The 70174-nt window shown below is 30.8% G+C and overlaps 9 protein-coding genes across 13 annotated transcripts; 5 read left to right on the top strand and 4 right to left on the bottom strand.

Annotated features, from left to right (window-relative positions):
• Positions 1-3852: 3852 nt before the first annotated feature.
• LOC114392670 (glucose-induced degradation protein 8 homolog) lies at positions 3853-6743 on the top strand. 3 transcript variants are annotated; one of them, XM_028353878.1, is made up of 7 exons: positions 3853-3997; positions 4763-4904; positions 5302-5491; positions 5570-5648; positions 5733-5844; positions 5985-6067; positions 6291-6743. In XM_028353878.1, exons 1-7 carry the CDS (start codon positions 3965-3967, stop codon positions 6339-6341), a joined length of 690 nt encoding a protein of 229 aa, XP_028209679.1. In that variant the 5' UTR covers positions 3853-3964; the 3' UTR covers positions 6342-6743. The 3 variants fall into 3 exon arrangements, with proteins under 3 accessions (XP_028209679.1, XP_028209680.1, XP_028209681.1); XM_028353879.1 differs by having other exon boundaries at positions 3855-3997; positions 5344-5491; XM_028353880.1 differs by lacking the exon at positions 3853-3997 and adding an exon at positions 4018-4120.
• Positions 6744-7310: 567 nt separating this feature from the next.
• LOC114392404 (tRNA 2'-phosphotransferase 1-like) lies at positions 7311-12890 on the bottom strand. 2 transcript variants are annotated; one of them, XM_028353531.1, is made up of 8 exons: positions 12629-12890; positions 11447-11557; positions 10984-11131; positions 10187-10276; positions 9125-9179; positions 8686-8808; positions 7823-7879; positions 7311-7664 (listed from the first exon to the last, which is right to left on the bottom strand). In XM_028353531.1, exons 1-8 carry the CDS (start codon positions 12799-12801, stop codon positions 7540-7542), a joined length of 882 nt encoding a protein of 293 aa, XP_028209332.1. In that variant the 5' UTR covers positions 12802-12890; the 3' UTR covers positions 7311-7539. The 2 variants fall into 2 exon arrangements, with proteins under 2 accessions (XP_028209332.1, XP_028209333.1); XM_028353532.1 differs by lacking the exons at positions 7311-7664; positions 7823-7879 and adding an exon at positions 7889-8190.
• A 4181-nt stretch (positions 12891-17071) lies between these two features.
• On the top strand, positions 17072-21930 carry LOC114393983 (probable GTP-binding protein OBGC2). The gene is made up of 10 exons (XM_028355515.1): positions 17072-17206; positions 17282-17748; positions 18314-18405; positions 18846-18929; positions 19319-19396; positions 19761-19961; positions 20049-20156; positions 20780-20854; positions 21038-21216; positions 21387-21930. The coding sequence occupies exons 1-10, from the start codon at positions 17073-17075 to the stop codon at positions 21484-21486; spliced, it is 1518 nt and encodes a 505-aa protein (XP_028211316.1). The 5' UTR covers position 17072; the 3' UTR covers positions 21487-21930.
• Positions 21931-23628: 1698 nt separating this feature from the next.
• LOC114393131 (ethylene-responsive transcription factor ERF043-like) lies at positions 23629-24819 on the top strand. The gene has a single exon (XM_028354394.1). The coding sequence runs from the start codon at positions 23864-23866 to the stop codon at positions 24725-24727; it is 864 nt and encodes a 287-aa protein (XP_028210195.1). The 5' UTR covers positions 23629-23863; the 3' UTR covers positions 24728-24819.
• Positions 24820-39143: 14324 nt separating this feature from the next.
• LOC114393004 (protein WALLS ARE THIN 1-like) lies at positions 39144-43414 on the bottom strand. 2 transcript variants are annotated; one of them, XM_028354260.1, is made up of 6 exons: positions 43058-43413; positions 42418-42480; positions 42142-42258; positions 41483-41933; positions 40283-40434; positions 39144-39380 (listed from the first exon to the last, which is right to left on the bottom strand). In XM_028354260.1, exons 1-6 carry the CDS (start codon positions 43276-43278, stop codon positions 39200-39202), a joined length of 1185 nt encoding a protein of 394 aa, XP_028210061.1. In that variant the 5' UTR covers positions 43279-43413; the 3' UTR covers positions 39144-39199. The 2 variants fall into 2 exon arrangements, with proteins under 2 accessions (XP_028210061.1, XP_028210062.1); XM_028354261.1 differs by having other exon boundaries at positions 39251-39380; positions 40287-40434; positions 43058-43414.
• Positions 43415-46321: 2907 nt separating this feature from the next.
• LOC114391770 lies at positions 46322-47304 on the top strand. Its single transcript, XM_028352719.1, has 4 exons — positions 46322-46461; positions 46856-47045; positions 47124-47174; positions 47277-47304. The coding sequence occupies exons 1-4, from the start codon at positions 46416-46418 to the stop codon at positions 47302-47304; spliced, it is 315 nt and encodes a 104-aa protein (XP_028208520.1). The 5' UTR covers positions 46322-46415.
• An 823-nt stretch (positions 47305-48127) lies between these two features.
• LOC114391945 (tRNA 2'-phosphotransferase 1-like) lies at positions 48128-49890 on the bottom strand. Its single transcript, XM_028352966.1, has 4 exons — positions 49803-49890; positions 49379-49501; positions 48530-48586; positions 48128-48371 (listed from the first exon to the last, which is right to left on the bottom strand). Exons 2-4 carry the CDS (start codon positions 49437-49439, stop codon positions 48247-48249), a joined length of 243 nt encoding a protein of 80 aa, XP_028208767.1. The 5' UTR covers positions 49440-49501; positions 49803-49890; the 3' UTR covers positions 48128-48246.
• A 5114-nt stretch (positions 49891-55004) lies between these two features.
• Positions 55005-58079, top strand: LOC114393993 (cysteine proteinase 15A-like). The gene is made up of 4 exons (XM_028355527.1): positions 55005-55496; positions 55712-55831; positions 56888-57131; positions 57318-58079. Exons 1-4 carry the CDS (start codon positions 55026-55028, stop codon positions 57593-57595), a joined length of 1113 nt encoding a protein of 370 aa, XP_028211328.1. The 5' UTR covers positions 55005-55025; the 3' UTR covers positions 57596-58079.
• An 8788-nt stretch (positions 58080-66867) lies between these two features.
• On the bottom strand, positions 66868-69641 carry LOC114392785 (protein SHI RELATED SEQUENCE 1-like). The gene is made up of 2 exons (XM_028354010.1): positions 68294-69641; positions 66868-67630 (listed from the first exon to the last, which is right to left on the bottom strand). Exons 1-2 carry the CDS (start codon positions 68913-68915, stop codon positions 67272-67274), a joined length of 981 nt encoding a protein of 326 aa, XP_028209811.1. The 5' UTR covers positions 68916-69641; the 3' UTR covers positions 66868-67271.
• Positions 69642-70174: the final 533 nt, after the last annotated feature.

Raw genomic sequence — 70174 nt, forward strand, 5'->3', positions numbered from 1 at the left:
TAAAATTATTATTTTGAGGGATAGGGTTAGGAAAATTATTGTGTTTCTTCCTGAGATATTATACTGCAAGAGACTGAAGGCGGAATGATTTATGCCTTTTGAAATGTATAAATAATTGGAATATGAGACATATTCATTATATTTGACTCAGTTTCACAATCAATGGTTGATTGGAAGACAGGCGTGTTGAATTATGGGGAAAATTCTAATAGAATATTAGATCGCATGACATGATTAGTTGGAATTTTGTAAGATACCATGATAATGTTTGAAACTTATTATAAGTTGGACTAATCTGTAAATATTTATATATTTGTAAATTAAATTAGTGATTTCAAAAATGTAAGAAATAAATTATAATTCAAGGTGAGCATCTGAAACGTATTTAGCCAATCATTTGAATAATAAAAATAAGATGCTAATTTTTTTTTGTCTAGTTTAGATATTATGAGTATCTTCTAACTTATTGGTAGGGTCAAAATCTAATTTCGTGTTTTGAGTATGTGATCATTATTGGTTTAAAATTTTTTTACACACTTTAAGGATTCAACGCGAATTTTCAATTAAATAAATAAACATAGTGAAATTTTACACTTATATTAACCCTTTCAGTTAAATAAGGTATTGATTAAACCTAACAGTTAAGACATTGTTTTTTAATTATTTTAGGTGACTGTTAAGACATGGCTAAATGCTTAATGGTATAATCAATAATGATTCTGCTAATTGCTTCATTTCATTGTGACGCAATAAAGAAAAACATTAAAATTCAAGAATAGCGCAAATTAAAATGGCATAGCCGTGGTGAAAGTCTTAATATACGTGTTTTTTCTTTTTCTTTTTCAGAAATGAGTTGTTTCTTATCTTACTAGAGATGCCTTGTCTTATACATTCGACACTGAAGACGGAATGAATTATTAAATGATGATGACGTCGTATGTAATGATAAGAGTTTAAACTTTTATGCCACCTAAATTGAAGGAGAAAAATCTCAATTTTTTTTAATCTTTATATATATATATATATATATATATATATATATATATATATATATATATATATATATATATATATATATATATCACATGTTAGAGCATTTTAACAGTCAACATCAAATTATTTGAAAAAAAAAATCAACTATTTTTTGATATTATTTGAAAACAACATAATAATTTATTGTTTAAATAACTCATTTATTTCTTTCTCCCACTCATTCTCTCTTCTCTTTCTAAATATTTTTTAATTTTGTTTAAAAAATACATAGTAATTTTATTATGGGTAAATGACTTATTGTACTCAAACATATATTCTGTGTCAATTTTCTCTTGAAAGATTTAGTCTGGATCTTATAATATATAAATGTTGTGACAATTTAATTTTATTATTAATCTATCTCTGTTTGAATTAATGTAAGTACACGTGACATGTTGTTTGAATACGTGACAATTGCAGGCATGCAGAGTTGTTTTAAGTCAGTGCACAATTTTTAGATTAAATGGTCAGCATGAAACTATGTTTTTTTATTGTTGCTTTTAATGTTAATATTGTAACGACTTTTGAGTAAAAGATTTAAAGCTTCTTCTGAGGATTGTGATTCGAACTTCAAACTGACTAAGAATCCAGGAAGTTGTTCTACACACATGCCCATTGTCAAAGGTTAGAGATTTAGGGTTTAGAATTCGAACTTCAAAATTGAGATTTTCTTACTTATTACTAAAATTAATACCTATAAGAATAATGATCAATTTAATCTTATAAAATTATTAAAATATTAATTTAATTACTGAAATTCATAAATACTGAAAATGTACTTTCAAGAATTAAAATAATACTTATACAATTTTATTATTAATTAATTAACCTGTATCAATAATTTGGTTATCATGTATTTACATATTTGAATTCACGTTAAAATACTAGTTAATGTATTGTTTTCACAAATATTATCTTATAGATACAATTTCTTTTAAGACAAGATCAGATACACTTCCTTTCGTGAGAATTCGAACCTTAACTAATCACAGTGTGAGCTACTCATATTATATGCTTAGTTCTTGTTTTTATTTAGAATGTGCGCAACGGTGGTAATAGGGTTTGCTTCCATGACCTTATGCAAACTAGACTGACCCTATTGGTTTATAGATATTGTGATTTTATGTTGATGTTTACATGTGTTTTAGCATCATATTGAGGAAGTAATTTTGGATTTAAAATAAATTTTGAATTGAAGTGATTTTATGTAACTTCTATATTAGATAAAAAAAATGTTAGGCTTAAATATATTTTTACTTTTCTAAGATGAACAAGTTTTGATTTTGGTTAATATAAAAAAAATGTTTATTTTTCATATATCTAACACTTAAAATCACTATTTTTGGTCCTATAAAATGAGTGTGTTTTAATCCTTGTATTTTTACTTTGATTCTGCAAAATATAAAGTCATCAATGTTGATCCTTGATGTTCATTTAATTTTAAAGTAAATTAATATTTTTTGAGGATCTAAATTTTTTTTAGAGGTATCCCATGCTAGCATGATACTCCCCCATTCATTTTTAACTGTCGAGTTTTTTTTAAAAAAAATTATTTATTTATTTCTTATTTTCAAAATTCAATATAACATTAATTGTCAACTCTTTTGTCAATTATATCCTTACTTTCCACTCAATCTTTAAATAATTTAAACGTATTAATTAATTGTGAAGTAAAAATGCAAAAAGGTAAAATAAAAAACATAATAACTATTTTATTATAAAGATCAAGAAATTTTATTGCATTCTTTGTTATTATGTAAGAACCTTAAAAGAAGAATAAAAAAAATTGAGGAAATACCACATACACTAGTAGATGCCACTTGGAATGGTTAATTAACCTGTCATTAAAATATAAGCAATTAACAAGTGTCATGTAGTAGTAAGGACAAAAATAATGATTTTAGTCTTTTGAGTGTTAAAAATCAAAGGAAAAAATTATACAATCAACATTCCCTCATTTTAAAATATAAAATATACGAGCAGTTGTTAATTAAAAAATCAATACTTTTTTCATCTCATTTGAAGTTTAAGGTTTTCATACATGAACTAAGAAATACAATCAATATTTTAGATTTTATAAAATTTTGTTTATGTTTCCTACATCTTAAAATGATTATAATTTTAGTCTTTTAAAAAAATTTAAATTGATTGATGTTCTCACTTTTTAGTGAAATACTCAAAAAAGAAATTCCTATTTTTCTCTTTAATCATCTTGAAAATTTAATAATATATTTATTGAAATTAAGAAAGAAAATAAGTATATTTTCATAAAATTATCTCCTAATAAATACTATTATCTTGAAATTTTTTTTTTATCTGTGTAAAAAAATCTTAAACATAAGTCATTTTATAACGAAATGAATAATTTCTTATTATATATATCATCTTACATATTAATTAAATTCTTTTCATTTATCTTTTCTCAATCTAAGAAAAATCTATTAAATGTTGGCCGTTAGATTCTTATAGAGATTATTATTGATAAAATCACCGATGGAAACTTTTTTTCAATAATAACATAGTAACAAAAAAAACTATAATTAAAATGAGATATATTTTTTTTGTTACCTATAACAACGACAAACAAAACGTGAGAAAAGAAATATGTATAATAAAATTTAAAATTAGTAACAATATATTTCTTTCTTAAAATTTCTAGTTAATACTAGTTACTTACCGTTAATAAAATCTTAGTTGAGGACTTGAGGTTGAGGGTGCGGTGTCGTGTCGGCTTGTGGCGGCTTCTTCAGTTCCATACTTCTATTCCATTGGTACCCTTTTCTTTCTGCAGCTTATATATATATATATATATATATATAGACGTGTAGTAATATAGTTAGTAATAACCAATTACAATACCCTTTTCTTTCTTTTGTGTTTCTTGCTTTCTTCTTCTTCGCTTTCGTCCCTTTTCGGAGTATCCCTCCCAACCATGGACGTTGATCCTTGCCAATACGAACAAATTGTACGTTTCTTTTGCTTCTCCTTTACCTAATATTGCGCTTCCATTCCCCTTTTCTATTTCACTCTACTCTTCTTTCTTCGTTATATTTATATTGATGATTCTGGCTTCTCCTTTTGCAGCAAAGTAAGTCTAAAACGATTTTCATTTTTAATTCTATTCTATTCAATCCCTAGAATGTTTTGTTTGTGATGCATTGGTCTTGATAAGTCTCAAATCAATTGAAATTATGAACTTGTCATTTCATATGCACAGCCGGACTGCATTATTGTTCTCTGTGTAACCTGTTTGTATGTAGAAGGGTTTGTAGTAATTTATATGCTGTGTATATTTTGGGCGTTGCCATGGTATTTTTTTTTATTGAAATCTGATTCGTGCTTAAATATTTTTCTATCACGTGCTTAAATATCATATTTAAGTAAATAAGCTGTTGTTTTGAGGATTTTTGAAAACTCGAGCTAGTTGGGATTTGTTGAGGCTTGATTCTTTGTTGTTTCTGTGGATCCATTTTTCTACTTAATTCTATGATGGAAAATATTTCAATTTAAGCAGTTCCTTCTTAGCTGTGTTTTTTGAACTTGTTTTTTCTGAGAGAGAAAAAAAACTGAATTTGAGCTCATGCAGCATTGCTACTTCTAAGATAACTGTTGTATATGTGGTTACTATTAGGTGCTTTATTTGTTTCTGCGTGTGGACAATTATGAATTCCGGGTTATATACTTATATTATTTCTCTTGTCCATAACTTTTGGTGCTAATTTCTGTACAGGCTATAAATGAAAAAGATGTCAACAACATCATTCTGTCATACCTTATACATAATTGCTACAAAGAGTCATCAGAGTCATTCATTTCTTGCACTGGGATGAAGCAGCCTGCAGATCATTTGGAGAACATGGAAAAAAGAAAAAGTAGGTTTTTATTGTTGTATTTCAGTTTAAAAGGTGGATTGAAGACCTTTGGTTGCTTGTGAATGTCATATTTTATTTGCTTGTGTACTTCAAACCCTGCTTAGTTGTCACTGTTGAGAGATTTGTATCATATAAACATGAGCATTGGATTACTGGACCTCAAATTGAAGGGTGCTGAATCAATTTTTGCTCTTAATGCCACTTGAAACATCTAATTGGGTTTTTGACAATGTTGTCTGAGTTTTGTCAAATATACTGTTTTCTTGCATACCTTTGAACTAACATATCTTGTTGCCTTCTCTTGACTTTTTAATATTTCTCCCCTCCTCTCCACTTGCAGAGGATGCTGGGGATTGCTTCCTAAATCTAAATTGTTTGTAATTGGTGCATATTATAGGTAGTAAGGCCTCCTTGATGGATAAATTTCATTCATCTTTAGGAATCTTTCACCATGCATTGGAGGGAAATGTACTTAAGGCGATTGAGCTCACAGGGCAGCTGGCACAGGATATTCTGGAGAACAATAACGATTTGCTGTTTGATCTTCTAAGCCTTCATTTTGTAGACCTTGTCTGCTCTAAGGAATGGTAAGATGAGATTAATTTTACTTCCAAGAGAGCATGTTGCAAACTTCTTGCTTTCATAGAATCTCATGTTATTGGCAGGGCAGAAGCTTTGGAGTTTGCTCAGACCAAGTTGAGTCCTTTTAGTGTGAAGGAGCAGAAATATATGGAAAAAATAGAAGTATGTTTACCTTTTGCTAACAATTTATTGATACATGAGTGTGCTTTTAAGGTTCAAGTAAACATAAAGCTGCCCTTGATTCAGGGTTTTATGTCCCTTCTTGCTTATGAGAATCCAGTGGAATGCCCAATGTTTCATCTGATTGGCTTAGACTATCGGCAACAAGTTGTGGATAGTTTGAATCAAACTATTCTCGGTTGGTTAACTTCACTATACTCTGTATACTTAATATATATTTTATTGCAAATCTCAATACTTTGTTCTATCCCTGCTAAATATGATCTACAGTCTTTGTCTTTTTGTTTATTTTTTTCTGTTGATGTTGGTGATGGCCAGCACACTTTAACCTTCCCATCCACACTGCCATGGAGCGGCTTATACAACAGACCTCAGTAGTTAGACAATGCTTAAGCCAGGAGGTTAGGCAATTGATAATTTTCCTGTTTCAGTTTTAGTTTTCGATGGCAGCATATTTAAGCTTTGACACTAATTCTGTCCAACTGATAAACCATTTGTTTGCTCATCTATTTTTAAGAGCACGTAAGCACCCGCACACAAGTGCAACAAGAGATGTAACTACTTTATTGTCCACAAATTAATTAGTCAGTGTTTCAAACTGATTCCTTCATTTGCTCATTGCAGGATGGGGGGCCTCCACCATTTTCCTTGAAGGATTTTCTTAAAAGTCAATGAAAAGCAGTTAAATATCCACTGGGATGTTGAGGAATGAAGCATGTGTACATTGTGCCTTTTTTGCCACATAAGGGATTGGTGCATGCATGATTTGATCACTAGTGTAAAGTTGTCTTCGTATACTTTTGTATAAATTTTTTGGTAGCAGGCTATCTAGATCTTTCGGGTCATACTGCATTCTTTAGGTATTAGTGTTCCATGAAAATGGAGAAAATTGCAATTCTACCGGATTAAGATAATATTTTCTTTCTGGGGAATTTGATCTAATTGTGGCCTTAAGATGTCGTCATTCTTCCATAGTTTTCCACATTTTAGATTGTATTCAACCCCTTGTGAGGTTTAGATGACAACCATATACATTTTTTTTCCATGCCCTAATTTTTTATGCAAAACGCATCTACATCTTTTTGGCTAAATGTTCGGAACATAAAAGAAAAAGATATGATAATTCAGGCACTCTCTAGTCAATCAATTAAATCAATTGATAAAAAAAAAAGTAAATTTGTACCATTTTGCTTCCTGACATTTGATTTTAAAAAAGTAATTTACTTATATATATATGAACTATTTTTAAAATTTTAGAAATATAAATATATTTTTTATTGTTTGATTATGTTAAAAATATTTGATTTTATCTCATGTTTTATTATTTATTTTTAAGCAAAAAAATGTTATTTAAAAAAAATGCATAAATACGAATGTGATACATGTCAACCCATGGGAGAAAGCTTGGCTGAGAAGTGGAACACACTCCTTCGAATATTATTGGTTAAAATAGATTAAAAAAAAACTATAAAATCTTTACACACATATATTGGTCAAAAATTGATTAAAAACTATAAAACTGATTAAGAGGGTAATTAGCATAATTTTGAAATAAGGATGAATAATTAAAAATTCAACAAGAAAATATAACTGATAATGTTACATAATGCTCTATCTTTACACACACACACACATATATATATATATATATATATATATTCATTCCGTCAAAAGAAAATCTTTACATATATATAACTCAATCTGGCAAAAAGAAAAACATAGTATATATAATTCAATGACCCAAAGTAAACTTAATCATTAAAAAAAACAAAAACTAGGAATCAAGTAGTAATTCTTGTGAGAGGTTTACACAATCATCTAGTAAACCTCAACGTACTGTGATCCTAAGTAAAAGCAAAATTGTAAGAGAACTTTAAAAAGGAATGGGCTGTCTGCTGGGCCATGATTCTATCTTTTCAAAATACTTGGCAGGAACAACACCATCAAAACCTTCCGTCAAGATCACCTTGTTGTCAGAAATGTAAAGCTTCATACCTTCTGAAATAGGATGAAAAAATATATAGAGAAGTAGCTATCAGTAGTCTTATTTGTTGTAGATTTTACTCACTATCAATAGACAACAAAAAATCCAACATTTCAAGATGAACTTGTAGACATTCAGTTCAGAACATGTTTGGAATATTGTCATATCATACCTTCTAATGCTTTTCTAACGTCTAGAAAGATCAGAACATTGACATCCTGCCTCATACCTGGAAAAATAGATGTAGATAATAAGTAACAGGCACACAAGAGGCCAGTCAAAGTACTAGAACTTACTGCAACTAATGAAATAACAGAAAACTAATAAAGATCACTCTACACATTAGGACTTGAAAAGCCGAGACTGTTTTCTTCAAAGAATTGAGTAAAATGGTCTATGCAACAACTATAATATTCTAAACAAATTTCAAAGGACACAGTAACTCCCTTGTCAGCCAAAAAAAGGGGATTTCCAATTCCGAGGTCTCCACCCTCCAACAGATAGGTTGCAAAGGGATAAAGTGATGCGAATAGATCCAAGCTGTGATCATTAATAGTAACTGTGAAAGATATTGTATTGCTAAATTGAAACAATTATCTATAATAGGATTGCAGAGAAATGATTAGTCACTAATAAAAAGCACTAAAGTATACAGGTATTTTGCTTCCAAGTTACTGACTTAACTAACCCATATTGAGACTTCGGAGGATGGACAAATTATTATTTGAATCTCTTTTATGAAATAAGTTTAAAATTTTTAATATTCCGGCTTTCGGGGGAAAACACACAAGTGAAAGGGTAGGAGGCAAAACAAGAAATTTTTCATTTGGATTCCACCTTTGGTACAAAGCTACATTATCAATTATAATAGACATCTTGATTGTCATTCCTTCTGTATTTTAAAGCTGAGAACCATACTAACATCCTTAATATTCCTGAAGGAAAATATACTTGCCTAACAAAAATAAAACAAAATATCTAAATTTAAATTTCAATAAGTAAATAGGATTCATTTTAAATAGTATATCACATTACCACTAATTACTTCTCCATCTGTTGGTAAACCACAAGAAAAATGAACATGCAATCTCTTCATGCGCTTCAGACCAGATCCTAGAATTGATTCCAGGTTCTTTCTGTAGGTTCCATGCACACAAACTGTATAGTGGCAAAATCAAGCATATGAAACAAATAAAATAGCAAAACAGAAGAAAAAAAAATCCAAATTTATAGAATGACTTGAAAAGACAGATATACAGCTCTTCAGTAATTAGAATTGTGTTCATAAAAGATAGAATATGCACTTCAGTAACCATAAATAGCAACATATCCGCCATTCAAAAGATAATTTTTAAATTATAAATATGTACATAACATAATAACATAACATTCAGAAGTGAATGCATTGCAATGTACAATTTTCACCAAGACTCAAGTATATCATAAAAAAAATCCATCTCAAATAAATATGCACCTGGAAATTCTTCGGCTGAAAGGATTGGTTTCAACAAGCTTTCAGTTTCAACGGCCTGCAGACGAAAAGTCAATAATTGTACTGTAAGGGAATATACAGCCAATGGTTAAAAAAAATTAGCTCATTGACAGTAGAAACCATTAACTATTATCAACATTTCTCTGTTTTCAAGACAGAATATTAAGCTGTAACAATCCCAATTTCTAACTAGTGTTCATTCTGTTTCAATCCCTTGATGTTTTGCCTCCCTCAACCTTCAGGCAGTGTAGAACAGGACAGAACATAATACGTGAGTTATGTTCTATATGTTTGGTGTCTTTTAAAATGAGAACAGAGCATAGTAAGGTTAAAAATAGTGTTAGTTTGGTTCCACCTTGGAACCAAATAGAACAGACTTTTCCACTCCATTGTGTTCATATGCCTAAGGCTTTGTTTGGATAAACATCTCCATAAGCACTTATAGGAGAAGAAAATAAAAATATAAAGTGAATTAAGCTTCTTTCATAAGATAAAATAAACTTATGTACTTGAATTTTACATAAGCTGATGTTTGCTCATGGAAGCTCAATGCATCTTACCTTCTTATTTTCTTCCCCTATAAATGCTTAAGGAGAAGTTTATCCAAATAGGACTTAAAACTACCGAACAATCTAAAGGCATAAAAGGAAAGGAACAATAGATCATGTTAGTTACATGACAAATATGTTTTATTTTCATTACTAACAATATCATATCTAAAGTGCTTTTGGACTTTATTTAACCATGAAAGTAATGGATATATATGAAGTCATATTAGCAGTTCTTATAAAGAAAACAAAACACTCAGGCAGTCAATAAAAGAAAGAGAGAATAAAGCAAGACATTAATCACTAGTAGAGTTTTTCATTAATGACATCTGAACATGACAATAGCTAAATCAATTAAACAGAAAATTCAGTGCATTAGTATTTGAATGCATTACAGAGAAAGGACCTAATTACTTTAAGTTCTATTATTTCTTCAACACTTCAAATTTCAAGAGCAAATTGGATATGTCAACACTTGATAAAACGATTATTTTACCTTTACTGTGTGGCCTTGGTTTGCACGTATTAGTAGTTCCCCATTCTCTTCTAAGAGGCTAAACCGCTGCTTATTATCTTTTCGAACAGCCTGAGAATAACCAAGAGATATTTTAGAATAAAATGTTTTTCTTTCAGTTAATTCATATGATAATGAGATAGACTTTGCAACAAATACATTTAAGTATAATTTAGATATAGAAGAGGTTAAGTAAGCATATGCATAAATAGTCATTCAAAACCAACATAACATACAGACATTACATAGAATTAAGTTAAAATTAGAGTAGGTTAAAACCAGTCATACAACCAACAAATAAATTCTTTGGCTGATAAAAAAAACACATGAAAATGTGTCTAGTCAATTTGATAAATTATTAACTTATAACAGAATTAGTTGCTGAAAGCAGAAAGAACGGATCAGGTAAATTCTTAAGCTGTCAACCATATCCTGACGGCTTTTACAAGAGAAAGACAAGTATCAATCTTCTAAATTTCTACGGAAGTGAGGAAGGAAACTACTAAATCAATTCAAGGATAAAGCGCGTAATAGTTTTCGAAGTTCAAAGTGTCAATATACACAATGCAATGAATTGATCTTTAATGCTTCATAACAATAAAAACCATATTGATGAGTCTAGCTAATATCAACTATATGACAGTTTTATATTTTCACCCAAATTCTTCTCAGATAATTTGATGCAAGAATCTAATGACAACAGAAATGGTATTGACACAGCAGCATAAAAAATGGAATGAACATGTGTTGAGAAGAAAACATATATGAAAACAACTGACCTCCCTAATATCATCAATAGTGTGCAATTTCAGTGGAATATTAGCAAATGTCTTCAGATTCAGCTTTAGCAAATCATTAACTTTTACATAACCATCACTCCGCATATTCAAATTCAATTCAGATGCCATATGCCGTAAAATTCGTGTCCTTCAGATATCAAACAGATAAATTGAGTGAAGTTTCTTCATACAAGAATCAATGACAAAACAGCTTATTTAAGACATATCACAAAGTTCATTCTCTCTGTTGTTCAAATCTGAAGGCAAAGACAATATTGCTTACAAGGTTTCCTTTGCCAAACTTCTTTCCACACATATAAAGAATAAGAATACCCACTTTGTGATTTGTAATACAAAAAGGAAAAAAAAATGAAACTCATATTTGGCAGCTCTGAAGAAAGGAAATAAAAGAGGAAATGTTTATGAAAAATAAAAAATGATTAGAGGGTCAGGTAATGCTTACAGGAGTCTACCAAGAGAATCAATTTTGTCCTTTCCTGAGCCACTCCCACCTCCACGCCCTCTTGTTCTCTCTCTATCATTTCTCATATCAAAAGCCTTTCCTCTGCCAGTGCTGCCCATAAAATATCAAAAAGCATAAACTTTCTACTTGATTCTGTAATCGTAGCTACTGAGTGAAGTGATAAATGCATAAAATGTAAAGCAATCAATGACACAGAAACTTATTCATAATATTGAATCACAAGCATGGAGTAGGAATTCCTGAAAATCCAATCCATTTCCTTTGTTTTCAGCTATAGTTGCCACCTGTCCTTGTAACCAACTTGACAGAGTCAACACACAACTCAACAGTCATCACATTACCTCACCTCTCCCATTAAAATAGACCTCGTCCTCGAGGTCAAAGTTAGGATAGTGCAGCCAGAGGCAGGAGCAAAGTCCCAAAGTGAGTTGTATCATGCCAAGCCCGTCCCCATAGAATAAGAGTTACAAACTTACAGTATACCCACTCCATAAGTCGTATCAACGCATGCCCACAATTCTCTTTACTGTAATCACTTACACAGAAGTGATGTAATCACAGCATTGCAACAGCGCGTCTTGAGCTTCAATCATCAAGAGTTTTGTACATAACTACATCTCACTAGAACACAACAACATGAGTGCATCATTTTCCAATAGAATCTATGGATCACCAACACCAACCATGCAAAGCCAACACAACCCCTCTATTCCACCTCCTTGAGTAGTGAAAACATCAAAATGCTCAATCACATTCGGCCCTTGATTAATTACAGCCCCCAAGAATTCATCGACAACAGAAAGATAGTCATCTCCAAATACAACTGGTATAGCCACAATCCCAAATATAAAGAATCACGTAGTTTCTCATTGCAAGTACCAATATTAACCATGAAAAGGAACTCTAGTAGCATAAAATTGAGTCAACAAACCAAGCAACACACACTGGCCACAAAATCTAAACCTTTTCAATTCACAATCCAATTTCCTAAACCAATCAAACCCTTAAAAATTCACAACATTTCAACAGAGACATTAAAATTTCAAACACTGCCCCTTGATTTTGTTGTATCAATTCAAGACTGAAAATAAAAAACAACGAGTTTGATAACAAAAAGAGAAAGGAAACTCGTGAATTCCGAGGAAGAAGAGAGAGGAAAACCTCGGAGAGGCGTGAGCGTACGAGGAGAAGGGGTTGCTGCGGGCATTGTTGTCCATTGGAGCTGAGGCACCGAGCCTGTGAAGCAGAGAGAGGAATATGGGAGTGACACGTGGACGCAGGAGAGCGCAGTGGCGTAAAATATTGGTGCTGCTGTTGGTCACTGAAGCAAACATGGATTGAATTGGAATTTTGAGAAGAGTAGAATGTGGAAGAAGCGGTGTACAAGTATGAGGTTTTTGCAACGGTGGAGAAAGAGTCTTTACCCTCTTACCCTCAAAAAATAAGTTTATATTCATATATTTATTACCATTAACGTTTGTGTACTTGATCAACTTGTTCAAAATTTAAATTCTTATTAAAAATAAACTGTATTAGGAAAAAATATTTAGGTTGTGTCCAATATCATTGATTTTGTATGAATTATGGACTATGGAGCAATGCTAGCTGAAATTGACTACACTTTCTGAATTTTGGTAATCATCATGAAATTGTGATATATAAAAGTTACCTTAAGGAAAAGTTGTTAGATTCTGAGGTCATATTAATGGGAAGAAAAACACGTAGGACTTTTTTTATATGATAAAGCATATTATAGGAAATAAGCAAAGCTTCAGTAAAAAAAATAAAAAATAAAGTAAGCAAAGCTCCTTTATACGAAGGAAGCATTGGAGATTTATTTATTAAGGTGACACAAGATGTATATGAGGCATGTATTCATTTTGAAAATGCACGAAATTTGAATTTCGAATTAAGACTGTTTCGAATTTTGAAGATGTATATTCAGAAGTAAGCTGTTTCGAATTTTGAAATATAAGTTGAAGTAGTTATACATGAAGTCATTAAATAATATTATATTTGTGTATTCTAGAACATTGTTGTATAGTGTTAAAAATCATAGAATTCCATTGTTAATATTATCACTTAATTATTGGTTCAGAAGGTCATTTTTCGATGGATTAAATTATTATCACTTAATTTCTTAAATATCAACAATGTTACACATCAAAATTTGTTATTGGTTCAGAAGGTCATTATATATATATTTATTATCACTTTTTAATAAATTTATGTTTCTTTATTTTGATACATCTTCAGTATTCCAATTTCTACTTCTAGTTATCATTAGAATTATTATTTAAATCTAATGATTATCAAGATTAACTTTTAAATCGAAAATACTATTATTAAATCTACTTAGAAACTATCATACAAATCACTATATGATACAATTATAATTATTTATGGATATTTTTTTTTATCAAAATTAGGATCACCATATGTATTAAATATTAAACAATTTCCTGATAAGTTGAAAACTATAGGATTGTTTGTTTGATATAAAAATAACTTATAATTGAAAATGAATTGTATGTCTCATTTTTAAATATTTATTTATTAATAGAATCATTTTAGTGAACATTGATCCTTCATAATAATAAACTACCTTTGAAGAAATAAATATAATTTCCATGATTAACACCTCAATCACTTATTTTATTCCCTATAAAAAAAATATTATTTTTATCTATCTAAAATTTGAAATTAGTGTTATTTTCTCTATAAAATGAGAAAATTCTTATTTGAGTCGGTGTAAGATATTTTTCTTTAATTTTCATCCTCCAAAATCAGAAATTACTATTTTTTCCTGCTCTAATATTGAGTTTAGGATAGATAAGTCCTTCCATTTTTTTATTTAATGTAAGCTCTACATATGTATTTATATTTAACTATTACTTAATTTTTATAAATTTTAAAAATATCATTTAAAGAAAACTTACAGATATACTTCTTAATACAGGCTTCAATATTTTTTACAATTTTTTTTATAAAATTCACTATCAACAATAAAAGTATGATGAAGAAAGAGAACAATAGTGTGTTATAAGCAATTCAAAGATCAACAAGACGGTGGAATTATAAGGTATAAGGAATGAAAATAACATGAGAAGTGAAAAGGAACAAAAGAGAGTATAAAATTTAGTTGTTTGATTAAGGTAACAGAATATAAAACAGATGAAATATTTAAATGAAAATTGATTGAGAGATAAAAAAAAAGAAATAACTTGATTAATGTAATTCCTATTATACCCCTCACTGAATACATAGTTTTCTCCTTTATTTTTTATAACAAAATTGTTTTAGTAAATTTATTAAAATCGGTAGCATACAATCGATTATACTTTTCTGTAAGTGAATCCCAATTGGGTAATAATTGATTTTGGTGCTGGGGTGTTCTTTGTTCGGTCCATTCAGAAAAAAAAAATTATACTTTTTGTATAATTAATTATATGCCACTTTCAAAGCAATTTAGTTAACAGTGGCCAAAAAAGACAGAAAAAAGTGTGATGCATGATGAACATGGGGTTACCAACGAAAGGATCAGCTTAAGGCACAACAACAGCAAAAGAAAAAAAAGGAAGAAGGGTTACTTTTGTTAATTTGAGCAAAAAAAACGTCTCCCTCTTTTTCTTCTTCTTCTTCAGAAACGTCTCTGTCTTTCATTTTACTATAACTTTCTTTCTTTTCACCTCATTTTGAGATGAAAAGCTAACACAGGACCCACTTACTTTTTTTAATCTTTCACACTAATTTATTTCTATCAAACAGACGTGACTTTTTACTTTTATCTTATTTTATCTCAAATCACTTTGAACTCTCTTTCGGTCTCTTAAACCAAACACTACCCAACGGAAATTAAGAATGAAGTGAAAAGCAGCGAGGTGTTGGTGGACGGTGATGTTTAATTTTATAATCTTTATGTATTTTTTTAAATTAAAAAAATAACTTTAAAATAAATGTTTTTTATATAAATATATTTTTAATAAGTAAATAAAATTTATTTCTTAAAATAAATAAATAGAAAATCACTTTTTTAAAGTATAAACAATTTAAAAAAACATACTGAAAAAATAAAAAAAATTCTTATTTTATTAATATAAGTATTTTTAACAAATAAGTTTAAATAAATCCAATTCTGATCTCATTTCATATTTGCTTGTGGGATCTTAACCAACACAAATTCATTGTTAAGGTTAAGCCAATTCAATTTCCCAATAATGTAAAAATTTATTTTTATATTTTTTTAAAATGAAATTTTAATATTAAATTTTATAGAAAATAAAAACTATGTAATTAAAAATATGTTTAATGATTTACAATACAAATATTGACTGTTTTGATCAGATTTTGTTTCCTGACAACGCTAATAATGTTTTTAGATTGTCACCAACTAAAATTTAAAATGACAAAAATATTTTTGGTTGATGTCATGCAAAAAATCTTGACTAAGAAAATCTTGATTGATGTCTATAAAAAAATAGCTTGTGTCCTAAAAATCTTGGTTAAGAGTTAAAGTTGCAAGCAAAAATATGAGTGAGAGTAGTCATCTCTCCAAAAAAATTTCAAATTATTTAATTTTTAGAATTAGAAATCCCACCATTTTAATTAATCAAAATACTAATATTGTAGTTCCCTTTCAAATATTCTATCACAAGTTATTTTGTCATAATCATTTTAAATTTCCTAAAAAATGAATTCTCTTGCTTAATTGACACATTCAAACCCACAATAATTTAAATAGAAATTTAGAATGGGCTGGTATTGTAATTTTTTTTTGGTGTTTATTGGATCATATATTTTTTTGTAACGCTATGTAATCTTGAATGATTATATAGTAAGATTATTAATTTTTATAATAATTTTAAAAAAGTTTATAATAAATTACTTTAAAACTTTTATATAGAATGTCAGTTAAATCAAAATTCTCGATTTTAAAAAAACAAGGTGATTAAATATCTCTATTTTATAAAAAACTTCGTACCCCATTACCTAGAGGCTCTTCACAATACAGCATAAAAATTATGAATTGAATAAAATATGAGAGATTAAAATTATATTTTAACTTATATTATTAGTATAATTTTTTGTATTATCAACTAATCATAAATTATTTTATATATAATTACTAAATTAATTATTATTAGATAAATGTGTAAATTTTTGGTTAAAAAAAGGAATGACACTAGAGGACTTAAAATAACTTACACAACTTCCTCAATCAATTGAGTTTAACCATGATAATTGCAAATAATTTGGGGAGATTATAATCTCTAATTTCAGTGTTTTCATGTTTAAAAAAATTGTTTACAAAACAATCTAGATGTTTGATAACACAACTAAAATTTAGAAGAAGAAAAAATCTTCTAAAACATAAGCTAATTTTTTAAATATGATTATTTTTCAAAAAAAAATAAATTCTTCTTTTCAGTTGCTTCCATGGTCTCTTATTATGTCAAATTGGATTATTTTATTACATTCAAACAAGATTAATTATTTTAAAATATTTTTTTCAGTAAACTTATTTTTGAAAAATAACAACAATCAAGTGTAAATATAATCGATTATTAGAAAAATTTAATTTACGTAACTATCCCATAAAAATGAAATGGGGTTTCTCGAAAGAATCAGTTACTCACACTCCGTTGGTTCCTCTTGTACCGAAATTCGGATAATGGTGTCTCTAATTTCAACATCTCCACCTTCTTCATCTTTCAACATTCATCCCTTCTTCTCTCCAAGGTACTACTCACTCACTCATTCATTCATTCTTCTTCTCTCTCTTTATTAATTAACACTGTCCGCTACGTATAAAAGGGGCGTCCAATTCAGACACAACTGCGTAAATTACAAACGGAAAACGGTACGGTGCGCCGTCACCAGCGCCGACGCATCTCCTCCGCCGTCAACGTCGTTGGCCAAGGAACCTCACAAATACTTCGACCACGTCATCATCACCGTTCGCGCCGGTGACGGCGGCCACGGCGCGGTGCTGAATCAGCAGCAGCAGCAGCAGCAGCAGCAGCAGCAAGGAAAAACGAAGTTGAAGAAAGGGAAAGGCTCGTTGAAGAGGGACTTCGACGGATCCCTCATTCTCCCCATGGGTGGCCACGGAGGTGACGTCGTGCTCTACGCCGACGAGTCCAAAGACACGCTGCTGGAGTTTCACAACAAAGGCCGCTACCACGCCAAACGCGGTGGCAACGTTGATGCCATGGGCGTTTTGACTTCGATGCTTCGCGATGGACTTGCTGCACCGACGCTGCGTATTGCTGTTCCTGTAGGTTTGTATGCTCTGGTTTTGTGTTTTAATCTATTTCGTCAATATAAAGGAGGTTTAATTATAAAATTGGTCCCTTAATTATAATTAAAAGTTCAATTGGTCCTTCAATTATTAAAAATCCCAATCAGGTCTTCCAATTGGTTAAAAACACTACACATTAGTTTGGTTGTAGTGTTTTCAAATAATCGGAGCACCTGATTGAACTAACCAAGTTGGCGGAAATAAATGATACAATTGTAGTGTTTTTGAACAATTGAAGGACTTGATTAAACTTTTTAATAATGGAGGGACTTAATTGAAGTGTTTCTAAAGGACCTGATTGAACTTTTGATAATTAAGGGATCCAATTGAACTTTTAATTATAATTAAGAGACGAATTATATAATTAAGCCTATAGACTATAAACAAACTTGTTAGAAGTATTTCATTTTGAACCTCTATGATTAGCTTTGTCACATTAGAAAATGGAAATATTTCATTCTGGTTCTTTTTTTTTTTTTTTTTTGCAAGGGAGATGGTAAAAGCCTCTGAAGAATTAAATTTGATCGTGTTTATAAATGTAACAGGTACAGTTGTGAAAAGCAAACGAGGGAAGATGTTGGCTGATCTAGCACAACCTTGGGATGAAGTTCTTGTTGCGAGGGGAGGACAAGGAGGGGTACTATACATACATATTTAAAATTCTTTTAAAATCTGTTTCTTTTTTTTTTTTTTTTTGTAATTGAGTTATGAATCGGGCTCATTTAATCCATTAAAGGCATTGCTGGATTGTTTACTGGTGTTAGATAAGTTGTACTAGTTCAGATTGGTAATAAAATAAAATAATTAGACCCTTGGAGTTCATATATACATATAAATAATTTTGGCACAACAGTAAAGTTGCTGCCTTATGACCTTTTTTGTAAGTCATGGGTTTAAATCCTGGAAATGGTCTCTTTGGTTGTGGGGGTAAGGATGCATACATCTACCCTCCTTAGACCCCGTTAGGTTGGAACATTGTGCGCTGGGCTGCCCTTTTTATTCATGGCATATACCTATTTCCAGTTTGTTATTGTTGTACTTTACACCTGAATTGAATTTTCTTTTTTGCCTACCCAGATTAGCTTGTTAGAAATGCCACAGCATAAAAGGAAAAAGATGATGGCTCTGACAACTAATGTGATGAGAGATGACTCGGACAAGGTAAAGCTTATTGTGTATGGAATATTTCCCATAGTGTCATCCTTGGTATCAGTAGTAGCCTCTTGTAGTTACAAATCTGTGCAAATTGAATACTCTATACAAGGATATAATCAACAAGGTTCTTCTCTTGCTGTTCCTGTTTAATCAAAGTTTATTTGAATATTGCAGTACAGAATGAGTGACCAATTATTTTGTCCAAGATGCATGCTCATTTGTCACTATTTTTGCTGTGGGTCTCTAGATATATGATTTTAAATTATCAATTCTAATATTGGGCTTTGTCTGGAATCTGGAAACAGTAGACCAGTAGGATTTGAAATTTCCTCATTAGCAAGTTGTGTTCCTACCTCACCATAAGATATAACATTATCATTTTAAAACTTTTACAGGTTTTAATTCACGGTCAACCTGGGGAGGAAGTTAAGCTGGAGTTGATCCTACGAGTTGTTGCTGACGTTGGTCTGATTGTAAGTTTTGCATCTATACATAATGCCCTATTTATATAGCAATCGGTTGTCTCACTTTTATCTTTATAATAACTATATATTGTGTCTTGATGTTGATGAATCTTATCTCTATATCAAGGAAGATAATTTTTTCATTGCTGGGAAACTAAAATATTGGTTTTACCATGGCTTGGAGTTTGTGAAAGATGACAAGGAGTGGTGTACTAGATCTTCAGTGTTTTTTTCTTCTTTTTTTTCTCTCTCTGTTGTATGAGAACATTTGTTTGTTTAGTGAACAAAGGTCAATTGTAATTGGTTGTTTCTTACTCTTTGTCCTCCAGATGTTTTCATTATTTGCTCAAAGACCAAGTTAATCTTATTGTAGGGACTTCCAAATGCTGGGAAATCAACACTTCTGGCAGCCATTACACTTGCAAAACCCGATATTGCTGATTATCCTTTTACAACATTAATGCCAAATCTTGGACGCCTTGGTGGTGATCCCAGCTTGGGGGCAGGAATGTATTCATCTGAAGCCACATTGGCAGATTTGCCTGGTCTTATAGAAGGTGCTCACTTAGGAAAGGTATCAAATATTTTTGTTCTTGTCAAATGTCCCCATTTTAAACCATTGAGATGCTAAATATGAAGGCTTTTTGTCTTTCGCATTCAGGGTCTTGGTCGTAATTTTTTGAGGCACCTCAGGAGGACCCGGCTATTGGTCCATGTTGTTGATGCTGCCACTGAGAATCCTATAAATGACTACAGAACTGTCAGAGAAGTATGTATTTTACCTTTTATGATTGAATATATTTTTTATCCATTCAGACTTGGGTGTTTTATTGGTTCAACAGCTTTATTTGAAGTTGTAGGTTATTCATTTTATAACCAATTAGAAGGGAGTTTTACTTGGAAAATTTATCTTATTATCTCTGATTAATTTCGTCTTAAAAATCATCTACTTGTAAGTAAGATGTTTACTCCTTTTAACCATTGGTCTTCCAATCTTATGGAGTACTTTGGTTAATATGGGTTGGGTATCTTTATCTTATGTGGTGGGGTCCTGATTGGGTTTTCCTTTGTTTTTGGAGGGTGACACTGTAGGTGTCTTGTACTTGTGTATATCTCACCAGTACCTCTGGTACTGCTGTGTTTTTTATTAATAATATATATTTTCTGCCTTCCAAAAAAAAAAAAGATGTTTTATTGTTGATGATCACAACTCTGTTGTTTGTCTTTGGTATTTTGAGTTAGCTAGGCAAAGTATGCAAATAAATCTCTCATTTAACGTGCAGAAAATAATCTGTGGTCAGACCAATTTTTCTTGTTGAAATGAGTTTCCCTTTCTTATCTGTTTTTAATCCTGCTCATGCTCTCACCATGACAATTCTTCTGTTTTTGCAGGAGTTGCGCATGTATAATCCTGAGTACCTTGATCGACCATACGTTGTAATTTTGAATAAGATTGACCTACCAGAGGTATGTGGCGTTGGAGCCTCTATGTGGGTTACATGTTATCTTTTAATTTCCTTTTATTTTGAAAAGGGAGGGACTGTGCATCCTCCGGTCGGTGATTGTGTGATTTGGTGAGGGTCATGTATGTTCAAGAAAAAGTTAAAATTATGTCACGTAACAAGCATTTTCACCTAATTTTAATTTTAGGCAAAGGACAAACTTCCATCATTGACTCAAGAAATTATGAGAATTGGCAACGATGGTGCTGCTTCCGATCCAAAACCTAGCCCTGAAGTTCTAGATCCATTGTCTGATGAAACTGACAGGAAGGAAAAAAGACTTGAGGACTATCCACGACCTCTCTCTGTTGTTGGAGTTAGCGTTCTGTAAGTGCTTGACAGTTTGTTTTATATTTTATTTTTTAAAGTGTTTTTCTTCTTCACACGTGTAGTAATTGTGTAGACAATTTATTATATTGTACTTTATTATATTACATTACATTATACTTTTGATAGTACCCTCATTGACTTTGGTAAAAATTTCTTGTTGCTTGCAGAAAGGGTATCAGGATTAACGAGATGTTAAAGGAGATAAGGTCGGCTTTAAGGAAGTGCTCAGATTCCAAAGAAGCATTGGCTTTCAGCGTGCCACCTTGAGAATCATGTGCTATTATGCTTTCTTAGAAAATGTTACAGTTCAACGAGGCTTTTTTTTGGCAAAGATTACACGTAAATTGGTTCTGGTATTAATTTGGCTTTACCAGAGAACAGAGATTAAGAGAATTATTACCAGAGTTCGTTTTAGAGAAATACTCGTGAGTCTGATAGTCCAAGTTCCTCGAACTGATGTTGTTGTAAGCATCAATTTGGCAATTTGATATGATAAGTTACATCATATCATCTGGAGTAAAAATGTAAAAGATATATGCAATTTCTATGTCAAATATTACTGCAAGAATCTACTAGTCCCATGCTGGCATGGTAAACATTATGAGAGACAATGTCGTGTATGGATTTGGATTCTCTGCATTCACGCAGTCATTATTATGGACTGTTTGATAATCAGACGGTTAGTATTCTAAAGGTATTTTTTGAGTTGAATTTACTGAATTATTTATAAACCGTTAAATCTTTCATCAGACGGTTCTAATTGTCTGACTGCTTGAATATGTGATTTTTCCGACCACAGGGAATTCGGATCTGTCGTGTATAATGGAAGTCTTTGTGTATGCCCTCTCACTTGCTATGTTAATCTTCTAGATAAATTGTTAGTACAAACAAAACAACCTAAGCTGGGGTATTGAGTTGTGTACCAGTTAAAGCCATTTTTTACTTGTACTTGGCTTCATTGGGACTTCCATGACACCTTAGCAATGCCAATTCATGGATCTCTATGAGTTGCTTACTCATGTGAACATGAACGATATTTGCCCTGCGTCTATGCAACGTGTTAATTGTTTTCATATAACTGGCAAATGGTAGTTTTGCCAGCTAGAAGCAAAAATAGTGCTTATCAGCCTTACTTTTGAGTAGAATGCTTGGAATATAGTGTAACTGCACATTTGGACAGACATGGCAAAACAAACAAATGTAAAGTTAGGAGATAAACTTAATACCCTGGAGTCATGGTTTTGGAAACCTCAAAATTGGACAAAAGAGGAATGACTTGTACTTGTAACTGTTCTTTGCTGATACCCTCTACCGTACACACTACACAGAGTTACACCAAAGCGTGCTGTGCACTCTTCCCAGATAAATTAGAATGGCCTTGGTGTATACAAGTATTAAATGCAGGTATTAAATTAATATAGTATAATATATCTATACTAATTAATAACCAGTTTCTCCATCCACCGCTGTTACCTTTGTGGTTAAAGCTTTGTCAAAGGGACCCCTATTGTTATGACACCAAGCCACTTGAGTTTTTCTTACTTTTAAGTATTAATAGTAAATATTAATATTTTTAATAAAACTAATAAATTCATAATTATCGATAAAAAAAACTAAATTTTGAAGAGATGTTCTGCATATTTCTTTTATATTTAGACTTCCCAAGGATATTCCTTACCGGTGCTTAGAGGAACCACTTTTTTTATTTATTTTGCAAACAAAAGAAATTAAAAAGGTACTTACTGACTAGTGTGAATGTGTGGGTGCAAAAAATGCACATAAATGAAAATAGTAACACAACATAAAATGTCTATCAACTTTGGTAAACTGACACGTGGTGCAAGTGGCACTTGTGATGTCTCAGTCCATTTGATCTGGTTTTGGCTCTTTTAAGGTAATACTAATACTGGTGACTGTTTCCAATTCCACACTCTGAAAATCAACTAGGATTATCAGTTTCTCTGGCTTTTTTTTTTGTTATTGTCAGTCATTTCATGTGATTAAATTTTTATTTCCTGGTCATAGTTATCTTGAACCGTACGCGTTTCCTCCAAAAGTCACCGCACCCATCCTCTAGTAAATTGCTAAATATCCAAATCCAAATTAAACCCAAAGAAAAAAACAAATAGCATTTAACAGATAAACACCCATTTATTCAAAAGAAACCGCTTTCTCTCTCCCCACTGCTTTTAATTTCCCATCCCTTATCTTTCATTATTTTTATTCTGCATTCATGGCCTCATTTATTTCACACAATAAATATATGAAAAGAAAAAGAAAAAAAAAAGGGAAATCAAGTTAAGATTTTTTTCTCTCTCGATTGTTCGCCACCTGAGTTTGTATGCAAACAAAGGCACGAGCCAAGTGTGTAGAAGAGAAACCAACAGTGAGGCTCATAGTTGACACGATTAGCCTGGTTCATCATGCCAAGTAGCTACTTAACTCCACTAAGGGCCACGTTTCAAACACTTGGGATTACTATTTACTCTCTCTCACATTTCTCATCTCAAAATAATATAAATACCTGCATTCCCATATCTCTCACAACAAAAACAAAAACAAAAACCCTTCTCTCTTTTCTCTCTCTCTCTCTCTTTTAGTAACTCCCCTAGTTTGTTACAAATATTTGTCCATAGTGTGTGCAATGCTGAAATCAGGCATGGGAATTCAGGAGAGAAAGAAGGTGAAGAAACCTGCACAAGCCAGTTCCAGAAAGGGGTGTATGAGAGGGAAAGGTGGCCCTGAGAATGCTACTTGCACCTACAAAGGTGTGAGGCAAAGAACCTGGGGAAAATGGGTTGCTGAAATACGTGAACCCAACCGTGGTGCAAGGCTCTGGCTTGGAACCTTTGACACCGCTCGTGAGGCTGCTTTGGCCTATGATGCTGCTGCCAGAAAGCTTTATGGACCTGATGCAAAACTCAACCTCCCAGAACTCTCTGTGCCTTATGCTGCTGGAGTGATGAATCCTTCTCACATGCAACAACAGCAACAGCAACAGCAACAACCTCAGGTTCCCCAAATGATGATGCAACAACAACAGCCTCTCGTGCACCCTACCTTTGACCTTGTCAATGTCACTCCTCATTCTGATTTCAACAACAACAGCATCAACATCCTCAACAACAACCCCGTGGTCTCTTCCATGGCTTCTTCTTTTCTTGCAGATGCAGCAGCACCCGTGTATACCAGCTGCGACTCTATTGTCTCTCTTCCGTTGTCTGCAACCAATTACACCACCAACAACACGGTGCCGATGGAAATGGACGGCTACTACTATTCCTCCATCGCTGTGGAGAGCAAGGAGGACGACATGTTTCGCCCCTTCTGGGGTCCAACAATGGACGACACCATGCCTGTGTCTGATGAGTCCATCTGGACTGAAGCTGCTATGTCTCTTGATTATCCTATTGTTGGAGGAGGAGGCGGGTTCGGTAACAACCGAAAATTCTTCTTTGGAGAAGCTACTGCGTGGGACTCCCTGCAAACTCCTTCTTTCTGCATGTAAATTGTCATCGGATGAAAGAGACAGACAGTATAGCAATAAAGTATTATGTCTGTGATAGTGAATATCTTACATCATCATCTGGATTATCACCTTTCATCATCTCCTGGACAGTCTTTGATATATACATAAAAGAGATATGTGTATATATAAAAGTGTGTACAAAACTATGGGGATTAATTGGGGGTGTCAAGTATATAGATTTATGATTAGCCAGTATATATATTACTTAGATGATAATATATATTTACATCTTATAGTTAAAAACTTTGTCTGGAGGACGTCGTGGAGTAGCATGGCATGGATCATCTATTGTATTGCTAGAATATTATTATAAAAATATATTATTAGTAGTATATATATATATTACTTTCTTGATTTTATATCTCTATCTTAAACTTTAACTTGAAAGTTACCCTATTATATAACTCTTATATCAATGTGTAAGTGACATTATTTATTTCTTGTATCAGTATGAAAGGTAAATAATTCGTAAATAAGGAGTAATATAAATCATATTATAATAATCACATGCAGTTCCTATTTTCTAAGTCTTGGTAAATAATACCTAGATAAGGAGTAATATAAACCATATTATAAAATTCTTGTATCAGTAGGTAACGTAAATAGCATAATATTATTGTAACTATTATATTCTTATGTTTAAAGAATGGTGATGGAGAGTGCACATATTATATGTATAACTATTATATTCTTATGTTTAAAGAATGGTGGAGAGTGCACATATTATACGTAAATAATGCGTGACGTAGTATTAAAGAAATATGGTGGAATAATAGTAACCTAAATTCTTACACCTAAATATTAACCTAATATATTAACCTAATCTTACACCTAAATATTAACCTAATATATTAACCTAATAGGGTTTAGGAAATGTAACATGATAGAGTAATAATAGGGCTTGGAATGCGATGGGATGGAATAATAAGGATTTGGCTTTGATTAGTTACAAATTTGTAACATGTATATGAAGAGCGATGAACATTTGTGAACAGTGTCCAACCAAAAAGACAAAACCAAGACCGATGGGATGGAATAATAAGGATTGTCCAACCAAAAAGACAAAACCAAGACCGATGGGATGGAATAATAAGGATTTGGCTTTGATTAATAAGGATTTGGCTTTGATTAGTTACAAATTTGTAACATGTATATGAAGAGCGATGAACATTTGTGAACAGTGTCCAACCAAAAAGACAAAACCAAGACCGAGTGAGAGAGTCTGAGACTGAGAAAGAAGAAGTAACAGTGAGAGTCTGAGTTGGACTGAATAATTCACTCTCATAACTAACCATCCAAAGCGTTTCTGAAACAAATCTTCCACTGCACCTCCTTCCAAAATTCCCCTCCAACCTGCAGAAGATCCAAAAATATATATAAATAATCTTACATTATCGTACAAGAAAAACAATACTACGATGCTTCATTTGAAACAATAATTAGGGTTTAGTTTATTATTACTATTTTTTTATGCTTCATTTGAAACAATAATTAGGGTTTAGTTTATTATTACTATTTTTTTTCTTCTTATCGTGTACTTTTTTTTGTTACATAAAGGATTTGGTTTTATTTTCTCTCTCTAGTTTCTATATTAACTTCTATATATTGAGTATATGAATTTAGTGCCCTAAAGAACGCAGAAGTAAAATTTTAAATTATTTTTACTTCAATAAATTTAATATTTCACTTTTTAAGTATAAAGGTACTAGTAAATATATAATAAGGTTTAGGTTTGAGTTTGAGAAGCATTAAATAAATATCTAGATATTCACATGATTTTAAAAAAGATATTGTGATGTTAAATTTGTTTAAACTATATTTACAAGTTTTTTCCAGACTTGTTTCCTTTACTTTTAAAACATCCCATTCTTTAGAAATTTGATGATGGTTATATTTGTATAATAACTTGTGAGTTCTGGAATCTTCTAACAAGTTATAGATCAACAGTCTAGAAAAATATAGGTTTACATTCTATTTCAGTGTTTTAAAGTGTTTCATCCAAAAATTCTAGCTTCTTTTTTATAAGCCAATTGACAGATTAGGTGAAACCAAGCTGAGCAAAAATATTACAAACATAATCATGTATAGTTACTGTACCATCCCCATATTAACACTAAAAGAACCACCCAGTGCAAAACATTCAAGAAATATAGTCCCTTTGAACCCCTACAATTTACAAACCTTCGTCTATCACCACAAAACATGTTTATAAGAAAAGGTCATTGCTTCAATTACAACGTGTTGTTTAAAATATACACAAACTTTGTTTCATGTTAATAATTAACTCTTTCAACTTATCTTAACATTAAACAACATTTTCCTATCAAGTAAATTATCAAACATTTTAGAGATTTTCATGAAGTTTTCTTCTTGTGCAAATATAAGAATGACAAAGCATATCCTATTTCCTCAAAAAATTATTTATGATATCTTAGAAACATATATAATTAACATCAAGCAAAACACGCACGCACACGCACGCACACACGTGCACACACACCCACACAGAATGATAGAATATTTTGGCACACACACAAAGAATAATGGAATATTTTGACTCTAATGAAAATATATGAAAAGCATCCATTGAAAGCTGGTAAAACTTTTTTCTCATCAAAATTAATTACCTTAATCATAGCAATGAGTACAGTCTTTAGGATCTGACCTTCCTTATCAAGAACTCCAAGTGCATACATGTCTTGATGTCCAAGTGTAACCTTACTAGAATAATTGGTTATGAAAAGGTTCACATCATTGTTGCCTTTCTTTTACACATGATGATTTATGCAGATATAGTGTTGCATATGTAACCAAGTGGTAGAGTACTAAAAAAACTTGATAACTTGTAACTATTGAGATGTTCCCACTTGAGTTACCTAGCAAACCAAACCTAATATTAAAATTTTCATAATTTAAACTTAATTTAAATAAGGTGAGGCAGGAAAACAATATGTACACTTACCACATTTATCCAATGGGGCTTGATCATAATAAGCTGTTATGACATAAGCAGAACACATACTTCCTCCAAATCAAGGTGTAGTGGGTATGATTTTGGAATTGTAATGCAATTGAACTTTACTCAATTTGGTTATGATTAGCTTGCTAAAACATAATAGCATACTTTTTTATTTCAAGAATGTGTTCCTAACACATAAAGTGTACTACTACTAGCTACCTGATTGTTCTAATTTTTTTTTTCTGAAAAAAAAAATCATATGATAATTTTCTTTCCTATTCTATCTTTCATTTACTACCCTCAAGGTTATCAACTAAACTCAAAGAATGATAAATGTTGCCAATGTTATTTGGAGAAAAGCAGTCAAAGAAGTAGATATTAAAGGTATGCTTTTCAAAAAGAGGAAGCAATGCCCCAAAGGATTTGTACAAAAAATATGTATATATTTACAATTGATACATTTTAACTATTCTAAATATGTAGGGTACCTAATTCCTAAGGACTGGTGTGTGGCATCTTTTACTTCTATTCATCTAGATGGTATGAATTATGAAAACCCTTTGGAGTTTGATCATGGAGATGGGAGATAAGAAAAAGTCAGGCATCAAAACTTGTATAATCTAATAACTATATAAGTAAATCAGGTTCACCAAGTTATTTATGAATGTATAAAATCAAATTTGGGGCTAATTGCAATGGCTTTACACCATTCATTGGTGGGTAAAGACTATGCCCTGACATAAAAACTGTTAAGACTAGACCTCTCTAATTTTCTTGGTCATCTTGTTACAACTAGCTAGTAATTAATAATGTGTAAAGGAAATTTAAAAAATACTTTATAATTTCATATTTAAAATGGTTTTACATTATGCAGATGGATTGTCCAGAGGGGACGGAATTATCTCTACTTCAAATAGTTAAGATGAAGAGGAAGTCTCCTAAATTCCAATTAGTGTAACAACCATTAGCAACTAACTAGATTGAAGAATCAAAGAATTATTGTACAATAGTATTACAGATAGATGTAAATATTTACTTTGGTCTATAGAGTAAAATTTGAGCAAACAAAACAATAAGGTGACCTTACCAACAAAAAAATGACAATGTATTCTTGTGCTGGATTTAGTGTCACGTCGAACATCACAAGACAAATATACCTCTTATTCTTCTTACGGTATTCAGTAAGATGTATGGTTGACACATAGTTAGTTGGTGAGTAACCTTTTACACGTGTAGAAGCAAAACAAAAGTTAGTATAATCAAATTTAAAGTAGTCAAGAAATAAAATAATTGAAGCAAAAACAAATGAAGCATGCATGTGGATAAATTAATACAAAGTTGTTTCAACTTAACTAATAGTTTCATGTTTGATTGTGAATATGTAATTATGTTTGAGAAGAATTTTGTTGTCGTAATAGTTCTACTCAGCAGGAGCAACAGGATACCTATCATGGAAGATACATGTTTTGTACCTCTAAAAGTTATTGCATTTTCATGGCAATTACTACTTAATAAAATTCCCACAAGAGTGATCCTATTCCAAAGAAAGGTGATAGCTAGAAATGTGGAGTTAAATATGTACTGTGTGATCAATTTGATGAGGAGGTTACTCATCTTTTCTGTTAGTGTCAGTTTTCTTAACAGGACATGGAAAGCAATATCCAAATAGTTGGAGGAGGATTTTGCTATTCCATATATAGTTTATTTGAATTGTTTTCTCAATTTGTGTTGGAGTTTGGCAGGTTTGCAAATAATATATACAATTTAGGGGATGGTTTTGAATGTTGTGATTTAGGCTATTTGGGAGCATAAAAAGGGTATCATTTTTTCTAGTGTGGCTGTTGATCCAGATGGTGTTAGATAGGATTGAATTTTCATACTGGTTAGATCTAATTATAAGTTTTGTTTGTTTTTTAACTGGTGCATTAATGAGAGAGGTTGTATTGCCTAGTTAAGGTAGAAATTTATGTTTACATGTAACTACAACTATGTTGCTTATGGGTACTATTGTTGGCATTTTAAAAACAAAGCAAACAAATGAAACAAGAAAGTACATAAAAGTGAAAAAATAGAATTCTCTCAAATGGATAAAATGTGAAGGAAAAGAAGAAAAAAGAGGAAAAATTACCCCACAAATGCATCTAGTTTTGGATCTTTAATAAATCCCTTAAGGTGGTTATTATGAAATAAGAAATAACAAAGTAAGAGGAAAGTCATCCAAACTTCCTCAATCTTAATGTAACAATTAGTTATTGAAAAATTGAAATAATATGTATATTTTCCATTTTCGGTAATGAAGAAACAACTTAGTAAGAGATAAATAAATAACTCCAAAAGATAAATCGACAAATAACAAATAGTTTGCATATTTTCTCACCTTAATAAAGACATGGAGAAATCATGGACCTGCATCCTCTTTAATAACTAAAAATCAGAGAGTGTCCAATTTAGTAATCATACACCATAGGATTAAATTATCAGCCCAGATCTATCCAACAAACCCTTCATTTCTCTTCCCCTTCTCTCACACCAATGTTGGCAAAACCTTCATCGTTTAGACCTTCACATCTGATGACTCTTGCTGGGCTGGTACGACATCTTGTGCTCCAATCCAAAACAAACAAAATTTCAATTCTATTATGATGTTGCACATAGCATTCAGATAAAGCTCATATTGCAGCATATATTATGAAGCGTAACATAGACTTGGGATTCCATACTTTTATTTTCAAAACAAAACATCTTGTTCTATCTCTAAGATAAAATTACACATTGTTAGAGACTTTAAGTTTCTGGATATAATCCAAAACCCTCAAAGATTGCACGATGCACATGTCGTGAATTTCAATTATGAAGGTGGTGAGGTCCTTGAAGACCAAAGATGGAGGAGCGTGAAGATTGGTTGTGAATGAAACATGATGTTGAGGTTCAAGAGAGAGTGTGTTTCTTTATTATGCTTGAAGAGGGACTTGAAGAGGGACACCTGGCAAAATCATAATCGTTCATATAGTCAAACAGTTGAGACTTTTTTAATTGCACCTCCAGTTGAAAATGCTATGAGAGAGGATCTGGATTGAGAAATCATTGTGTGCATGAATAAATTGGCATAGGGTTGTTCCAATTTAATCATCGGTCTCTAGTTCAACCCATGTGTAATCCATTTGAGTTAAATACTAGAAGGAGAGCTTTGATACTCATACTAATCTTATCTAACTTAATAAGAATTATTTCTCGTGAAGGATTCCTATGATCTCTTACAAAAGGAAAAGATTCAGCGAAGAGACAAACACAAATAAAGGAATCAACAAAATAGGGGTATTTTAGGTCATGCAACCCCCTCCCCCCAAAAAAATATTGAGATTGCAAAAATCAAAGAGGAGACTAAACCCAAAATTGAATCCATAAGAGAAAAGAAATCAAATACAAAAAAGGGGGAAATATTGATATCCTCAAATTGTAAACTCACCAGAGAGCTAGAGAACGAAAAACAGTCAATTAATCCAATTAGATGATCCTTTCGTGCTAGTAACCCGAAAAAATGAAAGAAATTTTTTTTTGAGATTATAGAATCCAAATAAGAAAAGGGGCATAGAATTGAATGAGATGCATACGATAGAAACAAACTCTTATTTGTGTAAAGGGAAAATCTTTTTCCATGGACGCTGTAGAATTGAGAGGAAGCTTAAGAAACAAAGAGACAGAGACACTTGAGAGTTGTAGATATGTGTGAAAGAAATAAGGAAGAGACAAGAGGTGTTTTCTAACAAATTTTAACCTATGTATGAGGTGTGTGTGTGTGCGCGTGTGTTTTACATCTTATTTAAGGAATTTTTTCATGTTTTATTAATTTTTAATAAAATTTAATCAATGGAAGGAAATGTATTATAGAGTGTATTTGGTATCAATCCTCTTTAACTCCTTAAAAAAATCATACGTCTTTAACAAATACCAGAACTCTAATTGAATAAAGATAACACATGAACTATGATGCCATGAATTTATCATATGCATAAAATAATTGTTAAGTCCAAAGACTTTTATGTCTTAAAGATGAATCGTGACTTCTAATTAATTTTGATTAAATGCAAATAAATATAAATGGTAAAAGTTGTGTTTGATGTGTTATCAGATCATCATGATTTGTATATTTGCGTTTGTATATTCAAAAAAATATATTCATTAGACTATCTAGCATAACAATTAAGTAGTGCATTTAAGATAGTCATTTTATACTTTGTGTTTGGGATTCTTTCATGCAGAAAATATTTTCCTAAGATCTGTGAAAGTCCTATGAAGAATAAATGGAGTCCACAGTCTGGAAGACGCTAAATCTCATCCAAAGGCACCCTCTGTTGTTGCAAACTTGCTATGATGAAAGAAATGATTTTATTGCTGTGAAGTACAAGACATGCTAGCCTATCAACATGGACTTACATGAATAAGTGACATGTATCTAATGCAAGCATTAAATACTCCAACAAACTCAAGACTTACGAAGAACAATTAAAAGAATCCAACCGTTGTGAGACAACGGATACTTGAAGATGAAGGTTATATATAAAATAAGGTTTGAAGAAACAAGACATGAATAATCTACGTGAACATATTATATTATTTCATTCTTTCTTGAATTTTTTTTTGTAAACCTTTGTATAAATACTAAGTTCATAAAAATTTGTATACCTTGAGAAAAAAAGACTAAAAATATTGAGTGATTTATCTATTTATAAGACAATCACAACTTAGTCAATGTACAAACTATCAACATATCTTGTTAATTTGTTTAGAGACAGTGGTGACTTGGTAGGATAAAGAATAATAGGTTTAAAACAAGCTTATGGTAGAGCTAGAAGTGATAGTAAAAAATAATTGTAACTTTGATAAGTTAGTGAAAACTTGGTGGGTTGCCAAGAATTGGATGTAGTCTTGGGTTTGAGACGAATCAGTATAATTCTTTATGTGATTCCTTTCATTGTTTTAACTGACAAAGCGTTTGAATCTGCTTTCAGATCTTATATCCTGTTTTGTTTTTCTCATCGTCTGACAGAGTCTCTATCAAAACTTTCTTCGTTTGTTTTTAGGTTTATCTATATTAGACGATAAACATGTTTCCATCTTAGAAAAAAAAATTTAAATTTCTAGAAACATAATTCAACTTCTTTTCTTATGTTATTTGTTTCTACAATAATGAATTCATAAGAGAAGGCAAATAACGAATCATACAAGAACTTTATCTTCATTATGTAAATTTGTACTTATCGTAGCATAAATTTTTTGAATTAATTTTATATTTTTCTTTTAATATTTTACTTTAATTTTTAAATAATTGCTATCTAAGCATATACTTTATCCACATTAGCAATTATATTACATTAAAATTTCGTACATGTATGGAAAGAAAAAAATTATATATTTTTTTCTTATTAAGTTTGAAGAGAAGATAGAAAAGAGGAGAGAAAATTTTCTTTAAAAAACACATTTAAAAAAAAAATCATTCTCGCTTCAATTCAAATTTTTAACTTCTTTTTCTTTTTTTTTCTTATTATTTTTTCTTCACAATTCCAAACACAATAAAGATTGATTAGTCTAAGTTGGAGCTCTTTCTTGTTCTAGATTAATTTTAACATAGCTAGTTCTTTGAGCATGTACAATACACGAATATACTTTTATTTTTTATTATTAAAATTTATAATAAAAAATTTATATTGTGATATAAGCTTAAATAAAAAATTCCAAACAAGTTATATATATATATATATATATATATATATATATATATATATATATATATATATATTTGAATTTTCATTCATGTATGAAAAACATATACTTACTACCTCAAATAAACAAATTTATCTACATCTTATTTGATGTATTTAAATAATTACAATAAATATAATGATATTATTGTTTTATTATTAAATCATTATTCTTATAATATTTTTAAATGGGGAGAAATCAACTTACCCCAAAAGTAACTCTTTTAGAGTTACTTCACATTTTCATCATTTATTTTCTTGAAATCTAAAGATAAGAGTGACTTATATAAGAAAAATGATTTCAAAGGGTTGGATTCTCATCTCTAAAATTTACTAACTTGGCAATTTAGAAAGGATTTTGCCCACCATCAATGAGCTGTCATTTTGTTATTAACATCATATTACTTCTTTATATGATTTTATTTACATTATGAATTTTGTTCTTTTTAGGCAAACGAATGGGTTCCAAATTGTGATGAAGAATGAAAGCCTAAGGTTGGACAACTAGTTGATACGTTGGAGGAAGGGTAACAATTTTACAAAAAAAAAAACATAAAGTTGGATTTAATGTGTGTTGTTCATCGGAAACTAGAGATAAAAAAAGGTAGGTTTGAAGTGAAGTATTTTGTTTGCTTGAAAGAAAGGTTACAAACCCAACAAGACAAAAGAGGTAGAGCAAAGTGAATCAACTATTAAGTCTAGAAGAAGGAGTCTTACAAGAAAAGGATGCAATGCAAAGGTTGTCTTCAAACTGGTAGAAGAAGGTAAATATGAGCTTATTTGATGATTTTTGCACCATTTATTGGCATAAACCACCCTAGGCAGTGTGTTACTTTTGGTGCAGGATTTTTAGCAGATGAAAAAAATTCATTCATTTGTATGGTTGTTTGAAAAGTTTTTGGAAGCAATGGGAGGACATGAGCCAACTCTTACAATAATAGATCAAGAACCTGTCATGAAAGTTGCCATAGAAAAGATATTTAATGCTCATAGATTTTGCATGTGATTTAAAATTCCTTCTCATGAGCCTGACATGAGCCAACTATTTTTTGTGATTTAAAATTCGTTCTCTCTTCTAATGTTGCGTTACAGGATGAAAACTCATGAGAACTTTCCAAATTTGTAAGTTGCAGAAAATGAGAATTTGACCATTTCAAATAGTTTTTCTTATCTTCGGTATGAGCAAATTAAATTTTGAAACCTCCAGCAAAAGTAAAAACACTACAATAAAAATTTGAAATTACAAGTCGGTGGGTATCTTACGGGTGAATCCATGTCATGTTGCACGTCGAGGAGTCCATCACTGCGGTACACAATTTCGTCAAGCGAGTAGGTTTCTAGCGTTGGAGGGGACATACTTCGCTGTGAAGTCGTTCTCCGCCACGTGGTGGCGGCGGGCCTCGTCCTTGATGTTCAGCGGCGAAGAAACATGGGATGGTTGTTGGTGGTGACGTGTGAGGAGGTGCACGTGTAATTTTAATTAGTAATTAAATCTGGACCTTCTATTTTGATCTAAGGGTTATTATTTAATTTTCTCACCTCTCATAATAAAACACTCATCTCACTTGATATGCCCCCTATATATATATATTAACATTTCCATGCATCAAATATATATTTACTAATGCAAATAAACATTTATAAACATCTTATTAGTATTAGTGATAATTTCTATGCATACTTGCTTTTTGCACTTAAATTTCATAGCAATTATTTTATTTCTTCTCTTTTAATGCTTTTGATCCCAATAAAGTAGGATTTAGTGTCTTTTGAGGTTTTTAGTTTAATGAAGTTCATTTTAGTGAACTCATTAATTTTGGTTGTCTTTTGTAGAGTTTTAATTTGGTGCACCAAATAATGGAATTGGAGAAGTTGAAGTAACTAGCATAGTGAGTTGGGAGTCGCTTATGGCAAGCAATAACAACAAGAAAGGCCACATGGCAAGCATTTGTAGGTTGTTGGGACAGATCTAAAGCTTGGTGCACGCTTAATCCATTGTTCCCGTTGCATTATATATTTGGGCTAAGCATGCACCCTAGGCTCTGCCCTCAACTACTTAAACTAGTGCAACTTTTTGTATGTCTGCTCAACATGCGAGCTAAGAATTGATGGGTAGCTAATTGATCCAGTTGATTCAATATATATTAAAAAATTATAAAATATGTAATATAATATAATTAACAAAATGTCATCCATCCATATTCCATACTTTAAATAAAAAAATAACTTTTTTAAACAATATAGCATATAAATATTATTTTTGTCATCCAATATGTATTAATTCTTGCTGGTCTAATGGCCATTAAACCTTTGAGTAGCTATCTTCAATCTCTTGTTGGGCCAAAATTTCAATTTTATTTTGAAAATTTTCAAGAAAAACGTGTTTGTGTGTGTGGGTCAGCGTGCAACCTTTTATATATTTCTTTTAATCTATTTTTTTATCTTTCTTTTTAAATTAAATTTTAATATTTTTAAAAATAATTATCAGTAGTTAAAAATATTTTATATCACAACATAAATTATTTAACATACATCTAAAATTTATTTTACATGATTAAAAATATTTATTTATTACAAATTTTAATTATAATATATATAATTTATAAATTTTAAAGTATTTATCTCTTATAAATTTTAGTTATATAAAATAAAATATTTATATTATGCAACATATATGCTAAAATACTAGTTTCATATGGATATATCAATGAAAGGAATAAAAATTATATTTCTGTTTGTATCTTCTGATTTTGGTTAAATATTTTCAAAATGAATATATGACTGTTAGTGCTTATGAGAACATAAGCAGATTTTCAAACTCTCAATTTTTTCCCTAAAAAAAATTATTTCTCTTCTCAAATGTAAATATAGTAGTAAATATATAATAAAATTTATGTTTGAGAAACTTTTTCAATTAAAAAAAATATCTAGGTATTTACATGATTTTAAATATGATGTTTATGTTAAATTTGTTTAAATATATTTACAATTTTTTACACAATAACATTGACATAGATTATCCATCAATTTATTAATAATTAATTTTATCAAAAAATTTAATTAACTACTTTCAATAGAGTATGCTCAATCATTTTTTTTATCATCCACTTGAATTCAAGATTTTATTTAAAGGGATTGAAGTTCAGTTTTACTTAAACCAACAGCGTATTGGTACACAAGTTTTATTTTTTTAAAAAAACTTATTTATTTTTTACTTAAAATATTTATATATTTATTTTTTCACTCTTTATTTTTGTTTAAAATTTTCCAAAAGGACAAATTCTACCTTGAAAAGAAACAAGTCTATATGAATATGTGAAATGTCCACTACATAACATATTTATAAATAAAAATTAGAGGGGAGTTATATTTAAAATACATAGATATACACATTAATTTGAAAATCAACAAACAACACATTAAAACTATTACATTTTAACTAGTAAATGGCTCCCACATGAAGTCATAAAATTTTCATTGCTTGTGGAGAACACAAACTAGGAGAATTTTCGTTTCTTTTAGATACAACGAACAAACTATCCCTATATTTGATTATTATTTCATTTCATTTGGACTGAAGATGTCATGTCCCTTTGATTTCCTATTAATGTTATTGCAGATAACTCCATGAGGTGGGTGCTTGTACTTCTTCTTCTGTGCAAACTCCTTGGTGCATATTAATTACTTGCCTAATGACATATGTCTATCTTATAGTACTTGAAGATAATGTATATATAATCACCCCACCCATACTAAGGATTCTAACACATTTGACATCTATATACACAGTTAATGTTATTATGAAATGTACATGTTGATTTCACAGTGGCATGTGGTTGTTATGATAGAATTGTTACTAATTCCAGAATCGTAATCTCATTCATTTCAAGATAGAACAACTATTTTATCGAATATAGATATCCTGTATGTGTACTGAAAATTTGCATAAAAAATAGTTGTAAAAGAAGATAGTTTTAGGATTAGAGATGTAAGTCTTTTTTTAACAGGTTAGATATGTAAGTTTTTCACAGTATAATTATTTATTTATACCCATAAAAAATAGTCAAACTGCTGTTAGGTGTTTTAAGGACGACAAAATTCACAGGAAATTTTTTTTCTGATGGTTTAAATTGTCAATTTTCTTGCAAATTGTGAAACGTTGACATCTTCCCGGGGGATGTAGGGTCATAGAAGCAAAGTTTGATTGAAAGATTGAGACTACAGTACGAGTGAAATGAATCTTTATCGTAATTATTAATGGGGTTGATCATTAATCATGGTAGACATTTGCTTCTTCCTTAAAGTGAGAAGACGATAACTTTAATTAACACTAATTAATATAGGCATACTGCAACTGTTCTTGCCTTGGTAATTTAAATATAAGGAAAATGGGATATTTTCAAACACATCCTCAACAACTCGTGGCAATAGTCAATTAAGACCATTTTGACTCGACTAGTAAAGCAAAAGATAGAAAGATGCGTAGAAAAAGAGCAAACAAAGGTAAGGAAATAGATACCCTTCGCTTGATCAGAAAAGGAAAACATCAATTGATCATCTTGATAAAGTAAACTTTAATAATAAAAAAAAAAGGGGAATTAACTTAATATATGATCATGGATCTCAATGATTCACATATAGCCTTTAAGGATATGATCTTGGGATCTGTTAGTTGTATATGCTTATAAATTTCACCTAGAATTTTGTCGAGTTGTCCGTGTCTTAAGAAGAATTAACAATGACATGTTAGCTTGTAGCCTCGTGACAGTATCCTACCAACTCTTTATATCGGTTCTTATTTCTTGACCTTTATTTGTTTGTCACATTTTATAACGACATGATGGGGACAATGGAAATTAAGCTGACCGGTCCATCCTACATCAAGACGACACAATCTATAATTAGATTCAAATTAAGCCAAGTAAGCATAATTAGAACAGAACAATGTTAAATACAAAAGAAGTAATTAACCCTCTAGAAAAATACATGCAGTCACATATGCTGGCCATTGCTGAACCACATCACAACCAAAATGATGATTTTGCTTGAGGGTGATTATTCATGGTTTAACAATACAACTTCACGCGCTTAGCTTACAAAACAAGGGAAATTATGGGCCTTTGTTACTTTTCTTGTGTGTCATATGATAACATGGCAGCAATTCGTTTAAACTTATTTATTAAAAAATATATTTATTTTAATAAAATATGTAATTTTTATTTTTTTAAAGTATGTTTGTCTAAATTATTTCTATTTAAAAAATATTTATTTATTTATTTTGAAAATCAAATCCTATTTACTTATTAAATAAGAATTTAAAAAATATTTTTTTTTATTTTAAATTTAAACAAACTGGTTTCATGTATCATAAATAATTTCCTTTTGCATGACGAAAAAACAAAATTTCTTTTCGTAAATCAAACCATAAATTAATTAACATAAAAAAGCATATGGAGGGATTTCAGGCTCTAGCTAGGCCCTACTTTAAGTGGCATCCACCATTACAATAATTCCCACAATTCTCTCATTCTAATTGACCTACTAAAAAAACATTTGAATTAAATAAAATAAAATAAAAAGGAAACGAGGAAAATCGGTTCCAACACACACAAACTTGCTGTGACATAATGTAGTAGCAGCAGTAGACTAGTAAGGTATAACTGGTATCATTTTTTTCCTTTTTCTTTTTCTCACCAGAAAATGGTGTGTGGTTTGAAGTTGGAATTTTCTTGTTCAAACATTCTCTGTTGATGAAGAAAGGAGTGGCTGAGCAAGTGATGCTTTGACGTGGCTTGCGATGCTATTATGCTCAGTGGATGCCATCGCAAGCTGTTCCATTGCAAACTTCCTCTCTTCACTTTTACCCCATAAGACAAAGTACAGTCCCGCTACAATCAACACTGCCCCAATGATCCTACATGACATTACAAACGTAATAACCAAATTTGAATCAATTTTATCTTTTTTTTTATGCATAAATATTAATTATTAATTGTTATTTTTTTTTTGTTAACATCAATTTTTATCTTCTTTCTTTCTCCCTTAATCATCTAACCTATACCTTATATCTCCAACCAAATAAGAACCAATATTATTATTTAAGAAAAAAAAAAGGTAAATTATGAGGGGGCTAGCAAAAAGTAAACAACAACATAAAGAAGCACACGAGACACGATCTTCTGTTGAATGTGTCCTACATATATTTCTTCAAACTTTCTTAACCCTCTGGAATTTAGAATCATTCAGCTGAAGCCCCTTTTTTCAGGTCTCACCGAAAGGTAACAAATTAAACTGTACATCTATGATCTACCTCCTTGTTGTTTACTGACTTTTGTCATTTCCAAAATCTCCCCCGACTACAAAAATAACCTTCATCATACTTTAGGTCGTCATTTCGGACTAAGCATATTATAAAATACGCGGTCAAAGTTACCAAGCATTGAAAAAAAAATGAAATTACTTAATTCAAGGATCTCCTGCACCATATGCATGAGTACGTCAAAGAAATCTTAATTTCATCTTTGAAAAATCAGTACATACATAAACATCTAAATTAATGTAGATATTATATATATGTTGTGTTAGAATAGAAATGCACTTATTTTTAACAAATCTCTCTGTTAATGTAAATTACTAATTCAAATATTAGAAAAAAATAATCTGTAAAGATAGCATAAAATAGTTTTATATCATCATTTAATCATAAATAATTATGTATGATAAATTTATTCATTTTTATAATAATTATTTTAATGAAAATTTATGATTAAATGAAAATATAAATGAAGAAGAATAATTAACAGAGAAGGGACTAACCCACCCAAGTAGAACTCTTCTCCTAAAGCAATGGAAGCCATGATGGCCACAACAAAAGTCTGAACAGGTTGATAGACGGCAACAAACACAGGGCCACCTCTGTCAATGCACCATATTTGTACAGCGAAGGCAATTCCGGATGCCACCACTCCCTGCAACATATCATAAAAAAAAAAAAAACTTCATTAGTTTTTAATTTTCTCATTTCACCATCTATCAATACATGCATGTGTTCCCACCATTATTAATTGAAGCAGAACATGATTTCCGAACCACTTTTGGACTATATATCATGTCATGCCTCAAACCCATGCAATTTTATACAGCACTTTCCAAATTAAACTTTTCATTAACAAAACTAGCTAGCTAGAAAAAACGATAAGCTTTTGTTCAGTTCCATGTTAACTTAAAAATGGAAGAATCGTGTTAATTTTTTATTTTTTTTTATCTATGACTAGAAACATGAAGACGTACTCTCTGATTTGCTGATCACTTTATGTATCATGACTGTGTTTAACAAAACATTTTTTTTAATGAAATTATTCTAACCATTGAATAAATAATGAGTAAGCTCAAGCTGCTAATTAAAATTTTCAAAACCCTCCTTTAATCCTGATTTAATAAAAAAAACATTTATTTATCTTATTTTTATGATTATTAAAGACTAAAATATGTAATTCCTAAAGTAACTTTAATATATCACAAGCGAAACTTATTAAGTAACAACTATGACTCCTTGTAAAAAAAATAAAATTATAACTCAAAAATTTATAAATTCTAATAAATTTTCGTCAATAGTAAAAAATAAATTAAAGAAAATATTACTAACATTTCTTGTTAGGAATTGGAGTTTCACTCTAACCACTTATGGGGCCACTACACTAAATTAATAGTAAAACTCCAATTTTAAATAGAAATCTTGAGAAAATTTTCTACTTTTAAAAAAACCTGAACTAAATTGCGCAGAGGAGGGTTTTTAATATGGGAGTTTACTGGTTGAATTATTAATACATAATTACATATAGACTATTTGCCCACACAAATATTGTAGATACTAGATTTATAAGATTATTAGGTGGTTGGAGGGAAAAAAAGAAGAAGAAGAAGGAAGAGTAGTGGATTCGAATCCTTCTCAGTAATAAAAAATAACAAATTAATAAGTAACATTTATTAATTATTTATTTTTTTGTAAATACTAACCGCGTATAAAATAGTGAAAACTTCTCCAGCAGAGTGGAAAAGCCAAGCCTGAGCGTCTCTTTCAAGGAGCAAAGCAATGACGAGAAACTGCAAGATTCCAAAGAAGCAGGTGTAGGAAGTGACAGAGAGGCGAGCAGGGTACTTCTTGAGAACCGGTGCTTGCAACACAAGCCAACCAGACCACGACAAGCAGTGTCCGATCAGGTATAAGCACCCTAGGGTCCAGTTCTTCCCCTTTGCGTCTCCCAGTGACAGTGACCCAAAATCAAACATTGGTGTTATAACTGTTGTGTTGCTTCTGTTCATGATCATGCTGTTGTTCACACGAGTTGTTGGGCTGTATATTGTTGGACCTTTGTATAGTGTGATCACGGTCGCCCCAGCCACGCATAGCACTGTTCCCGCCACCTTAGCCAACCCATCTTTTCGGTTCAATCTTACTTGCTCTATTCTGAATTTCCATATATAACCATTAATATTATATCTAGTGTTATTGGATTCGACTCACACCGACCAGGTCAAACCAGTGACTCAATATCTTGACCTAGTCGATGATAAGCCCTAGTCTGATAACACTGATTAATTATATATATCATTTGTATATAGACCTATTTGTAAACGTAATAGCAATAATAATAATTTGTTAATTAAGGACTTGCCTTAATATGACTGCCATGAGGAATGTAATGGCTGGCACAGAGTTCTGTATTGCTGATGCGAAGGTAGGGGATGTGTTGTCCAACCCAAGCAAGTAGAAACCTTGGTTTGCTGTAATCCTGTTTAATTTAATGCAAGAATGTATATTAATTATAAAAAGACCATATATACTTGAATTTAATTTTTATATGTACACATATGGGGATTTAACGCTGCATTTGGGTTTTTTATTTTTTAACCAAGTAATTAGCCTTTCATGGTTTGATAATTAGACATACCCGACGAGTGCCAGAAGAAAGAACTGGCCGACGAAGTTTAAAGTCATGGCTGGCCTCTCCTTCCTGGACAAAAGGAAAAGAATCAAAGGAAAACAAGTTGCACGTGAGATTCATAAATAGACATATAGATAACTAATTAGTTTAGAACAGTAAATACGTATAAATATCAGTTAATCTTTATCAATTACTACTTGTGAAAACTTTATAAAAATTAAACAATTATTTAGTTAAAATAGACTGATGCAAACAAATGGAAAGACTTATAATATATATATATATATATATATATATATACTTATGTGTGACCTTTTTGTATGCTATTTATTACTCCCTCTGTCTAAAATAATAGGCATCATAAATTATTTTTATACAAATAAAGTAAAAATAATAAATAGATAAAGAAAAAATATTTTTATAAAATTAATCTTATATTATTATGAATTTATTTATAAATTTGATTATTTTTTATTAATATTATAAATGACATAAGTGAAGAATATTTAATAATATATTGAAAAGTTAAAATAAAAATTATCGTAGAACAAATATTTTTTTTTCTTAAGCAACAATTAGAATGAGTAGTATTTATTATATGTAGATTAATATATAGAGAAACAAAAAATGTTGAAAGAGTACTAACTTTTCCAAGAAGTAGGCAAAGGGAAGGAGCAAAAGCAAAGCAATGATGTTCCGATAGACAGGGAAAACAAGCTTGCTAACGCCCATGTTAAGTGCAGCTCTTGAGATGACATGGAATCCAGCATAGCCAAACTGCAAGGCAAGCATGGCCAAGTGCAGCTGCATTCTTTCGGGAACGGAACACCACATTCTCTTGGAAGGGGCTGAGCCTAAATCAGCCATTGGAGAATGAATGAAGAAGTGTGTAACAACTACTACTTAGACCAAACGGAGGCCTAGAACTATAGTTTTTGTGTGGGAGGAAGTGATGAAGAGAAAACGGGAGAAGGGGGGGCTATAAATATTGTGTCAAGTGTGAGAGAGGATTGGAAAATAAGGAATAGGTATCTCCCTAAAAAGACGTTATTATGTCAACTGTTGGTAGCCTTGGAATGTTTTTAGTTGTCTCCCATAAGTATTTTGCTAATCTTTGGTTGACAAGGACAACCCCCACTTTTTTCTTTTCTTTTTATTTTACATTTTCTTCTTGTTTCATTCTTTTTTTCCTTCTTTATTTCTTTCTTTTTTTTTTACCATTTTTCTTCTTCTTTGTATTTAGATTTATACAACTGTAAGTATTATAATGTTTCGTTTCTTAATAAAGAAAATAAAAATCTCTCTCATTATTTGTAAATATTTATGTTTTTCTTTTTTTCTTAATTTTTTTAGGATTTTTTCTTCTTTGTATTTATATTTATTCGATTATAAGAATTAAAGTGCTTTGTTTCTTAATAAAGAAAATATAAAATATATCTCGTTATTTGTAAATATTTATTTATTTCTTTCTTTTTTGTTTTTACGATTCTTTTCCTTCATTGAATTTACATTCATACCACTATAAGAATTATAGTGCTTCGTTTCTTAATAAAGAAAATAAAAAATCTTTCTCATTATTTGTAAATATATTAATGTATACACATTAAACGGTTTGTTTATGATGTTTTGCTTATAGGAATATCATGTAGAGACCTAAGCATATTTAAGTCTAATTTTAATATATCTTTATTTAATTTTTAAATTATATATAAAAATGCTTGTGTTAGATATGAATGGAATATGGACAAAATAAATGATTATATTTTTTTTTCATACCTAAATTGCATAAATGTTTACATTATTAAATGGGGATAAAATTGCACAAATTTATATAAAAATTTAAATACAAAAAAATTGTATAAATTCAAAGTGTGAATAATTTTTTTAAAAAAATTATTACATTTTTTATGATATAACATATTTTATAAAATAATTAGTTTCTTATTATAAAATACAGATAACTCTAATGATACACATAAATCACCTACAATTATATTCATTAATTATAAGAACAACTAATCAACCTTTGGGCGATCCATAAATACCTTATAACAATGAATTTTAATGTAACCATAAATCAATAATCATATAATTTTGCATCCATTATTCTATGAGTAATTAAAATAATCATTAATTTAAAATTAAATAACCTTATAGACTTGGCCACTTTGGTGACTAACAAATCTATCATACATTGAATTCCAACCAAATATATATGGTCTGCACATATTTATTCTTATTAACAATTCATAGTCATTCTATTAATTTCATTTCAAGCCATAAAATAATACACATTTATTTGTATTTTGCATTCAAACACGTTCAAGCAAATATGTAGCATATACATATTTATTGCTACCAACAATGTCAAAGCATTCACATTAATTTAATTGCAGGGCATAAACTTTCAATCCTTTAATCACATTTAATAATAATATTCAGAAAAAAAAAATAAGCAAGTGAGATTGAGAATAGCGCAAAATGGGGTTGGCAAATAGCAATTTCAAAAGGCTTTACCCCTACCCAAGATCTACATGCCGGCGAGCGCTTTTCAAAAACAATTCATGACATACCGCCCCATAAGAATATTTACTTTTCATTCCTGCCTTTTCATTCGGTTCCAAGATGAAAAAGAAACACAATTTGGAATCTTTCTCCAAAACCTAATTGCTATTTTTTATTATTATAATACATAATTGTCATCTTTAATCCCAACAAAAACATGAATTTGAAGTCTAACAAAGAAGTCACTCTTTGTTTTCTTTCTCAAAATTAGAATTCAACAATAATAAAATATTGACAATAAAACAATACATGGAACGGAAAATAAAATTCCTAAATTTTATAATTAGGATTCATAAAATTTGAAGAAAATATATAATTAATGAAGAATCATATAATTTCATAACCTTGTTACAATTAAGAGTTTTCTAGATTATCAATTATAGGAAAATAATAATATATTCTCACAAATAATAAATAAACAATTAAATAATGAATACCTTTCTTCATAGAAAGGTTTTTCTCCGATATACTTTAACACTTCCTTAGTTCTTTTTGTTTCTCTGTGGTGGCTATATATGAGAGAACACCTTGTCTCACGTTAGTGGTATTAACTCCTTTTATAACCACTACTTTCATCAAGTAACACTTATCTCTAAAAACTTTTCCTATTTAACTCAATTACAATTTAATTTTTAATTATTAATTATTTATTTATTAGTCCCTAGATAAGTCGCATGTCACTCACACATGACATTAATTCTAACAATGCAATGCAGTGCTTATTTTTAATTCTATTCTATTCAATCCCTAGAATGTTTTTTTTGTGATGCATTGGTCTTGATAAGTCTCAAATCAATTGAAATTATGAACTTGTCATTTCATATGCACAGCCGGACTCCATTATTGTTCTCTGTGTAACCTGTTTGTATGTAGAAGGGTTTGTAGTAATTTATATGCTGCGTATATTTTGGGCGTTGCCATGGTATTTTTTTATTGAAATCTGATTCGTCCTTAAATATTTTTCTATCACGTGCTTAAATATCATATTTAAGTAAATAAGCTGTTGTTTTGAGGATTTTTGAAAACTCGAGCTAGTTGGGATTTGTTGAGGCTTGATTCTTTGTTATTTCTGTGGATCCATTTTTCTACTAAATTCTATGATGGAAAATATTTCAATTTAAGCAGTTCCTTCTTAGCTGTGTTTTGTGAACTTGTTTTTTCTGAGAGAAAAAAAAAAAACTGAATTTGAGCTCATGCAGCATTGCTACATCTAAGAGAACTGTTGTATATGTGGTTACTATTAGGTGCTTTATTGGTTTCTGCGTGTGGACAATTATGAATTACGGGTTATATACTTATATTATTTCTCTTCTCCATAACTTTTGGTGCTAATTTTTGTACAGGCTATAAATGAAAAAGATGTCAACAACATCATTCTGTCATACCTTATACATAATTGCTACAAAGAGTCATCAGAGTCATTCATTTCTTGCACTGGGATGAAGCAGCCTGCAGATCATTTGGAGAACATGGAAAAAAGAAAAAGTAGGTTTTTATTGTTGTATTTCAGTTTAAAAGGTGGATTGAAGACCTTTGGTTGCTTGTGAATGTCATATTTTATTTGCTTGTGTACTTCAAACCCTGCTTAGTTGTCACTGTTGAGAGATTTGTATCATATAAACATGAGCATTGGATTACTGGACCTCAAATTGAAGGGTGCTGAATCAATTTTTGCTCTTAATGCCCCTTGAAACATCTATTGGTTTTTGACAATGTTGTCTGAGTTTTGTCAAATATACTGTTTTCTTGCATAATTTGAACTAACGTATCTTGTTGCCTTCTCTTGACTTTTTAATATTTCTCCCCTCCTCTCCACTTGCAGAGGATGCTGGGGATTGCTTCCTAAATCTAAATTGTTTGTAATTGGAGCATATTATAGGTAGTAAGGCCTCCTTGATGGATAAATTTCATTCATCTTTAGGAATCTTTCACCATGCATTGGAGGGAAATGTACTTAAGGCGATTGAGCTCACAGGGAAGCTGGCACAGGATATTCTGGAGAACAATAATGATTTGCTGTTTGATCTTCTAAGCCTTCATTTTGTAGACCTTGTCTGCTCTAAGGAATGGTAAGATGAGATTAATTTTACTTCCAAGAGAGCATGTTGCAAACTTCTTGTTTTCATACAATCTCATGTTATTGGCAGGGCAGAAGCTTTGGAGTTTGCTCAGATCAAGTTGAGTCCTTTTAAGAGCACGTAAGCACCGGTACACAAGTGCAACAAGAGATGTAACTACTTTATTGCCCACAAAATAATTAGTCAGTGTTTCAAACTGATTCCTTCATTTGCTCATTGCAGGATGGGGGGCCTCCAACATTTTCCTTGAAGGATTTTCTTAAAAGTCAATGAAAAGAAGTTAAATATCCACTAGGATGTTGGGGAATGAAGCATGTGTACATTGTGCCTTTTTTGCCACATAAGGGATTGGTGCATGCATGATTTGATCACTAGTGTAAAGTTGTCTTCGTATACTTTTGTATAATTTTTTTGGTAGCAGACTATCTAGATCTTTCGGGTCATACTGCATTCTTTAGGTATTAGTGTTCCATAAAAATGGAGAAAATTGCAATTCTATCAGATTAAGATAATATTTTCTTTTTGGGGAATTTGATCTAATTGTGGCCTTAAGATGACGTCATTCTTCCATAGTTTTTCACATTTTAGATTGTATTCAATCCCTTGTGAGGTTTAGATCACAACCAAATACATTTTATTTTCATGCCCTGATTTTTGAAGCGAAACGCATCCACATCTTTTTGGCTAAATGTTCTGAACATAAAAGAAAAAAAGAAAAAGATATGATAATTCATGCCCTCTAATCAATTGATAAAAAAAACATGTTTCCTGACAGTTGATTTAAAAAAAGTAATTTACATATATATATATATATATGAACTATTTTTAAAATTTTAGAAATATAAATATATTTTTTATTTTTTGATTATGTTCAAAATATTTGATTTTATCTCATGTTTTATGATTTATTTTTAAACAAAAAAATGTTATTTAAAAAATGCATGAATGTGACCCCTGCATAGTATTCAAACACACATATATTCCGTAAAAAAAATATTTACATATATATAACTCAATCTGGCAAAAAAAACATAGTATATATAACTCAATGACCCAAAGTAAACTTAACTGAATCATTAAAAAAAAAAACAAACTAGGAATCAAATAGTAATTCTTGTGAGAGGTTTACACAATCATCTAGTAATCCTCAACGTACTATGATCCTAAGTAAAAACAAAATTGTAAGAGAACTTTAAAAAGGAATGGGCTGTTTGCCCGGCCATGATTCTATCTTTTCAAAATACTTGGGAGGAACAACACCATCAAAACCTTCTGTCAAGATCACCTTGTTGTCAGAAATGTAAAGCTTCATACATTCTGAAATAGGATGAAAAAATATATAGAGAAGTAGCAATCAGTAGTCTTATTTGTTGTAGATTTTACTCACTATCAACAAACAACAAAAAATTCAACATTTCAAGATGAACTTGTAGACATTCAGTTCAGAACATGTTTGGAATGTTGTCATATCATACCTTCTAATGCTTTTCTAACGTCTAGAAAGATCAGAACATTGACATCCTGCCTCATACCTGGGAAAATAGATGTAGATAATAAGTAACAGGCACACAAGAGGACATTCAAAGTACTAGAACTTACTGCAACTAATGAAATAACTGAAAACTACTAAAGATCACACTACACATTAGTACTTGAAAAGCCAAGACCGTTTTCTTCAAAGAATTGAGTAAAATGGTCTATGCAACAACTTTAATATTCTAAACAAATTTCAAAGGACACAGTAACTCCCATGTCAGCCAAAAATAGGGGATTTCCAATTCCAAGGTCTCTTCCCTCCAACAGATAGGTTGCAAAGGGATAAAGAGATGCGAATAGATCCAAGCTGTGATCATTAGTAGTAACTGTGAAAGATGTTGTATTGCTAAATTGAAACAATTATCTATAATATGATTGCAGAGAAATGATTAGTCACTAATAAAAAGCACTAAAGTATACAGGTATTTTGCTTCCAAGTTACTGACTTAACTAAAGCATATTGAGACTTCGGAGGATGGACAAATTATTATTTGAATCTCTTTTATGAAATAAGTTTAAAATTTTTAATATTCCGGCTTTGGGGGGAAAACACACAAGTGAAAGGGTAGGAGGCAAAACAAGAAATTTTTCATTTGGATTCCACCTTTGGTACAAAGCTACATTATCAATTATAATAGACATCTTGATTGTCATTCCTTCAGTATTTAAAGCTGAGAACCATACTAACATCCTTAATATTCCTGAAGGAAAATTAACTTAAAACAAAATATCTAAATTTAAATTTCAATAAGTAAATAGGATTCATTTTAAATAGTATATCACATTACCACTAATTACTTCTCCATCTGTTGGTAAACCACAAGAGAAATGAACATGCAATCTCTTCATGCGCTTCAGACCAGATCCTAGAATTGATTCCAGGTTCTTTCTGTAGGTTCCATGCACACAAACTGTATAGTGGCAAAATCAATCATATGAAACAAATAAAATAGCATAACAGAAAAAAAAATCCAAATTTATAGAATGACTTGAAAAGACGCTCTTCAGTAATTAGTATTGTGTTCATAAAAGTTAGAATATGCACTTCAGTAACCATAAATATGGCAACATATCCGCCATTCAAAAGATAATTTTAAAATTATAATTATAAATACGTACATAACATTATAACATAACATTTATTGCAATGTACAGTGTTCACCAAGACTCAAATATATCATAAAAAAAAATCCATCTCAAATAAATATGCACCTGGAAATTCTTCGGCTGAAAGGATTGGTTTCAACAAGCTTTCAGTTTCAACGGCCTGCAGACGAAAAGTCAATAATTGTACTGTAAGGGAATATACAGACAATGGTTAAAAAAATTAGCTCATTGACAGTAGAAACCATTAACTATTATCGATATTTCTCTGTTTTCAAGACAGAATATTAACTGTAACAATCCCAATTTCTAACTAGTGTTCATTCTGTTTCAATCCCTTGATGTTTTGCCTCCCTCAACCTTCAGGCAGTGTAGAACAGGACAGAACATAATACATGAGTTATGTTCTATGTTTGGTGTCTTTTAAAATGAGAACAGAGCATAGTAAGGTTAAGAAAAAGTGTTACTTTGGTTCCACCTTGGAACCAAATAGAACAGACTGTTCCACTCCATTGTGCTCACATGCCTAAGGCTTTGTTTGGATAAACATCTCCATAAGCACTTATAAGAGAAGAAAATAAGAATATAAAGTGAATTAAGCTTCTTTCATAAGCTAAAATAAACTTATGTACTTGAATTTTACATAAGCTGATGTTTGCTCATGGAAGCTCAATGCATCTTACCTTCTTATTTTCTTCCCCTATAAATGCTTAAGGAGAAGTTTATCCAAATAGGACGTAAAACTACCGAACAATCTAAAGGCATAAAAGGAAAGGAACAATAGATCATGTTAGTTACATGACAAATATGTTTTATTTTCATTACTAACAATATCATGTTGAGCTCATGTTGCATTAGACTATGGAAATTGCTTCATGCACCTCTAACTTACTTCTTACACCCCATCCGGGATGTAATTTACATTCCATATTAGCTATTTTGGAATGTAAAAATTTATATTTTGGATCACATTTCAGAAATTACTATCCTTAATGTAAAATTACATTTCAGATTATACTTTCTGGAAGGTTAAAAAGGTGCATGAAGTAAATCTGGAGGTGTAGAAAGCAATTGTCTTAGACTACTATTTGAAATCATATTGATGTTTATCTGAAAAAGGTTGGGCTCAGTGATTGATAAATTAGTCCATAATTTGGGTACTGCTATTCTCTTGAACCATAATACTAAGTCCACCCCCATGATTTTTTTTAAATTAGATGTTTAACTTAGGAGTTAGGACAATTTTTAGTCAAGTACAATTATTAATTCTATAAAAAAATGTATAATATTTAATTAGGATAATATTTTTATTAAGACAATATTTAATTTAGTACAATATGTATTATAAGACAATTTTTAATGTAAATTATTTTTACACACATTTAATATGATTTTACTATATCAGAACATTATATTAATGAATATGATGTTGTGGTAAGGATCTTAAAAAAAGGATGATGTGGTAAAATAATTAAATTTCAAAAATAATTCATATTCTACTAAAACTATTATATTATATACAAAATTATATTATTTTTTAAATACATGCATTACTTCTAAAATGTTATTGACAATACTGTAATTATCGTTAGCGCTAAATGTAATTTTATAAAATTAAAATAGTTAACATGTTATTTGATATTAATTATGTTAAATGATAGATTATGCACCCTTTTTTTGTTAAATGAATTTATTTATTTTACATGTTAATAGTAAAATGTTAAAAATAACTAATTATAAAACTTTGATCAATAGTGTCTTAGTTAATAAAAAAGTAAGATTTGATAAATTATATTAAATTCAATTCAATATTGAATATAAAATTCGACTAAAACTAAAACCTTACCAAAATTTGCCACGGCTCTGAAAAATAAATGCTCAGAGTAAGGTGACATACTGACATTACTGCCTTAATCTCGATTTAATAGGTAAGGGAATAAAAATCAATTACTAAAAGCATGTGGAGCCTCCAAATATCTTGCCCCACCATTCGTCATCCAAAGATGGAAGAAAACAACATTTAATGATGTATTGCTATGGCTGGAAGCAAGAGTTTCTTGATTAATTTCTATACTTTTTTTTAAAGTTTAAGAAGAAGAATTTCAATTCTTTTATATATATATATTTATAATAGTAAGTACTACTATTAATTATATTTTATATTTTTAAGATATTTTTTAATCATTGTGACATTAAGTATTCAATAATTTAATAATAATTAATTTCGGAAAAAAAACATAGCTAACCACTTTTACTATAATTTTCTTTTCCAGCTAAGTTTTTCATTCATAGGCTAAAATCCAAAACCTTGATTAAAATATCTAAATTCATTGTCATTTAAACCAATGAAGTGTGCTAAAAACATGTAACATTAATATAAGATTCAAATAAAGAAGAAGAAGAAACTGTTTCTATTGGAAATAAAATATTTTTACTCTTAATTACTTTTTTATCTATAATATTTAAATTTGAGATTTTATTTAAGATGATCGAATTTAATATCACTAATAATAGTGTCATCATTTTTTTTTTACAGAAATAATGTTGTCATCCAACATTTATGATGGTTATGAATTTGAAATATATGATTTTTTTAATTCGTTTATAAATTTATGTTGGTTATTCATTGCCACAAATTTCGAACCTAGATTTTTCCGTAAAGAGAGGAACACAAGCATACACGTTATCTATCTTCTTTTTTTATATAGCTTAAATTGAATGAATGGTAAGATTATCCTGTCATATTTCAAGTAAAAAGGCTTCTTAATTATGCTTTTAATTTGTTGAGCATGACCTATATATGTGTGAGTACTACAGTAATTTTGAATTATCATTCAATCAAACACAACTCCTTTCATTGAACAAATTTGAGCCGTTAGCATTAACTAATTACTAATATTTTTTTCTGTTATTTTATTTTATTGAAAAATAAAATTTTCACATTCTTTTATGTATATGTACCTTTTTTTTACAGCTTAGCTATATGCACCTTAGCACATTGAAGTTTAGTTAATTCAGTGTAAGATTCACAACTTAATGATATTTTACTAACATCGAATTTTATCAACCTTATGCTGAATCAATCGTTCTTATTAAATACTACTATAACATAATTCAATGATTTATTTTGTTAATATAAATTTTAGTTAATTCAGTGTAAGATTCACAACTTAATGATATTTTACTAACATCGAATTTTATCATCCTTATGCTGAATTAATCGTTCTTATTAAATACTACTATAACATAATTCAATGATTTATTTTGTTAATATTTTTTTTATATTTTTTTTATTAAGAACATTAAGTTTTTAAGACTTATAATAGATTTTCTTTTATCATTGTAAATATATTTCTACTCAGGTTAGATTCATTTAAAGTGTAAAAATGTATAAAGTACGAAAATGAAAATGTACTCACGATTAGTTAAGTTTATGAAGTACATCTAGCTTTAGAAACATCAAACCATTCTTATTTTCTTAATTTCTTAAAATATATTATCAAATTGGATTTTTAATAATATTGACCAAAAATATAATTTACAAATATATTATTTAAAAATAGATAAATAAAAAAATCCTAAAAGTGATAAGGAAAAAGATCAAGTTGCTTGTTCATGCTTCTTTTGAAATATTGACTATATTTATTTAATTGAGTGAGAGTGACATCAAAGTTGAAAGGAAAATAAAAAGAAGCCTACAAACGAAGCTGTGAATAAAGTGGTCCCTTTAATTTTTGGCATCGACAATTAAATTGTTAGGCGTGGAAAACATACACCAACCAAGAGAAAGGACAATGGAACACATTGCAAGATAATATTAACAATAATACACGAAAGAGAGACAACTTAGCCAGATCTTTATGGCCATATTTCGTTTAATAATTTTCTTTTATTTCAATGGAAATGATAAATAAGATTGGAAATACCTTTAGTTGAGTCTTAGAAGACGATTTTATTGAATATATTCGTTCTTAAAATGATTATAATTTTCACAAACGGTTAATTTAAAGATTTTTTACATTGTAAATAAATTATAAATTATTCTATAAGAGTCAGTAATCTTATTATATATAGTAATTTGTTATTGGATGAAAGTATAAGCAATTATTATACTACCCCGTATATTATTCTACTTAAATTTAGATTTTAATTATAATGTATTGTCAACATAATTTTTTTTACATTATTAACCATGAAAAATTATGTTATATATAATTTTTAAAGCAATTATCATAAAAATCAATAAATTTCTCATAAATAGTTGTTTTTAATTAGTTAATGATATAAAATATTTTTATATTATTAATATATAGACTATTTAATATTTACTCTTAAATTTAGCTGTATATTTTATTTAAAAAAAACTTAGTTGAAACTTGAAAATGCTGAAGTTGTAAATTAAAAAAATAATTGTTTTAAAGGTTAAATTATTCCATAAATTCCTAAAATATTTCATACTATACAGAGAAAATTATAATGATACCATGTATTTTACTCGAATTACATATGCATTCTTTTCTTTTTTTCAACCTACAAAAAATTTAGCATTTTTTGTTCCCATTACATGACACCCTTTTCCTCTAAACGATGTTAGCTTCATTTATTTATTTTTTGCTCATGTGATTAACAAGTGATTTTTTTATAAAAAAAAAATCTTTATCCAAAAGACGTTTGCTTCTCCTTCATTGTTTCTAGTGCTTTTTGGTGGGCCAGGACAACGAAAGCCCATTTGTAGGAGGTATGTTGCTGCAGTTTATTTTGGTTTTTGGTTAGATATGTTCTTTGTTCACCTCAAGTTGTTGTCAGTTTTTGGTGGGCTTGGGACAATGGAATCCCATAATGACTGAATATTACGTTGAATTGAGGAGTTCACGGGAAGAATTGCAGCATTATGGGCTTATGCTTGCCCAGTTATGAGGAACAGTAGAACACACTTTTGTTTCATCAATATTTTATGGGATTATTAAATGAATATTCAAAGAGTTTTATCTCCTATTCTCTTAATAGAGCCATTGCCTATGTTAAAGACACATGCTACAAAAATCATGGATATCCTCTTACATATGGATATGGTCAAGGTAATGTATACGCATTAGTTTTGATTTTTTTATTTTTTTGAAGTCATTTTGTTTTATAATATACATAAATCTTATTTTATGTATCATTATTATTATGAAAACATTTGTTTGATAATAATAATAATGTTTTATTATTACATTTTGCGTACCTCAAACGGAAGGGACACGTGTCCAAAATTCATTCGATATGTCCCTATTAAATTTGCTCCAATCCATTCCCCCAACCCCAACTCTTCCTCTTTTTACTTCCCCTATGGCTCGTCACTCCTTGCTCTTAGCCCTCCTCCTCTTCGCCGCCGTGGCCACCGCCGCGATGGCGGTGGCCGCGTCCGACGCCGACGACATCCTGATCCGTCAGGTGGTGCCAGATGTTGGCGAAGCCGAAGAGGAGGACAACCTGCTGAACGCCGAGCACCACTTCGCGAGCTTCAAGGCCAAGTTCGCCAAGACCTACGCCACCAAGGAGGAGCACGATCATCGCTTCGGCGTCTTCAAGTCCAACCTCCGCAGAGCCAGGCTGCACGCCAAGCTCGACCCCTCCGCCGTCCACGGCGTCACCAAATTCTCCGATCTAACTCCGGCCGAGTTCCGCCGCCAGTTCCTCGGCCTCAAGCCGCTCCGCTTCCCGGCGCACGCCCAGAAGGCGCCCATCCTCCCCACCAAGGATCTCCCCAAGGATTTCGATTGGCGAGACAAAGGAGCCGTCACTAACGTCAAGGACCAAGTAATAATTTTTTTTTATAGCCAAATATTAATTATTAGTTGTTAGTTTTTTTGTTAACGGAAGATTCCAATTGCGACATCTCCCCCTTCCCTTTCTCTCTGACCAACCTTATATCTCCTAAAATTATTATTACCTGAAGATTTTGATTTTTTTTATATTTTTTTTAAACTTGATGTGAAATTGAAGGGTTTTGGTTTGTGTTTGTTTTGTTTTAGGGGGCGTGTGGTTCGTGTTGGTCTTTCAGTACGACGGGAGCGTTGGAAGGAGCTCATTATCTGGCCACTGGTGAGCTCGTGAGCCTTAGCGAGCAACAGCTTGTGGATTGCGATCACGTGGTAAGTTACTTAGTTTCTCTCACTTTTTATGCCTTCTCTCTTTTTAGCTCCTCTTTTTTTTCTTTTTTTTTTTTGAACTTGTCTTTCGTATTCATTAATACTATAAAGTGGTAGGTGAATGTTTCGAAAATTGATTTTTGGATGAATTTCTTTTTTTTTTGAACTTGCTATTCCTATTAATACTAACACTAATAAGTTGGTAGGTTAATGTTTGGAATGTTGATTTTGATTATAATTGTTTTTAAAGTGAAGTGATTTATGTTTACATGTTTTAGTCTAATAGTGTTAAGTGGCAAATTCAAAGATCAATATTTTTTGTCCAACATTAAAGTTACTTAAATTGCTTCAACTCAAATTCGATTGTGGATCCGAGAATCATTTTTTTCAACCTAGGATCAAACAGGTGAACATCTAAAGTCGAGTTAGCTAATTATTTCAAGGTGATTTGGAATCATCTAAAGTGAATCCATACACGCGTTATTATGAAATTGTTGTACATGATTTGAATGTGTTTCATATGTTAGTGTATGATTGGAAATGAAAAGCATTGCTTTTACTAAATAATTGCTTTATTCCGATTACATGCTTATAAATAATTTTGAACACATAATGATACATTAAGACACGATGTGCCCGTCCGTAAGCTAACAAACTTCAAAATAATTGCCGTATCCATGTTAGACATGTTTCCAGATTGGACATTCCAGATATAATTAACTGTGTTGTACAATTTTATTTTTTTTACTGTTTTTTCTCTACTATTATATTAATATTAATGAATTCCATAATAATAAGATATATAATGGTATCTGATAGAACATGGATGAATATGATATTAGATGTTCGAATTTCAATTTTCTTTTCTAAATGAAGATTTGTATTTGTTGTGAGTGTTGTAATATAACTGTGTTGTACCCTATAATTTTAAAGTTTATTGCATTTCTTTGTTCTTGTAATGTGGCACTTGTGTCTAGATCGTAAGACAGTAAAATAATAGAAAAATTAGCCACCATCCTGATATATAATGATGAATTAACGGCTATGAATCTCTCCCAGTGTGATCCAGAAGAATATGGAGCGTGTGACTCAGGCTGTAATGGTGGGTTGATGAACAACGCATTTGAGTACATACTTCAGTCTGGGGGAGTACAGAAAGAAAAGGACTATCCATACACCGGGAGAGATGGCACCTGCAAATTTGACAAAACCAAAGTTGCGGCTACTGTATCTAATTACAGTGTGGTTTCCCTTGATGAAGAACAAATTGCTGCAAACCTAGTAAAGAATGGCCCTCTTGCAGGTAACTTAATTGTTCTCTGAACAAAAAGACTTGGTTCCGTAACTTACTTGCCCCCATTCCCCCCTACTAAAAGAAATTATAGACATATCTGTTTGATCTTTCCTTTTTTCTTAAAAAAAAAAAGGTACAAGACACGGATTTAATGGCAAAATATAGAAATACTGACCTTAGCTTTGCTTGGTACAGTTGCTATCAATGCAGTTTTTATGCAGACATATGTTGGTGGCGTCTCATGCCCATACATCTGTGGGAAGCATTTGGATCATGGGGTTCTTCTAGTTGGTTATGGTGAAGGTGCATATGCTCCCATTCGTTTTAAGAACAAACCTTACTGGATCATTAAGAATTCATGGGGCGAGAGCTGGGGAGAGAATGGATATTACAAGATCTGCAGAGGTCGAAATGTGTGTGGAGTAGATTCCATGGTCTCAACTGTAGCTGCTATATATCCATCCAGCCATTAAATACAAAGATATGCCTGATTGTGGTTATGATGTGATACTGGACTAAGGGGAGTTTGTATAAATATTTATGTTGTGAACTTTATCATTTGGTACTGGTAAAATTATCTCCGTATAGGATCAGGAAACTGCTAAGACCATGTTGTTTATGTAGTATGTAATTTCTGTATGTATGCTTGACATATACAAGTGGGAAATCCAAGGAAATGTGTGGTCCTAAAAATGGTGCAAGATAAGCAACTCTCTATGGAGATTGGCGGGGTGGGGTTGTTTCAAACTGCAACAGGGGAATACTTGCCACTGATTATGTCTCAGTTATTGCATAATTAAACTAATATACGTGCCACTGTCAATGTTGGTTCTTATGGATGTGGTAGTGCCATACCCAAAAGGATACCAAAATGTTTAAGTTGCTTCTGTACCTTTGATTCGTTTACCTTTGAGTTTGTGCATGTATAAAAATTTCTATGGACTTAGGACTTCAAAATGCCAAAATTGCGGGATCCCTAATTTGAGTGCTCCTCTGCTTAGCCTGTCCTGTTCTGATAGTGGAATGGATATATCTGTTTGCAAGAATGTGGACATAAAATGTGTTATAAGAACATGTTAAAATAGTAGTAGGAATAATAAGAGTCAATGCAAATAGGTCTAGCAAGCAAAGGTTATCTGGTATAGGATTTTATCAGGCTTAAGGAACATCTGAAATGCTACAGTAATATAAGTAGTCCACCTAAGCAATGTTCCAAAAGTTTGCATTCACGAGTTGAAAATAATTATATTAAAAAAAACTAGTAAATGCTTAGATCAAAGGTTGGATGGAGACCAACACTTGCAAAAATGAAAATAATAATGCAACAAATCTGAAGAAATTGAAAGCAAGGATATGATGCATTTCTAAAAGGAAAGACATAACTTCAAGGCCATCCATAAAAGTCAGAATATGATGCATATAGAGATGAATTTCTAAAAGGAAAGATATGACTTCAAGGCCCATCCATAAAAGTCAGAAAAACTTGTGATAAATTAAAAGTAGCACTTTGTCAAAGAAAAGATTTGACAACTCTGAATGAGCTAGACTGCAATAAGCAAAAACTGAAGGTGATAAATAAAAAGCTAGGATATGAAGAACTTAGAGATGCATTTCAAATAGGAATGAGTTATATAAATTAAGGCCAGTCCATGTATAAGTCAGAAGATAAACATATTATAGAACAAGTAACTGCAGCTAATGTTTGGGGGTAACAATAGACCGTTTCAATTCTTATGCCACTCATCTACCCTGAATGAGCTTTCCAAGCAACAAATCCTTGTAATAAGAAAACCCGCCAATTATGTCAAATATTAACGAGTGTTTGAGTTCCAATACATAAAGCAACTTAGAACCTTGTTGGAAATAGAACATAGAAAATCTATGTTAGATTATTTTAATCTAATATTGACTCATGTAATTATAGAATGACTTTAATGAAAAAATGTCTAATGTGATGATTATTAGACTTAAATGTATTAAAGTTTTAGGAGTTATTTTAGTTTTATTAAAATAAATTCTCTCTTCTTATTTTATTAAGGGTAATTTTGACATTAAAAAAAAGAATTTGAAAAGATAGTTATGAAAAACATTATCAAGAAGTTTTGTTTTGAAAAGTGATAACTTGTCTCTCTCTCCTTCCATTTCTCTCCTTCCATTTTCATTTTTTAATGTTAAAATTACCATTAATGAAGTGAGAATGGAGGAAATTTATTTTAATAAAACTAAAATAATTCTCAATGACTTTAATACATTTAAGTTTAACAATAATTACATTAGACATCTTTTCATTAAAGTTATTTTATAATTACATGAGCCAATATTAGATTAAAATAATCTAACAATCTACATATATAACTCATAGTCTCATACATAACCATAAGATTATGGAGATACAGAGAGATTGCAAGTGAAGTATTTTGTTCTTCCCTGTAAGAATACATATAACCTAAACCTCTCAATTATATAAATTCTATAACATGATTAACACTAAATACAATTCTAAAAAATTCAACAATTTTAGAAACGAGTATAACTGGATTGAACTAGATGCTAGTAATATATATCCTATCATAAATTTCTAAATGATATCAATTTATGTTTAGGCAAATGATAATCGTGATGTTCTTGGAACATTGGTTAAGAAACTAATTTTTTTTTATTAAAATACATAAAATTATATTGTTCAGGACTTTTTTTATGCTTTCTATAATAAATATTTTTTCTTTTTAATTCTTTTACTAATATCTTAAGGATACTAGTTAATAAGATCTATCTAGTTATTAGAAATTAAAAAGCAAAACAAATTAGTAAAACACTATCATGGAGATATAAGATATGGTTAAAAGAAAAGAAAAAAGTGAAAAGATGACAAATTCGATCCCATCTCATATCAAAACTAACATTCTAACAAAATTAGCATTTGAAAAAAAAAAAATCCAGAACACTATTATTCAAACAAAAGGCAAGTTTTAGGAGTTCCCATTTTTTGTTACCACAAATCAAAATAATTTGTCTGTTTCCCGGTAGACTCAAGCTGGTGTTGGTTAAACATTTGATTAGAAATTCATCAGACAGAGACATCACTTAGGGTGAGGCGTTTAGAAGATTCAAATTTCAGCACGCAATGTCAATCCCCCCATATCAACACATGCCTTCACTAACACGCATATATAAGGGTAATAAAAAGCAAAAACAAAGGCATGTGACTGGAAAAAAGTAGTTAAATTTCATTATCTCAAGTGTAATATATTTTATACAAATAATTCTAAATCTTCTCACAACATTATATATATTTGTCATTGTCGACATCATAGCAAAATTTGAAGAAAAAGTTTCTAAGAAAACCGGTCACAAAATTAATAAAAAAAAGCTGCATTAAAAACATGCAAGAAAATTTGCTAGTTATATTGTATAAAATTTTCTACACAAAATCAGAATATAAAAGTTATAAAAATGAGTTTGAAAATGAAAAAAAATATTATTAAAGACAAATAAATTAATGAAATAGTTATATATGAAAAATATTAGTATAAATGTTTAAAATTAGCTATAAATATAATGTTATCACAAACAATTTTTTTAAAATAACAAAATACAAAAACTTGAAGTGCAATATTAACATAAAATTGTCCACAAATATAATAATAATAACAATGAAAATTATTTTAATTAAAAATATTGCTCTATATTCATTCAATGACTTAAAATGCTTAATAATTAATAAATGATCAACTTTAAAAATTTGTTTAAAAATAATATAAAAAATCTTATTGAAATGAATTAAAATATAAGTAGTTATATATATATATATATATATATATATATATATATATATATATATATATAATAAAATAAAAACTGAAAAAAGTTTGGGGCCCACGACCATTGGGCCAGGCATCCTCCTTTGAAGCTACGCTGTTGGTTGCAGCAATTTTTTCTTTTAATTCTCATAATTTAAAATATTTCATTTTGGTATATATCTATAGTTTAACTTTTTTTTGTTTATCATTAATGTCTAAAATCGTCTAACACCAGTACATCTAGAATCTAGATACTTTAAAATCGTTTACAAAATTGAAACTGTCTAAATTTTATATTTATTCTCTTGTTATTCTTAAATATTTAATAAAAAATATTTTTACTCTTTTTTATATAGTGTAAGATTTTTATTATATATATATATATATTTTTTATTTCTCCTTTTTTTCATTCATAAAGTAGTATTCCTTAATATTGATAATGATAAAAAAAATTATTATTTGGAGATTGCTATATTTTACTACTTATTTTAATCACTATACTTTTTAAAATATTTGGGTTATTATTTTAGATAATACTTCAAGATATCGATATTGTTAGTGAAAGGTTTGTTTTATTTTTATTATTTTGATTTTGATATTAAATCACTCATTTTAATTATTACACTATTCGTATTATTGTTTCTATCTTTTTACATTATTATTCAAGATACTTTTTACCATTATAGTTATTTACTCAATAAGAATATAATGTTTACTTAAAAGTATGTTATTTTTTCTTTATTTTAAATTTGATTAAAAATATTTTAAAATATAATATCACCAATTTAATCTCATTATAATATTTATAAAAAAACTAATATATTAGTTGAATAAATTCAAATTTAGTAGCTAGTAGCTAAAAATCTACCATGTAATTTATATTTTATTAAAATAAAATTAATATATTTTTCCTGATAAAATAAAATTAAAATGTGTATAAATGTATCATATAAACATGTCTATTTTTTTTATATTAATCAGTTAGTGCAATAGATAATTTTAATAAACATTTATAAGATAATAAGCTACTTTAACAATTTTCAACGGCTAACTATTAACTTTCAATTACCACCAAGCTGATTGGATGTATCATCAATTTTATTTAATTATAAATATTTATAAAAAAAAATTAATATGTTTATTGAATAAATTCAAATTCTTAAAGCACCTCACTCTATTATCTGCTTGCGACTCCTCCTCTCCTTTTAAGTTTTAACAAATCCATTTTCTGTAACAGTTGAGTCAAAGTGTGGTTTTGCCAAAACTCATCAGCATGGATGACAGGTACCTAGCATTGTTGGTTCTCATTTCCCTATCGCTATAACCCTGTGGTACTTGACGCTTTTTATCACTCGCCCCAAATTTACATCTCATTTTTAATTTGAGCATAAAGATTGAAATAATAATAATAATTACTTATCCTTATATATATATATATATATATATATATATATAATTTGAAATGATAAGTGTGTTATTCAGTCGGAGCATGACCAATTCATGAATCGACTCTTTCTAACCATAGAAACCTTACATATTATGAAAAGAGTGCATATCATGTCAGAGTATTAGTACAGGATCAAATGTTGGAGATGATTGAAGTCTTTTCTCATAGGAGACTTTATGGATTGAAAAGAAAGTGTCCACCCTCCTATTTATGTAATTAATTAAGCTACACTGAAATCAATCCTGGATAAAATACACTTCAACTAAATATATAGATTAAAGTGATCCATTTAATCTTTTCAAAAGAGATAGAATAATATAAGCATCGATCATTTGTAAATGCAAAATTTGTATAGGTACAGGAGGAATGTTGTTGTTTTTTCCAGAACTAGTTGCTCAAATCTCTCTCTCCCTCTCATATATATATATATATATATATATATATTCACATGTCACATGCAAACTTGCTGCAGTAACTGAGTATCTTTGGACCACTGTGTGTGTAGCTGAGCAGATATCAAGCAGAGGGAAAAACAGCTCTCTGGTATGCCCCGCGCTACGACCTATATATATTCCCCTTCTATTCATTGCACAAACCCTAGGCCGTGACCATCATATCAAACCCTAGCTACTTCAAAGTTCTCTTGCTGAAAAAAATCTACCAATATGATGCATTGTCCGGATTTAGACCACCAGGAAGACATGAAATGGCCCGTGAATTGTGTACCCTTAGTTTTGACGTTAATGTGAGTGATTAATTAATTTTTTTATTGATAAATATTAATTTGTTAATTTTATTAGAAATATCAATTAGGAAAATTTGACTTCAATTTTTTTTTTCTTCGATCAATCTGATTAACCTTATATCTCATGTCAGTGATTAGTCATGTTGCAATCATATCTACAACAACCTTAATTTGGGCTTTTTCTATGCTGTGGTAAAATCTTGAAAACCTTAATTGACGTCAATAGTGATTGATTTATCACGTTGATTTGTTTATATCACTAGTGTATGTTATGGCTAGCGCAATCTTAGGACATATATAATAACATTTCCTGTCATTGCCGAATAATTAACTGTCGATGATATGTATCAATATTCGCGAGTACATTTAAATTTGGCATGACGGAAGTCAATTTCATATGGACAATGGTAGCTAGGTCGTGTCCTATCAAATAATTGTTGACCCCAACTCAAAGACAGCAAAGCAGACATTCACACAATTTATTACCCAAAAAATCACATTATTATATGGTTTCAAAACGAGCTTGTTTAATTCTGCGCATTGGATCGAAGAAAAAACAATTCAAGTAAGTGTTACAGCGACCTTTGCATTTTCCTTGCTCGTTTTTGTAGTTTCCTTTTCTTTAAGCTAGCTGCTGGTAATTGTTTGTAACTTTAATTTAAATTTTAAAACCCATTCCTTATTGGCTTATTGTACCGTACCTAAAAAAATCGCAAATATATGTATGATTCTATTTATCGTTAAAAAAATCAATTTTAAATAAGTGTCGATTATAAGTTATTTAATATATATATATTTATATATATACACTCTTAGCCACTTTTAAAATAGTTCATCGTTTTTCACCGTATTAATGACCATCATAACCAATAAGAAAAATATCTATCCATTGGAGTATGTTGAAATTGTGAATAATAAATATACTTTACACATTTTAAAATAATCTTCATATAATTTTTTTAAAAAAAATATTAGATATTTTTTATTTGAGGAGATGAAATTATATTTGATTAAATTACCTTTTCAGCCCTAATGAATAATGACTCACCACTCCAGTGTCCCCAAAATATGGAAGTCTCGTAGTGTGTGCGCATCCATAAATTAAAATTAAATCAGGGTATAAAACGTCGCTGGCATGGGGAACTATATTTTTGAGGAGCACAGGACTTTTGCACCCAAAAAAGAAAGGAATATACACAATTGTATGACTAGGCATTTGACTAGACAGTATGTCGTCTAGCCATGAAAAGGTTCCTATTTATCAGCGCAATCAGAAACTAATAAATCCTTGCCCTAGCTAGTGCAAGAAGATTGAATAAGTATATAAAAAATTCCTAATATAAGATCGTTTGATATGCTATTAATTACGCCCAATTTGTTGGAGTATTTGCCAAGTAATTAACTCAGCATATCACGATCTTGTTCCTTGTTTGAACCTTCAATAAGAAATACAATTGTAAAATAAACCTACCATACATTAATGTACCAATTGAGTTTAACTCAAGAAATAAGGATGCAGCGTGATTTGAATAGACATCAAACATCATAGCATTCTTGTCGCGCATATGTTTTTTAACATTATTTAATAATAATTATCATTAGTACTATATCAAGTAAAACTTCTTATGAAATTAAAATAACAATGTTCTTTACTAGATGCACATACCATCGTATATATAATAGAAATAATGATCATGTTATTTTAGAATGGAGAGAGGTGAAGAATAAAAGAGATAGATAGAGCGGAGGAAATATATATAGTGAAAAAATGATAAATATAATGTGATGTGATTGAAAAAAATATATAAAAAAGGAAGTGAAAATAAGCTGTAGAGTAGGGTGTGTATTTTTATATCTGTAAAAAAATAGGGGTGTTTTTATAATTATCCTACCAACTACAATCTCAACACACACAAAGATAATTACATTTTCCCCCAGAAGTTGAAAAGGCACGATCAACATTCTTGTTATTTCTTATCTCTCAATGAATTGAGAAGGCTTATGAAAACAAATTACAATCATTCAATCTAGAGTCAAATTATAGTTATATGTTATCTTAAATTTCTATTAACATCTAGTATAAAGTTAATTGCATTAATTTTGGACATAATATTGTTTCACTCCTCACAAATAATGATTTTGTTATTAATGCAACACATTATTTTTCTCATCTTACACAGTTTTGTGCATGTGTTCACTGTCATTTTCAGATTATTATTATTTACTTTTTTAGAGGTTTTATTTTAATGCATCTTACTATTAGCTTGCGATCGAAAACACACGTTTTATACAATCTTTTAAACACATATAATGAAACTTAACAAGTGTTGTGTAATTTACTTTTCTTCTCTCTCTATTCTTTGGGCGTGCTCAGCAATCAGCATAAGTAAAGGCCAACTCTATTTTTCACTTTGACCCTTGTCTCTATGTCTCCTCCAAAACCCATGAAAATGATTCAACTTAAACCTTAATATTAATACAATCATAAAGATTATTCATGACTAAAATATCTTAGCAGAAGAGAACAAAAATTTCATTTCAATTCCTAGATATAGAAGAAAGGTTCAGAGCAAGAGAAAGGGTACGATGCACCCTTCTGTTGCTATATGAATATGATCAATACTTATAAAAAAGAATCCGGAATAGATCATTTGGGGAATAATTGAAGGAAAAGGCATTGAAAGAGGTTGGTTATTATAAATACAAAAGAACAAAAAATATAGATGAAGAAGAAAGAGACCGCTATGGTCTCAATCAGCTGAAGGTTGTGCAGCACATGTTATGGGTCAGTTATTACAATACAAAGGAAATTTTCGAAAACTTTTCTGGTTCTTCCTTATGAACTAAAACCAGCAGTCTAGGGAAGTATATCATTAACCCTATCATATCATATGTACCTTGACCTATATCATTGGTGGCAGTAGCCACTTCTATGCAATATGAACTCACCTCACATGCACATACTTTGAGAAGCATTAAACATTATGTGCCAAAGAAGAATGCTTTTCCAACTCTAGCATAAGGAATAGACATCCATGGATGATGGTTGTCTATTCCAGTGGCCAATTTTATTGTGGTTTCAGAGAAGTAGTTGGTGTAAATGCTAGTTCTAATTCTCCAATTATACGTAATACAATTATATATGCATCGATCGATCGGGGGAGGAAAAAAGGTATAGTAGAAAAGAAAGGCACATCCCCGTCCAGTGTGTGTAGTGGTTTCACTTTTGGGACTATGGTCTACAGTTTCAAATTGGCCAATGCATGCGAGTATGATTTTAAATAACGGTTCGCAATTATAATTACGGTCACAATATAACTCTCCACAACCATATCACAATCGTAATTATCGTATTTTCGTACAATTGTCTCCAAGACACTGCAATTTAAAACCATGCATTGGAGACCAAGAAAAGACGCACCTGTTTTTTCCCCCCAGAAATCGTGCGTGGAGTTAAAAGAATGCTTTAAAAATTCTATGCATAACCAAACACGAAACCTATTTTCGTTCCATTTTGATCCGGCAAACCAACGGGTAAACGGGGGAAAAGAGGCTTCGAGTTGAGCACCAACCACAAAGCCTCGTTCCTCATTCAATAATATTCATCCACAAGAAGAAAAATACTATATAAACAAATAAAATCTCAAATCATAACAAAACAAGACAAAACAAAATAAAACAAATTAATGACATAATATTAACAATAATGCACATATCCAAATGCCGCCTGCTCCAAAGAAAAAGCACCACGAAAACAAAATATATTATCATGTGCTCTAGAATTGATGATCGAGAATGAGGAGTAGTAGTATTTCGATAACAACAAAACAACATGAAAATCTGCACTGAGATTCGGACAAAAACAAAACAAAACAAAACAAAAACAAACATCCCACCCCTCCTTTAATTTCGTGAACCATCTTCGACGTAATCATTTGTGAACTCTTCTTAACTAGTCTAAGCTAGTAGTAGCAGCTACTTCAGCTGATGATGTTAAGAACTTAAGATGATGGCACATATAACACCCAACAACCTTAACCATAATAAGAATCCATGAAAAAATAAAAATACTACCCGGTTTCAACTCTCAATCATTATTAGCTTAGCTAGATAGAAAGAGAAAGAGTGAGAGTGTGAGAGAGAAATGTGAAACGTCCTTAGGATCTTGGGGGTGGGAAGAAGTGCGTACCAGCCATGTAGGCATTCATCGGAGCCGTGTAGAGTGAAGCCTCAAAAGGGTTTCCGCTTGTTGTGGCGGCGGTGGTGGTTGTGGCTGCAGCCATTAGACTTAGTGGCTGAGCTTCGCCACCGCCACCGGAGGAACCCTCACAACCTGCACCCGCGTAAGGACCGTCCGTTCCTTGGTCGTAAAGAATTCCCTTGAAAACGTGTCCTCCTATGTTCACTGCGGTTTGATACGCGTAACGCTCGTCCGGTGCATCCATTGCACTCACTTTCACACACCGAAACACCGCTGGAGAGTTTAGCTCTGGTGGAAATTGCCCCAGCTCCAACCCTAACCAATAACCAACAAAAAAAAAATCAAAATCAGAAAATGAGAAAAGTAAACCATTTATGTAAATCAAAGAAGCTAGCTTCTCTTTTTTTTTTTTCTTTTTTCCTCCATTCGAGAAGGAAAAGAAATCAAATAATGAAAGAGCCAGCTTCAACTCTAGCGGATCACATAGAATTTAATTTTTCGTTAGTTTAACTTATTAACAGTAATAGAATAAGGAAAAAGAAGAGAGAGAAAGCAAGGTGAAGGGTGACTATGGACTATGGAGTAGTATTTCATTTTCAGAGTGAACTATGACTGATATATGGAGTAGATGTTAGGTATCAGTCATAGAAGACTATAGTTAATTCCTGGATCGAGAGATCTCAGTGTATCATAATTTCTCTAGCAATAATATATAGACTCCAATAGCTATATAGCTGAAAATTCAGCACTAACCTATACACCTCTTCACGCCACAGAACATACTCATCACCGAAGAAAGAATCTTAAAAGTCTGTTGAGAACTCAAGAAATTAATCTTAGGTCTTAACAGGCTTGAGGACTGACGTGTGAACAATATAAAGGAAGGATTTTCATTTTATGTTTTTATTTTCATGAACTTGTCTCTCTCATTTTCTATTGTATATTATCATATAAAGAATTTTTTTTTTTTTTTTTTACCTGTGGTGGTGATAGGAACTGGAACGCAAGCGAGAGAACCAGCAGCAGCACCTTCGATGTTTTCTCTGTGTCGTTTTGAGTGATCTCCACGAAACTGTGGCTGTTGATTCTGTTGCTGATGCTGCAACGCAGAAAGTTGTTGCTGTCGTTCACGGCGTTTAGCCGCGGGAACCCAAGTGCTCTTAACGTGAGTCTGACACTGAAACCCTCGACTCTTGCAGCAGGTTCTGCATCTGAGGTGTTGACAATCTTTCTTCGCTTGGTTCCCACAGTCCTCACAGTTCATTCCGCCGCCACCTACGCCGCCGCCACCGGACCTCATCACGGTGAACCCGAACCGGTTCGACTCATCCGAGAAAGACACAGAAACTTCGTCGTTAACGTTGTTGTTGGAGGAGCTATTGTTGTTGTTTCTGCGACTAGGGCCCACACCGAAGGAGTAGAAGTTGGTCAAGTTCTGGTGGTGGTGGTGGTACGAGGATTGTGGCCATATCTCGAATCCCTTGTTGTAGATCTCCTCGTTAACGTTGTTCCTGAACAAAAATTGACAGTTGTCTTCCCTTTGATCTTCCTCTTGTTCTTCTGCCTTGTTCTGCCTTCCTAGAGAGAAAAACCCAGCCATAATGATAATCTGTTGTTGCACTCTTCTACGATCCTCAATTCAGAGATAATATCCATATCAGAAGAAAAGAACCTTCGCGAATCTTAAAACAGTTTTTTCTTTTCTTCACAGGTTTATATATTATCAGAGACCGCAACTGTAATAATATTTTTGGCTTTCAAGTGTATAAAAACTAAAAAAGTGTCTTTAATTTGCTGACTAATACTAATAATAATACTCTACTTAGTATATTAATTTGCACCCACTCGAACTTTTTTTTTTTTTTTTGGGTCTTGTTGACTCTCTCACTGTCACTGTAGCGAGACCGTGTGGGGGCGTCTCAAGTATGATCTTCTGATCTGGTTGGTTTTTTTTTTTCGCAGCTTTTGAGGAAAACTGTTTCTTAAATTAAAACAAACAAAAACAAAGTAAAAAAGAAAATAGAAATAATAAATGTTTGGTTAATTGAATTCCCTGAGTAGTTGTTTCCCTGGGCGCAATTATGGCACGGAATTAGAGTCTCTGCTACGCCGCCATGACAACTGCACCCATCCACTCTACTGTAGAAATCTCATTTATGAATTTTCGGTCATAACTGCACCAAAGAGAATTACTCAGAATACTGTTGTGGGTGATGTTGTTTTTGTATTTGTGCTTGTGCCTCTCTCTCTCTCTCTCTCTCTCTCTCTCTCACACACACACACTCAGACTGAAACTCAAACTCAAACTCAAACTCAGAGTGTGTGTGTGTGCGTGGGGGAACAACAAAATCTGTCACCGCCAACTTCTCTTCTCTCACACAATAAAATCGCACTCTCTCTCTCTGGCTTTGACCATCAGACGGTGGAGGGTGTTCCACGTGTCGCGTCACTGGCTTTTGTTTATTCGTCCTTGCAGCGGAAAACCCGCTGGTACTTTTTTCTCTGACCGTCCCCATAATTAAGATTGTTTTCTTCCGATTTTGATGTATGTTGTGAAGAAGCGATATATGGACTATGGAGTGGAAACTGAAACTGGAAAGCCAATACGCTGCATCACGCACATGCACTTGCGTCCCTAACACGTCCCCATCACCGCTCATAAACTACTTCCACTTCGCCATCAAACGGCTCTCCCATAACAAATAATGCCAATGCACCTACCTTTTGAAATTGCTTTTTCTTTTTTCTTTTTTTAACCTTTGTCAATTGTGAGTTTAATCGCGTAAAGTAATGTTCGCCTTCAAATTTCTTGATGACTAAGTTGCTGGAATCGAATCAGGTAACGAAAGGCTTTCAGCT

This window comes from Glycine soja, chromosome 17 (assembly GCF_004193775.1).
Source record: "Glycine soja cultivar W05 chromosome 17, ASM419377v2, whole genome shotgun sequence".
In the NCBI taxonomy this organism is placed as follows: Eukaryota; Viridiplantae; Streptophyta; class Magnoliopsida; order Fabales; family Fabaceae; genus Glycine; species Glycine soja.

What these genes read in the sequence shown, in the direction of transcription:
- LOC114391770 (XM_028352719.1), top strand. Translation starts at nt 46,416, where the DNA reads ATGAAGCAGCCTGCAGATCATTTGGAGAACATGGAAAAAAGAAAAA. An exon ending in GAACATGGAAAAAAGAAAAA is followed by an intron (nt 46,462 to 46,855) that starts GTAGGTTTTTAT and finishes AGCATATTATAG; the next exon opens with GTAGTAAGGCCTCCTTGATG. An exon ending in TTGAGTCCTTTTAAGAGCAC is followed by an intron (nt 47,175 to 47,276) that starts GTAAGCACCGGT and finishes TGCTCATTGCAG; the next exon opens with GATGGGGGGCCTCCAACATT.
- LOC114393993 (XM_028355527.1), top strand. Translation starts at nt 55,026, where the DNA reads ATGGCTCGTCACTCCTTGCTCTTAGCCCTCCTCCTCTTCGCCGCCGTG. An exon ending in TCACTAACGTCAAGGACCAA is followed by an intron (nt 55,497 to 55,711) that starts GTAATAATTTTT and finishes GTTTTGTTTTAG; the next exon opens with GGGGCGTGTGGTTCGTGTTG. An exon ending in TTGTGGATTGCGATCACGTG is followed by an intron (nt 55,832 to 56,887) that starts GTAAGTTACTTA and finishes AATCTCTCCCAG; the next exon opens with TGTGATCCAGAAGAATATGG.
- LOC114391945 (XM_028352966.1), bottom strand. Translation starts at nt 49,439, where the DNA reads ATGAAGAGATTGCATGTTCATTTCTCTTGTGGTTTACCAACAGATGGA. An exon ending in AGATGGAGAAGTAATTAGTG is followed by an intron (nt 48,587 to 49,378) that starts GTAATGTGATAT and finishes CTATTTTCCCAG; the next exon opens with GTATGAGGCAGGATGTCAAT. An exon ending in CGTTAGAAAAGCATTAGAAG is followed by an intron (nt 48,372 to 48,529) that starts GTATGATATGAC and finishes ATCCTATTTCAG; the next exon opens with AATGTATGAAGCTTTACATT.
- LOC114393983 (XM_028355515.1), top strand. Translation starts at nt 17,073, where the DNA reads ATGGGGTTTCTCGAAAGAATCAGTTACTCACACTCCGTTGGTTCCTCT. An exon ending in GCGTATTGCTGTTCCTGTAG is followed by an intron (nt 17,749 to 18,313) that starts GTTTGTATGCTC and finishes TAAATGTAACAG; the next exon opens with GTACAGTTGTGAAAAGCAAA. An exon ending in GTTGTTGGAGTTAGCGTTCT is followed by an intron (nt 21,217 to 21,386) that starts GTAAGTGCTTGA and finishes TGTTGCTTGCAG; the next exon opens with AAAGGGTATCAGGATTAACG.
- LOC114393004 (XM_028354260.1), bottom strand. Translation starts at nt 43,278, where the DNA reads ATGGCTGATTTAGGCTCAGCCCCTTCCAAGAGAATGTGGTGTTCCGTT. An exon ending in TTTGCCTACTTCTTGGAAAA is followed by an intron (nt 42,481 to 43,057) that starts GTTAGTACTCTT and finishes CCTTTTGTCCAG; the next exon opens with GAAGGAGAGGCCAGCCATGA. An exon ending in TTTTCACTATTTTATACGCG is followed by an intron (nt 40,435 to 41,482) that starts GTTAGTATTTAC and finishes GATATGTTGCAG; the next exon opens with GGAGTGGTGGCATCCGGAAT.
- LOC114392670 (XM_028353878.1), top strand. Translation starts at nt 3,965, where the DNA reads ATGGACGTTGATCCTTGCCAATACGAACAAATT. An exon ending in CTTGTCTGCTCTAAGGAATG is followed by an intron (nt 5,492 to 5,569) that starts GTAAGATGAGAT and finishes TGTTATTGGCAG; the next exon opens with GGCAGAAGCTTTGGAGTTTG. An exon ending in GACAATGCTTAAGCCAGGAG is followed by an intron (nt 6,068 to 6,290) that starts GTTAGGCAATTG and finishes TGCTCATTGCAG; the next exon opens with GATGGGGGGCCTCCACCATT.
- LOC114392785 (XM_028354010.1), bottom strand. Translation starts at nt 68,915, where the DNA reads ATGGCTGGGTTTTTCTCTCTAGGAAGGCAGAACAAGGCAGAAGAACAA. An exon ending in AGTTCCTATCACCACCACAG is followed by an intron (nt 67,631 to 68,293) that starts GTAAAAAAAAAA and finishes GTTATTGGTTAG; the next exon opens with GGTTGGAGCTGGGGCAATTT.
- LOC114392404 (XM_028353531.1), bottom strand. Translation starts at nt 12,801, where the DNA reads ATGTTTGCTTCAGTGACCAACAGCAGCACCAATATTTTACGCCACTGC. An exon ending in TACGCTCACGCCTCTCCGAG is followed by an intron (nt 11,558 to 12,628) that starts GTTTTCCTCTCT and finishes TTTTATGGGCAG; the next exon opens with CACTGGCAGAGGAAAGGCTT. An exon ending in CGTTAGAAAAGCATTAGAAG is followed by an intron (nt 7,665 to 7,822) that starts GTATGATATGAC and finishes ATCCTATTTCAG; the next exon opens with AAGGTATGAAGCTTTACATT.
- LOC114393131 (XM_028354394.1), top strand. Translation starts at nt 23,864, where the DNA reads ATGCTGAAATCAGGCATGGGAATTCAGGAGAGAAAGAAGGTGAAGAAA.